The 72,089-nt window shown below is 45.1% G+C and overlaps 1 protein-coding gene across 1 annotated transcript; it reads right to left on the minus strand.

Moving 5' to 3' along the window:
- Positions 1 to 30,586: 30,586 nt before the first annotated feature.
- On the minus strand, positions 30,587 to 53,313 carry LOC142302365 (uncharacterized). The gene is made up of 6 exons (XM_075343422.1): positions 53,255 to 53,313; positions 53,162 to 53,193; positions 52,624 to 52,712; positions 51,558 to 51,615; positions 31,947 to 32,097; positions 30,587 to 31,817 (listed from the first exon to the last, which is right to left on the minus strand). The coding sequence occupies exons 1-6, from the start codon at positions 53,311 to 53,313 to the stop codon at positions 30,638 to 30,640; spliced, it is 1,569 nt and encodes a 522-aa protein (XP_075199537.1). The 3' UTR covers positions 30,587 to 30,637.
- Between the last annotated feature and the right edge of the window lie 18,776 nt (positions 53,314 to 72,089).

Raw genomic sequence — 72,089 nt, forward strand, 5'->3', positions numbered from 1 at the left:
GTCGGACCAGGATGTTTTGCGGGTTAATGTTTGAAATTTCGTGGTGCCATCCATATTAGTAAATTCTTTACTTATGATCAAATTCATGACAATAAGGACTCTTGCTGTTGATTTCAACTTTGCGCATTTTGTATTTTTTAATTTTTGCTGGATGCAGCCATTACTGTTGGTAAGGGGAGTAGTAATGGCCTTCTGTGTGGGGTGCACATGCTAACATCCTCTGTGGCTGTCATCATAGTACTCCGGTGAAAGTTCATACGAGAGTGTGACTTTTTCTTTATACAACAAAGCCGTGGCATTACTTTATATAGAAGAAGTGATAAGACTATTAAAGGGAACCTGTCACCACTTTTTTGGCGCATAAGCTGCGGCCACCACCACCAGGCTCTTATATACAGCATTCTAGCACGCTGTATATAAGAGCCCAGGCCGCTGTGAGAACATAAAAAACACTTTATAATACTTACCTAACGGTCGCTCGGTTGGCCAGATGGGCATCTCCGTTCTCCGGTGCCGGCGCCACCTCTTTCGGCTATCTTCGTCCTCCTTCTTCTCTAGCCACGGTGCATGACACGTCCACCGTCATCCACACTCGCCGGCATTCAGGTCCTGTGCACTGCTGGAGCACGGCTGGAGGCTGGTATTGTCAGGATGGAGACCGACACATCATGGGGAGCCCAGCACCCTAACAATATAACCCAGCAGCCGCCCGGAATTGCCGCATCTATTAGATGCAGCAGTCCCGGGACTCTACCCAGCTCATCCCGAATTGCCCTGGTGCAGTAGCAATCGGGGTAATAAGGAGTTAATCATGGCAGGCGTCTCCCCTAGATACCTTCCATGATTAAACTGTAAGTGAAAGTAAATAAACTCACACAGCGAAAAATCCTTTATTTGGAATAAAAGACAAAAATCACCCTCTTTCACAATTTTATTAAAATCCCCAAATACCCCTCCAGGTCTGAAGTAATCCACATGACACTGTCAGCTCTGCTACATGAAGATGACAGGGAGCACCGTAGAACACGATCGCTGTGTCCTCTCCACGTACCACCTGAAGTGAATCGCGCTGTCAGCAGAGACTTCAGTCTGCAATGCAGATGTCAAGATTACCAAATCTGCCTATGTTTCTCATTAGAGCCAGTGGCTGAATGGTTAGAGCTCTCTCTTCAGAAGCATTAGTTCACGAGTTCAAGTCCCGGCAGTCCCGGGAAAGAATTAAATTTATTTTAAATTATAATTATTATTTATTTATAATTATAATTTAATTTACTTATGCACTGAGGGGAGGATGATGGGGGTTGTAGTGCCTGCGGTGATGATGGTGGTTGTAGTGCCTGCGTGTCTGCGGTGATGAGTGCGGTACTGCCGGTGTTTGTCCGCCCATCCATCCATCTGCCCGCCCATCCATCTGCCCGCCCATCCATCCATCCGCTCATCCATCCATCCTTGCAGCTGAACAATCTGCTTCTAGATTCTCTACTGCAGTATAGAGCTAAAGATTACCAATTCTGCCTATGTTTCTTATTAGAGCCAGTGGCTCAATGGTTAGAGCTCTCACTTAAGAAGCATTAGCTCACGAGTTCAAGTCCTGGCTGCCCCGGTAAAGAATTTCATTTTTTAAATTATAATTATTTATTTATAATTATAATTTATTTAATTATGCACTGAGGGGAGGAGCCGGACATGAGCTGTGAGCCGCGGGACACAATTCTAAAATCGGAGCAGTTCACGGAATGAGGCTGCATTGCTCTCTCCTCTCTCCCTTCTCTCTCTTCTCTTTCTCTCTCTCTCTTTTTCTCTCTCTCTCTCTTTCTTTATCTCTTTCTCTTTCTCTCTTTCTCTCTCTCTTTTTCTCTCTCTTTTTCTCTCTCTCTCTTTTTTTTCTCAGTCTCTCTTTTTCTCTTTTTCCCTCTCTCTCTCCTCTCTCCTCTTTCTTCTCTCTCTCTTCTCTCTCTTCTCTCTCTCCTCTCTTCTCTCTCTTCTCTCCTCTTCTCTCCTCTTCTCTCTTCTCTCTCCTCTCTCCTCTCTCTCTTTCTCACTCTCTCTCCCTCTCTCTTCTCTCTCTTCCTCTTTCTTCTCTCTCTCCTCTCTCTCTTCTCTCTCTCTCTTCTCTCTCTCTTTTCTCTCTCTCTCTCCTCTCTCTCTTCTCTCTCTCCTCTCTCTCCTCTCTTACTCTCTCTTCTCTCTCTCCTCTATCTCTCTCTTCTCTCCTCTTCTCTCTCTCTTCTCTCCTCTTCTCTCTCTCTTCTCTCTCTCCCCCTCTCTCTTCTATTTTCTCTCTCTTTACTCGATTTTTTTTTTTACATTATTTAATGAAATTCATGAAATAATTAAAAAAAAGGGCTTCCCTATTTTTTTAGTTCCCAGCCGGGTACAAATAGGCAGCTGGGGTTTGGGGCAGCCATACCTGCCTGCTGTACCTGGCAAGCATACAAAAACATGGCTGTCTGCTCTCCTCCATACAGACAGGCAGCAGACAGCAGCTGCAGAACTACAAGGATCAGCATAGTCCATCCAGGACTGTATGCAGGAGTTTTTTGCCCACCAAAAAAATGACGTGGGCTTCGCCATATTTGTGTATGCTAGCCAGGTACAGCAAGCAGGTACGGCTGCCCCTAACCCCCAGCTGCCCAAAAAAAAATCAACATGAGCTTCGCCCCATTTTTGTGTCCAGCTAGGTACAACTAGGCATCTGGGGATTGGAATCCGCAGCACAGGTTGGGCCGAGCTTTCTGGGCCCCTCTGCTGCGAAATTCAGTCCGCAGCCACCTCAGAAAATGGCGCTTTCATAGAAGCGCCATCATCTGGCGCTGTATCCAACACTTCCAGCAGCCCTGAAGCCGGGTGGCTTGCTGGGTAATAATGAGTTAATACTAGCTTTGTTTTACTAGTAGCTTTAAGCCAGAGATTCTTAATGTCAGGCAAGTTTGACCCGGCCATTAAGAATCTCCAATAAATGGTTAAAAAAAAGACACCACACAGAGAAAAAATACTTTAATAGAAATAATTACACAGACACACTTAGAGAGTTCATGTTTATTACTCCCTCTCACCCCTCCACGATCCTGGTCTTCTGTCTTCTTTCTCCTTCAACCCATGCAGCTCTGCTACATCAGACAGCACAGAATGGGAGGAAGTCGCTGCTGCTCCCGTGCAATCTATTCACTCAGTGAGTGAGCAGAAGCTGCGTGCTGTAAGCGGTGACGTCACCGCTGCCACTGTTGAAATACTAATCTGACAGGCGGGTTACTATAGCAACTGTGATCTCCGATCACCAGATTCCCGATGCTGCTATTCACACAGCAGTTTCTGCTTTTCATATATTCCACTTAGATAGTCACTGGTGTGCATACCTTTTTTATATATAGTGTAGATTTTTTAGGTTTTTTGCACCCAGTTCAGACTCAGAATGGAGTTCCAGACGTTATTTCTTGATTGATTTATTCACTCAGTGAGTGAGCAGAAGCTGCGTGCTGTAAGCGGTGATGTCACCGCTGACAGGCGGGTTGCTATAGCAATGGTGATCTCCGTTATTCACCGGCTGTGGCATCCAGTTGTTTTCAATGGGGTTCGAGTGGTTCGTCGAACGGTTCATCGAACGTTCGTCGAACGGAGGCTCCGAACTGAACCCGAACGCTAGGGGAGTGGCTCATCTCTACTGATTAGTAAACAGTGTAATTAAAAAAAAATTAAAAACTCTAGAATTGCAGTTTTTTAACCTTCACAACAACAGAAAAAAATGTAATAACAGGTGGTCAAAACATTATATGAACCCCAAAATGAAATCATTAAAAATATTGGTTTGTGGCGCAAAGAATAAGCTCCATCACACAGCCCCATATTCCAAAAACTGCAAACGTTACGGCACTCGGAAAGTCGTGATGCAAGACAGATTTTTTTTTTCAACATTTCTGAATTTCTTTTCATTACGTAAATAAAACAAAATCTATACCTGTTCGACATCTACATAATTGTACTGACCGGGACAATCATACTGCCAGGACAGTTTTATGGTAAAATGAATACTGTACATAAAAATCCCAAAAAACAATTGCAGAAGTTCACTTTTTTTTGCCATACTTGGATTTTTTTTTCCACTTAACATTAAATCATATGATAAAATGAATGGTGTCTTTCAAAAGCACAAATCAACCAGTATAAACCAAGCCATCACACGGCAATATTAATGGAAAAATAAAACAGTTATGGCTCTTGGAAAAAGGAGAGCAAAAATCCCAAAAACAAAAAAACGCCCGGTCTTTAAGGGTTTATTGAGTGTGAGACCCCCCCCCCATGACCCTGCTATTGGTTTGTTGGTTGACATTATTTTGTAACTAACCACTACATACTGGGCACACTCCACAAGACCTGTCATTTTGGAGATGTTCTGATCCAGTTGTTTAACCATCACAATTTGATGGTTCTAATCAGTTGCTCAGATCTTTATACTTACTTATTTATCCTGCTGCCAAAGGAGAAACAGAGAAAGGTTCTTCCAAGTCTTTCCTCTGAAAGTTACATCACTGCTCTTTTTACAGAGATAGGCCTTGGTTCCACTTGCCGATAGCTTCCGATGAAAGAACATCGGAAGCGATATGCTAATGATCCTCTGCTGTGAGTGTGAGCTGAGTGTCATGCGACAGTGATCTGATCTTGTGATTGGATCACAGCTGCGGAAAGGAAGGAGGGAGCATTTTCTCCCCATCTCCTCCCCAGCCTGTCTCTGCGCACATCGCACTGCAGTTGGATGACATGCGAGTGCAGTGTGATGTTTCACATGCTCCCATAGACTTGTATGGGTGTGTGAGCCGAGACTCGCTGCCAAACACAGCATGCTGCGATTCATTTCTCATAGCGATATGGCATGAGAAACCAATCGCAGATGGACACTGCCCCATAGTTTTGCACTAGTGCGAGGACAACCTGATGTTTTATCGGATTGTACTCGTCTGTACAAAATGCAAGTGCAACCGAAGCCATAGCTGAATAATCTACTCAGTTTGGTTCACCAGCCCTATAGACTTTAAACGCAGCAGCAGTTTACAAGTTTGACCACTAATACATTGAAATGTTGACCTTTGGACCCCAGTTCTTGCAATTGGTTGGGACCCCCCAATGATCAAAAAATGCATCAAGTATCATGCGGAACTGATACCCCAATGTAGAAATTCCATTCAAGTATATATCATTATAATATTACAGCTTTATACATGTTCACAAAAAATAAAACAAAGAAACTTCAATGCGTTTTACAGCTCCCGTTATACCAGTGCACTAGTATAACTTTTATGCACCTTTTACACCTTTTAATATAAATTATTTTACAATGAATTTTAAAATAGTGGGTTTTATATGTTTAAACATTATACGAAAGCGGTCCCTTACTAAAGTATTTTTACAATGGAGCAGATGGCTGATAAACTATGTAGATGAGATAAAGAAGAACTGGAGTAATAAATGCCCGTACCTTTTGTGCTGATATTATTGTCATTACTGTTAATGCAGGTAAGCTTTTTAATTGTAATATAAAGTATGGTAAAACTGATCCTAATAAATGCAAAGTCACAGCCTGGAGAAAATGAGAGTTTAGTGCTCTCAGACTGTGATAAGATGTCACTCTTTGTATGCACTGCAACTATTCTATGTCCTATGTGACTAGCTAACATTCTGTGCTGATGATTATCTCAGAATTGCAAATTCCCCAAATAGAGTAATAAATGATAAAAATTTAGTTGCATGCAGCATAACCTGTCCACGCAATAGTTGCTGAGGATTTTCAATGGAGCAGTGGGAATGCATGTGCTGCAACTCTCAATGACCAGAGGAAAGTCAGTATTGGACAAGCACTGCCCTCCACACAGAAAGAAGTGGCAGATTGTATGTGTCAACTGATCTACTCAAACTCCTTGTCATGGGGTGTAATATGATAACTGGGAGGAGGGATGCCTAGATTGGCCCTAAGACTAGGGGACCCTAAGCTGTCCTTATTCCAGAGGTACGCCTGATCGTGATGAGGTCTGGACCGCCAGCATAGCTCTGTGTCCTGAAAAGCCCAGTCTAACACCCCCACTTAGAAGAGGGCTTGGACAGGAGAAATAAATCCCCCAAATAGCGACAAAAAGGGTAAACCAAGACTCAAATTCACAGCAAGCACACACAGAGGAAAAGACAATACGTGCTCAGGGACAAATAAAGTACAGGAAGGAAATGAACAAATTGCAAGGGTATTTCCACCACAAGCCAAATAGCATACAACAAATCACCAAAGTTGGACCAAATGCACAGGACCGGTGTCACTGGAGCAAAGCTAGAGCTATCATCGGCATAAGACCCCAGCTTCCACAATCTTTTAAAGGGCGGAGGAGGCTTTGCTAGGTCTTCCAGAACCTGTGCTTGCAGCAACAATTCACAGACCAGCAGGAAGTAGCTTCCACTAGACCGGACACCAGAGAGAAAAAAACGTTTGATGCCCTGCTCTGACTGAGCAACTTAAATGCACCAAGTGACGTGTCAGACTCTGCAGTGTGACGACGCCAAGCCACCTGGTCAGTTAAAAGCAGAACACTGCATGACACTCCTCCAGAACCGGCATAACTCTATTGGTGGGGATCCCAGCAGTGTGGCCACAGAGATAAGTATGGGGTCCAACACGTCACTCCCACTCATCAGTTGTTTTAAGCTCCGAACACTGTCTAGTTGCCACTGCCAAGAACTGCAGCTCAGTTCCAGTATCAGAGGGGGTCAGTTGTAAGACCCCGATAAATCTTATCAGACCATCAGAAGAACAGGTCATCAATATTAAAGTAGAAATCATATATGAATAGGAAAACGGGTTTAAGCCGCGCTGAAAAACCACTGGTGCAGGATTAATAAAGAAGTTTCTTTTTTATTACAGCATTTCCAACGCGTTTCAGAGACTGGAACCGTCTCCTTCCTCAGGGAAAAAAGAAATCATGATGATTTCTTTTTTCCCTGAGGAAGGAGACGGTTCCAGTCTCTGAAACGCGTTGGAAATGCTGTAATAAAAAAGAAACTTCTTTATTAATCCTGCACCAGTGGTTTTTCAGCGCGGCTTAAACCCGTTTTCCTATTCATATATGATTTTTGCTGTTCCACGGGGCCGCTGCTTTCTAACCAAGCTGACACTCACATGCGATTTCAGGAGTTGTGACTGGCACAACCTGATCAGGTGAGTGTTACCATAACTTTCTGTCGTTTCTGGTTTATCGGATAAGACCCTATTTGCGCCTTCTGTCTCCCCACCTCTAGCAATATTAAAGTAGGAAAGTTCACTGGGTGGCCGTTGCCTGGTTCCGTGACCCTGGGGGTCGCTTAAAAGGGGTTTTGTACAAGGGAAGAATGAAAATAAAAATGGTTTTCGTGACACCACTTGCGGTATGCGGCTATATGGGGAAAGCTGCCACTGCAAAGTCTCTCACTACTGGGGCTGGTTGTATTGGGCAGCTTGGATGTAATGGCTCTCTGCAAGTAGAGCTAGGCTCCAGGGTAGGATGATGGTGGTTGTAGTATATTGATGCAGACATGTAGGAAGAATTCAGACAAAACAGGGGTTGCGGTTTAACTTGTGCTTTACTCACTGATTTGGAGTTGCTGCTACCCGGTTTGAGCTGGACTTTACCAATCCGGTATTCCCTTTATTCCAGTGCCGTAGTAGTGAACTGGTGAGCTTTACTTCCATGCACCCTGTAGTAGTTGGTGAGTCCCCATGGCTTGGAGCGTTTTTGGGGTCCCCCTCCTGTTGTCTCCGTCCTGGCCCGTACAGCAGGTGACTTGCCCACCCCAGGGCTATGGGACACCCGGTGCCGGGCCGGACTAGTCTGGAGGTAGTCAGTGGTGGCGGGGCCCGACTCCGTGGCCCTGGTGGGTGTCAGTTAAATATGGTTGGTGACTTGGGGTTTGTGTTCGTGACGCCACCTGTGGTATGCGGCTATTAAGCCGCCACTGCTGTGTGAGGCCTCCGGGGTGATGATATGGCAGCAATGGTGGTACTGCTCCCCACAGGTGGAGCGGTGCCCCGGGGCACAGTTGGTGCTCGTGAGAGTCTATGGTGTAGTGGAAATCTAAGCAGATGGAATAACAGAGGCAACACCAAGGGTGCAGTTTCAACTTGTTTACTCACACATCCTGGTATGCGCACACTGGTGCCCTCAGACGACTGGAACCCACTGTCAGGGACCTCCGCCGTTTCTGGGTGATTCCTGGAGTGAAAACTGGTACCCTTCTCTCTAAGGTGTCTCTGTCTTCGGCTGTCTTCCTAAGCCTAGCTCTTTTAGGATGAACCTGCTCGGCCTCCACTACAGCCTCCAGGCTGGGGGGTCACCTGTCGGATGATTGTCCCCTTTCTAGAGGTTCTGCTGTGGGCTGTGGCCCGGGGAGTTTACAACTTTCCCTGGGCCTCGGTTTTTACTGTTTGGAGATGATTTTGCACTCCTCCGGTTTCTAGGGACCGTCCCCTGTTGCAGCTTGATCCCTCCACCGATGTTCTTGTGGAACAGGCCACCACAGCTCTACAGCTATCCGTGGCCCTGGAATCCCTTCTCTTCCTCTGCTTGGTGTCACCTGGACCCTCTGAGTCCCAGGATCTTCACCAGGAAGCGTATCTTTCTTCTTCTTAGCTCCTGACTGACTAGAGCTGTCTTTCCTTCTCTTTTTCTCGTCTGCCTCCTGCAGACCTCCTCCTCCTTCCCCACTCTCTCTCAGATTCCTCAAACTTGACCTTCCTTTCTCTGACTGCACTCTGGTGGCTCCTCCCACCCCCCAGTTGCTAAGCTGTACACTATAGGAGCAGGGATGGGTCTTACGGCCCCTCCCAGCATGCAGCATGGGAGGGTTACTGCCACTGTCCCTGGTCCCAGTGTGTACCTAACAATGGGTGTTGTGTAGATTTACCAGGGGACCGGCGTTCACTCCTTTCCTCACCCAGAATGGGGCATCACACCGCTGGATGGGGTGCAATGTCCTGTGGCGACGGAAGCCTCAGGGGCGCCACACAGGCAGCTTTAACCTCTCTTGGGTCGGACCTCTGTCCTCGTTCCCAGGTTCCCTGTCTGCTGCTGTACCCTGGACACTAATGTCGGTAAGGTCTTTGATGGTCCCCTCACCAGGCAGATTGTTATCAGGTGAGCCTGAAGCGTCTTCATGAACTAGAGCTCTGTTCTGTACCCTGTCGGTGCTCAGTCCAGTGAGTACTTGCACCATACTCTCCCTTTTACTCAGTGGTCACTTTACACTTTCCTGTCAGCATGCCAACTTCTGACTGACTTTCTGTCTGACTTTCCACTGTCACTTCTGACAAGATGTCTGTCGTCCATCCACTTTGCTTACTAGCCCCTCCTCCTCCCAGGTTTCTGACTAGTGGATTGGATGTGTCCCTCCAATAGGTGACCACCCGTCAGGTTCCTCTCTTTAGCCTGTTACCTAGTCTGTGGAAAAGGGCGTGGATTTGTGTGTGTGTTGTGTTAGTTACCAGCACTGGTCTTCCAGGAATCTGGGGTTAGATATAGTACCCTGTGGCACCTGACACTCAGGAGCGCAACATTTATAAAAAAAAATGTCACATATTTTTTTTTTTTTTGCAGATCCATATACTTTTTCTTGTGTAGCTGTAGCAATATGAGAGTTTGTTTCCTATGAGATGTTGATGAGTTCTCTGTTTTATTGTTTTGGTGAATTCTTTTTACATTTATGGGGTTGAATTTTAGCTTTTGCTAGTTAGAGAGCCTACCTTTTTGACTGCTTAGATGCCTCAGTCTCTATTAACTATGGCATCTAAGGGAGTTAAATGACCAGGATCTGAGTCAACCACTTTAGCAAAATGTCAACTAAAAATATGTAATAGATCTATTCCTAGTTCTAGTAAATCTAAAACTAAGAACATGTAATGCATAGGTGACCTTCCTCCATCCTCAAAATTTCTTTATAAAGGACGTTGGTGTATAAGGTTCATATTGCTGGTACTATGCAGTGTGGATCCAAAGAAAAATGGACAATTTGTCATAATCAACGAAACATTTAATTAATTTGTTTCATTGCAAAAATTCCAGAATGAATACATACATCAGTTACCTACAACAGATGTGGGTAATTAATTTTCCCAATGGGACGTTAGAGGCCATGACTCTTCTGGAGAAGCAATCCAATAGACTGAGATTAATTCTGCTCATTTTAACATATTAATGATATTAATATTAATGTAAAATATTAATATTAATTGTATCACTCAATATTTCAGAATTAAGTATGCTGATTGACTACTACTGCTAATACATGTTACGGTAGGGCTTATTGCAACTTCAACATAAAATGTACTGCTTTTTATAAAGTTTATAGAAAACTATAAATCATAATGTTACACAGAGACAAAAAATGCAACACGCAGTAAGGATGGCTCAGTGGTGACTTCAACTGGTTGTTATTAGGCGAAACAGGGAGCTGAAGCAGGGTTGGGTAAACAACAGACAAGGAAGAAACACAAAGCAAAAGAAATAAAATGAGAGTTGGTATGCTTCACAGTTCCACTTTCCTGGCCAAGTATGTGGAAAAACTGAAGATTATTTCAAATAAACTCACTTATTAATAACCCAGCCCCGATCTTCCCGTTAGAGTCGCAACATGCAATAAACAAGAAAACTTAAAGGAGTTTTCCTATGAACAAAGTTAATTTCAAAGTTAAATTATTATCTATATTATTAATAATAATAATAATAATAATAATAATAATTCTTATTATTATCATTATTATTGATTTAATAATAATAATAATAATAATAATAATAATAATAATAATAATAATAATTTATACAATTGGATGTGTTTAAAAAAAATGTCCCTGTGCTGAGATAATCTTATACAGTTATACAGTATATTTGGACAGAGACAACATTTTTCACATTTTTGTTCTGTATATTACCACAATGGATTTTGAATAAAACAATTCAGATGCAGTTGAAGTTTAGCTTAAAGCCTGCTTTACATGTTACAATTAATCGTGCAATCGCATTTGCGATCGCACCTGCCCCCATCGTTTGTGTGGCACAGGCAATTTCTTGCCCGTGTCGCACAATGCTGTAACCCCCCATCACACGTACTTACCTTCCAAATGACCTCGCTGTGGGCAGCGAACATCCACTTTCTAAAGGGGGAGGGACGTTCGGCGTCACAGCGACGTCACACAGCGGCCGGCCAATAGAAGCGCAAAAGCGGAGATGAGCGGGACGTAAATATCCCGCCCACCTCCTTCCTTCAGCATTGCCGGCGGCCGCAGGTAAGCTGCAGTTCATCGTTCCCAGGGTGTCACACGGAGCGATGTGTGCTGCCCCGGGTACAATGAACAACAGGATGTGCGATTTTTAGAAAATGAGCGACGTGTCAGCGATGAACGAGAAGGTGAGTATTTCTGCTCGTTCATAGCTGTCACACACTACGATATCACTAACGATGCCGGATGTGCGTCACTTACCACATGACCCCGCCGACATATCGTTAGATATATCGTAGCGTGTAAAGCCCGCTTTAGTTCAGTGGGTTGTACAAAATGATTGCATAAAAATGTGAGGAACTAAAGCATTCTTTACACTCAATCCCTTCATTTCAGGGGCTCAAAAGTAATTGGACAAATTAAATATTTGTAAATAAAATGTTAATTTCTAAAACTTGGTAGAAAACCCTTTGTTGGCAATGACTGCCAGAAGTTTGAGCTCATGGACATCACCAGACGCTTTCTTTCCTCCTTTTGAATGCTTTGTTGGCCTTTACTGCAGTGGTTTTCAGTTGGCGTTTGTTTGTGAGACGTTCTGTCTGAAGTTTAGGGTACATTCACACAACCATCCTTTTTTTGCGGTCCGCAAAAAATGGTCCTGTTTTTTTATGTATGCATCAGTGTGACAACTGCATCCGTTCTGTATTCAGTCTGTGTGCCATCCATGTGACTTGTGGACCGCAAAAAAAAATGAAAGGAGGGTTACATACAGTCCTTTTTTTTTTCCATTTTGTCCCTGCATTTCATAGGACTGGCAGATCAATCCCCACTGACTCGGGGTCGGCAGCGAATTGATCTTCTACAGTCATGGCCAAAAGTTTTGAGAATGCTACAAATATTAATTTTTACAAAGTCTACTTAAGTTTTTCTAATGGCAATTTGCATATACTCCAGAATGTCATAAAGAGTGATCAGCTTAACAGCAATTACTTGCAAAGTCAATATTGGCTAAGAAAATGAACTTTAACCCCCTAAACACATTTCAACATCATTGCATTCCTGCCTTAAAAGGAGCAGCTAACATTGTTTTAGTGATTGTTCCATTAACACAGGTGTGGGTGTTGATGAGGACAGGGCTGGCGATCAATCAGTCATGATTAAGTAAGAATGACACCACTGGACACTTTAAAAGGAGGCTGGTGCTTGGTATCATTTTTTCTCTTCAGTTAACCATGGTTATCTCTAAAGAAACACGTGCAGCAAACATTGCTCTGCACAAAAATGGCCTAACAGGGAAGAGTATCGCAGCTACAAAGATTGCACCTCAGTCAACAATCTATCGCATCATCAAGAACTTCAAGGAGAGAGCTTCCATTGTTGCCAAAAAGGCTCCAGGGCGCCCAAGAAGGACCAGGAAACGCCAGGACCGTATCTTAAAACTGTTTCAGCTGCGGGATCGGACTACCCGCAGTGCCGAGCTAGCTCAGCAATGGCAGCAGGCTGGTGTGAGTGCTTCTGCACGCACTGTGAGGCGGAGACTGCTTGAGCAAGGCCTGGTTTCAAGGAGGGCAGCAAAGAAGCCACTTCTCTCCAGAAAAAACATCAGGGACCGACTGATATTCTGCAAAAGGTACAGGGAGTGGACTGCTGAGGACTGGGGTAAAGTCATTTTCTCAGATGAATCCCCTTTTCGATTGTTTGGGACATCTGGAAAACAGCTTATTAGGAGAAGAAGAGGTGAGCGCTACCACCAGTCTTGTCTCATGCCAACTGTTAAGCATCCTGAAACGATTCATGTGTGGGGTTGCTTCTCAGCCAAGGGAATCGGCTCACTCACAGTCTTGCCTAAAAAAACAGCCATGAATAAAGAATGGTACCAGAATGTCCTCCAAGAGCAACTTCTCCCAACTGTCCAAGAGCAGTTTGGTGCCCAACAATGCCTTTTCCAGCATGATGGAGCATCTTGCCATAAAGTAAAGGTGATCACTAAATGGCTCATGGAACAAAACATAGAGATTTTGGGTCCATGGCCTGGACACTCCCCAGATCTTAATCCCATTGAGAACTTGTGGGCAATCATCAAGAGATGGGTGGACAAACAAAAACCAACAAATTCTGGCAAAATGCAAGCATTGCTTATGCAAGAATGGACAGCTATCAGTCAGGATTTGATCCAGAAGTTGATTGAGAGCATGCCAGGGAGAATTGCAGAGGTCCTGAAGAAGAAGTGTCAACACTGAAAATATTGACTTGCTGCATTAACTCATTCTAACTGTCAATATAACCTTTTGAACTCATAATATGATTGCAATTATATTTCTGTATGTGATGTAAACATCAGACAAACACAATTAAAAACCAGAGGGCAACAGATCATGTGAAAATATAATTTTGGTGTCATTCTCAAAACTTTTGGCCATGACTGTATATCTGGCCAGATGCTGGTCCCAACATGAAGTCAATGGGGAACAGAATCTGGTGCAAAAGGGTAGTAGCAAATCTTTCCTACTCACTGATTACTGGGGCGGCTGTCACATTTTCTTCTTACCAAGCAGGCAGGCTCATTAGGCTCATACATATTTACTGCATCCCTCACTCACTGGCATCTGTGATTGGTTGCAGTCAGATGTACCCCCACGCTGAGTGACAGCAGTCTGACTGCAATCAATCACAGCTACCGGTGGACGGGTTTGTATCGTACAGAAAAATAAATAAGTAATTTTAAAAAAAGCGTGCGGTCCCCACAATTTTGATACCCAGCCAGGATAAAGCATCACAGCTGAGGGCTGGTATTCTCAGACTGGGGAGACCCACATTATTGGGAGACCCCCCAGCCTAAAAATATCACCCAGCAGCCACCCGGAATTGTCGCATCCATTAGATGCGACAGTCCCGGGACTTTACCCGGCTCTTCTCAACTGCCCGGGTGTTGTGGCAATCGGGGTAATAAGGAGTTAATAACAGCCCATAACCCATTGTCCGCTGCGTTCACAAGCAAAGTATCGTGAGCTGCACGTGACATCACCGCTAGTTACAGACTTGGGCCGCTCGCGAGACTTGATGTGAGAACTCGGCGAGCATGGAAGTCCGTGATGAGAGCTGACATCAGGAGTACAGCGGACTTCATCACCGCAGGTCATGAACGTAGCTAACCTCCTGATGTTGGCACTTGTCATCCTCGCAGCTGCTTGCAGCTTCCGTGTGCCATTCGATCCTATGCAAAATACATTAAAAAGATGGTCTTTTTAATAGGTCTGCAAAAAAGAAGGAACTGACCAGGCAAACGGAACAGTTGTCTAAATGAGCCTTTAGTCTTTAACAAGTGAAATGCGGTTTTATTGGATTGAGATCAGGTGATTGACTTGGCCATTCAAGAATATTCCACTTCTTTGATTTACTAAACTCCTGGATTGCTTTAGCTTTATGTTTTGGGTCATTGTCCATCTTTATTATGAAACACCAATCAGTTTGGCTACATTTGTCTGGATTTGAGCACACAGTATGTCTCTGTAAACCCCAGAATTCATCAAGTTGCTTCTGTCCTTTGTCACATCATCAATAAACACTAGGGACCCAGTGCCACTCTGAGTCATGCATGCTCAAGCCATCACACTGTTTCCGTCGTGTTTTATAGATGATGTGGTATGCTTCGGTTCATGAGCTGTACCATGCCTTCGCCATACTTTTTTCTTTCCATCATTCTGGTAGAGGTTGATCTTGGTTTCATCCGTCCAAAGAATGTTCTTCCAGAACTGTGCTGTTTTTTTAATTTTTTTTTAGCAAAGTGCAGTCTAGCCTTCTTGTTCTTGAGGCTTATGTGTGGCTTGCTCTGTCCACTGAACCTTCTGTATTTTCTTTCATGCACTCTTCTCTTTATGGTAGATTTGGATATTGATACGCCTACATCCTGGAGAGTGTTGATCATTTAGTTGGATGTTGTGAAGGGGTTTCTCTTCATCATAGTAATCTTTCTGCGATCATCCACCACTGTTGTCTTCCGTGGGCGTCCAGGTCTTTTTGCATTGTTGAGGTCACCAGTGCTTTCTTTCTTTTTCAGGATGTACCAAACTGTAGATTTCGCCACTCCTAATATTGTATCAATTTCTCAGATCTTTTTCTTTTTTCATAGATGATGGATGGCTTGCTTCACCTGCATGGAGAGCTCATTTGACCGCATGTTTACTTCTCAGCAAAAACTTCATAATGCAAGCAACATGCCTCTAATCAACTCCAGACCTTTTACGTGCTTAATCGAGAATGAAATAACAAAGAAATTGCCCACACCTGTCCATGACACAGCCTGAGAGTCAATTGTCCAATTACTTTTGGGCCCTTTAAAACCAGGGTGGCACATGTAAAGGAGTTAAAACTTCTGAACCCTTCATTTTATTGTGGATACCCTCAAATGAAAGCTAAAGGTTAGGCCTTTATGTCCATTTCCATTTTATAACTATGACTTGAATATGTTTTAGCAAACAGGTAAAAAAACCTAAATTTGTGTCAATGTCCAAATATATATGGACCGAACTGTATATGTGTCCCTATGTACTGTGTAATGACAATGTCTGAGCATACAGGGACATGGTCTGATCTCCCTGGGCCAGGGAGAAAGCAAAAAATATTATACAGATAGCACAGCAGGAAGTGAGTCATGTTATTGCAGCATCAGGGGTGATCAGCTGACCCAATGCTACTATGGCAACACATTGGTACCCAGTGATCTCATCATGGGGCCGCCAATGACAGTTGGGAATGACGCAATCTTTGCCATCGCCATTTAAATTGTGCTGTCAGTATTTGACAGCACAATCTAAGGAATTAATGGATGTGGGTGGATCTCTGATCCACCTGCTCCTGTTAGCCTCACATGTCTGCTGATCAGATCAGCAGACATGTGCAGGGATTACCTCTGGATTGCTGCCATAGCAGACAGTAGCTGGAGGCAGGCGACCAAGAACGTACCAGTACATCCTTGGTCATAAAGGGGTTAAGCTTTTATAGACCCGCTTGTGTAAGTCCAGTCTTCGTTGTTTGATCATGTAGATAGATCCTCATCTGGTAACGACTTTATGATTCCTTTGGAAATGATGGGTCTTTGGGTTCCCCTGGTGACGATAATCAGTTTTCGGGTTCATCTTTTGATGGTATGCGGCCTTCCGATTCCTCTGGCAGTGGGCTTTGGGTTCCTCTGGGCTCATTGCGCTTTCAGATTATTCCCTTGCAGATGAAACAGGCCTGCTTTGTTGCATAAACACCCATTCCCCTGAAGTTCTTCATGCCAACTCAATCTTCCCTCTGCCGGCCCAGTCTTTTATATTTGGTAACTGTGCCCCAGTGGTCATCTGAAAAAGTGTTTCCTTCTAACTCTTAACTTGAGGAAACACACTCCTCACAGATTGGTTCCTTGTCCTTCTGCAGATGGCAATGTTGGGTAAACTAAGGGCATTTTAGCAATCAGGTAGGTTATCTGTGAGAGACCCAACTGGATGAGATGGGTTGATTTAATATGACCCCACCTTCTGTCACCTGGCATAATCTTCATTCGAAGTGTTTGGAGTAGAATAGACTCATTAGTTGACCAGACAGTCCCATTAAAATTAACAGCTTTTTTCTATTTAAATTTAACGTCTATGGGAACCATTAGGGATTTATGCTCCCTGTTAGTCATAGTGTTTGTAACATTTTTTTAGCTACCGCTTTTGCTATTAATAGTTTTTGTGCTCTGTTCATGAAATTTGAGATTTAAAAATATACTGCAAAATAAAAAAACTACATCTTAGACAATTTGAACGTTAATATTGAAGTATTATTCAGAGTCTCATAATTGTCTTTATAACATTGGTTAAGGTATATTTCTCCCATCTATTCCTGCAGCTTGATAACCCTAATTTTACATTATGTTGACCCTTTCCTTACTAGGGATGCCACAGTTATAGATTGGTAGACTAGGCTTTCCTAGACAGACACAAAACATTTTTGCTTTGAGATCTAATAGTGAGATTTTTGGTAGAGAAGAGTCAAAAATTTAAAGCCTTATTTAGAATTTGTGTTCCAAGCTTGGACCTGACTGGTGTGACTATGATCATGTCCACAAATTTACATATGGTAGGCCTCATTTTGTGACAAAATGAATATTTGTTAATCTTTAAAACAAAAATTTGGACATTTATGTTAACATTTAAGTAATAAAAGTTGGACAACTATTAGGTATATTTCGCTGCTGAGGATTCAAAGTATTCTGATCTTAATGCATCGTAAGTATCCAATTTAATAGATTTATCATGTATTATGAATTAAACATTTTACACTAATGAAGACTTTCCTTTCCTTTACTTAATATATAAAAGTTTTGTATGGTGAAAACACTACAAGGTCTAACCCTCTATTTTAAGAACTGTGGTAGCATTTTTGGGGGTTTGTTTTGTAGACTCTAAAGGTACCGTCACACATATCGAGATCGCTAGAGAGATCGCAGCTGAGTCACGGTTTCCGTGACACAGTAGCGATCCCGTTAGCGATCTTGTTATGTGTGACATCTACCAGCGATCAGGCCCCTGCTGTGAGATCTCTAGTCGTTGCAGAATGGTCCAGGCCATTTTCTTCAAAGGCGATGTCCTGCTGGGCAGGACACATCGCTGTGTTTGACACTTTGTGACAGGGTCACAGTGACTGCTGAGATCGTTATACAGGTCGCTACTGCGACCTGTATTGTTCCTGCATCGCTGGTAAGATCTGACTGTGTGACATCTCACCTGTGACCTCCCAGCGACTTACCTGCGATCCCTATCAGGGCGCATCGTTTTCGGGATCGCTGGTAAGTCGTTGTGTGTGACTGGGCATTTAGTGTTGAGGCTCATTAAAACTAAATATATATGAACAAGCCGCTAAGGTTAGATAAGGCAGTAGTTTAAAGTGGAGCGGAGATAGGTATTTGATAAACAAAGACATCTTGCAGGAATACAGGGGAGATACAAGCTGAGATATAAGATGGAGCAGCGTTAATGGCCTTGATCTTAAGGAAGATTTAGAGGAGGCTTTAATGCAATTTGCTTTTTACTAGGAATGTATTGTTTGAAGCTTCATGCATGACCTTATGAATTTCATCATTGTTTTCAGATCCATTACGGTATTATGTATGTGAATTTAATAATGAATGTCACATGTCAAAGTAAAGCCGTTAAAAGTTATAAATTGAGGTTACATTTCAGAATTGTTTTTCCTATTTTCCTATATAACATATTTTCCTATATAACATTGTCCAATAAAATATTTAAAGAGGACTTTTCACCAGTTCAGCACATACTTACTGCAGAACTGCAGAACTGAATCAAACATATTTCATTATTTTTCAAGTTTTTCTGTTACAGTTCAACTTGGCATTACAAGAGATTGGTCTCCTTAGGTTAGTACTCCTTTCTTGCATGAGGTGGAACAAACATCAGAAAGCAGCACTATGCAAGGGCGAAAAGTGCACACCCTCATCTCCTCACTGATGTCTGTAATTAATTTGAAGAGATACAACACAGCTGAGTTATGTATAATTACAAACTCTTCCAGATCTCATTTCATGGCAGTCAGTGTGGGAGTAGGATCAGAGCTGACAGCACTGTGAGATGAGATCTGGAACGTTTTAAAAAGATACATGTCTCAGTTCAGCTGTATCTCTACACATTAGTTGCAGAGTTAGGTTTCATTACAAACCCTTACAGATCTCATCTAACATTGCTGTTAGCTCTCACCCTGCCTAATGCTGACTACTGTGAGATGAGATCTGGAAGATTTTGTAATGCTTAGTGATGGGCGGACTCACAGGTACCTGGGATCAGCGGGTCTAACTGGGTTTAAAAAACAACCCGGTTCCAGCCCATAATTGATCCCGAATATCTGGACAAAAGCTGATCCCTATATAAGTCTATGATGACCAGAATCTGGTGCTTACCGGGATAGGGGGATTGATGCAAGCATGCTATACTTACCGGTCTCCGGCACGGCTGTAACTGCTTCAGGGGCCGCTTATTCTATTCTACTTGTGGGGCCACTCATTTACCTTCATACATATTCACTGCTTCCCCCGCAAACCGGCAGTCCTAGCATCTGTGATTGGTTGCAATCAAATGTGCCCCCACGCTGTGTGACAGCATGTCTGACTGCTTGCAATCACTGGTGCTGTGTGTGTATATTGGGGTCCCCAAATTATGATACCCCGCACAGATAAAGCATACGGCTACAGGCTGCAGCCCCCAGCCATGCACGTTATCTTGGCTGGGTATCAAAATATAAGCATCTATATGCGGCTTTTTTTTTTTAAATAAATAAATAATTTTAAAAACGGCATGCAGTCCCCCTCAATTTTGTTACACAGCCATAATAAAGCCTGATAGCTGGGGACTGGTATTCTTAGGCTGGGGAGCCCCAGACTTATTGGACTCCCAGCCTAAAAATAAGAGCCTGCAGCCTCCCAGAGTTATTGCATCCATTAGATGCGAAAATCCCAGAACTTTACCCAGCTACCTGGCTCTTCCTGATTGTCAATTGGGCAATTGGGGTATTAAGGGGTTAATAGAAGCTCACAGCTGCCGCTAATCCCTAGATTAGTAATTGGGAGGTGCCTATGAAACCCCCCATTACTAATTTATAAGTGAAAAGAAATAAACACAAACAATGAAAAAAACCTATATTTGATATAAAACACAAAAAAAACACCCTCTTTCACCCTTTTATTAACCCCCAAAACACTGAGGTCTGACATAATTCATATGAGGTCCCTCTACATTTCCAGCTCTACTACATCTGATCATAGAACATGACCGCCCGCTGTGAGCTTCAGGCAGAGAATTGCCACACGTTGAGCAATGACGTCACTCAGGTTACTTGCAGTCACAGGTGGAAGACTGTGGGAACCTCCATCTGTGACCGCAATTAACTTGAGTGACATCACTGCTCATCGTGCAGCTAAGTCTCTGCCTGAACCTCACAGTGGGCAGTCAGTGGTTCTGGAGCTGCATTCATGTACCAATGATGGTTCTGGCACTATATTCATGTACTGATCATAGTTCTTGCACCCCATACAAGTGCTGACGATGATCCTGATCTGGTACACATGTAGCAATCTGTTATGTGCTTCATAGCTATGTTAAAACGTAAAAATTCTCAAAGCTTAGAGATTTAGGATTATGAGAAGTAGATGGTGATTTTCTGCTGCAAAACTCAGTTTAAGTTAATGTGTGTTCAAACTGATTTTTTAGGAGCAGAAACTTTCCAAATCCTCCTCAAATACGAAAAACTTGGTTCTGGGGATGTACTAATGTACTAATGGTGGTTCCGGTGATCTATTCATGGAAGTACCCCTTTAAAAATTTTTGTGGCCCTTGAGATTGGTTCAGTATGGTAATGCGGCTCTTGAAGCAAAAAATGTTGTGCACCCCTGTAATATGGGTAAAGATTCCAAACATATTAGACTGGTAGGATTGGCTGAAAGTCTAATGGGTTTTGGGGCCTCACATGTCTCTCCTGACTGATGATATCAGGCGACAGAAAGATCCAGCCTGTTAGTTTTTCAAACTTTTGTTTTCTAGAGATAAGCTACAGAAAAGTATAGCAACACCTCTATCATTGAGAATACAGAAACGCCAGGTCAACTAATTATTCATGTGTATGGTGGATTCTGAGGAGAGAGAAAGCTGTCAGATCAAGGATTGGTTGGCCAGCAGCTATCAAATGTATATGGTGGCAAAATTGTTTGAGTGGAAGTTGACTGAACATTGATATTAGGTTTGCTTTAAAAGAAAAAAATGTGCCTGGACTTGGAGAGCTGCTCCTGAGAAGAGCCAGGAGCTTCAAAATGTAATGGATAGGAAGTACATAGCACATTAAATAAGCACACAGAATGCAAAAAGATAATAAATCTCAACTTCTACACATTTATATTGATATTTTTCCAAAAAGTAAATCAGTAAATTTGTACCTATTGGCAAATTCGTTCCATCCATCACATATCAGTGAAGCTATTCCAAGAGGCCAATTTGTAAGGGCCAGATGGATATGCACCAATCATGGTATATTTGATCATCAGGCCAGGGAATTGAAATCCAGATTTTCAAGGAGAGGATACAGGGCTTGTCTTATTGTCTTATTGAACAGGAACATTGTGATGCCAGATGTTTAGAGAGCAGATCTCTACTTAGATTAGTCATTAAATCTGAACCACAACGTGAAATTGTCAGGTATATCTCTAGATATATTAAACAATGGCCATTGACGAAACAAATATTCCAAAAGCATTGGTCTATTTTGGGAACTGACAAACAAATTTCTTCCATTTTACGAAACTAATTGGTAATGAATCCAAGATGTAGCCCAAATTTGAGGGCCATGTTAGTTAGCATCTGTTACATACCACTGTAGCGCCCCTGACTGCGTCAGGGTGCTACAGGGAACTGCATCCTGTACCCCAGGGTGCAGGGCCTACCCCCCATGGTTCCAGGTTCTCATCAACAGTGTCACTGACATACGCCTTACAAATCCCAACCACACCTCACACCAGGGCTGGACAGACACACCGGTGGGTTGGTCAAGTTGAAGCAAGTGAGAGGAAGTTGAGTGGTAGCCCTCAGAGAGTGAGAAGCAGGGGAGTTGGAGCTCCCATGGAGGCGACATGTTGGGCTGCAAACAGTGGTCCGGGACCACAGGAGTCGGGGAGCGGTATTAGGAAAACTGGAGAGGAGTGTAACAGACACAGTCTAGGAGGACTGTTGGTGTGACGCCCTGGACTAGTCAGGTCGTCCCAGGTAGTCCCATGCACACACACCTCCTCCCTGGAAAGGTGACAGCAGCCAACCAGGAAACCCTTGTCACCACCCTCCAGGTTTGATGTCCACACCAGGGGGTGGAGCAAGGCGGTTGGCTTTGCCCACCGAGGACTTCACAGGCATGGAGGCGGGAAAGACACAAGTTCTAGTTCTAGTGCACAAGTAGATGAGTCTTGACAGTGAAGGAGAGAGGTTGAGTTCAAGGGCAGACCTGTGACCAGGCCTCCCAATAGTCTACTTGGGTGGCTGGGTCGGAGCCCAGTCACCTCTGGCAAGGAGGCAGACAGTGGTGGCCGCCTGCAGGAGCTGGGATTACAGCCGGTGGAACCGTAGGGACCGGTGTCGGGCGGTGGCTCGCCGGTACCGAACCGGGGAACCGATTGGAAACCGGAGCACAAGGAGGGGTACTCAGACCCTGTACAAAGCCCCAAACCAACAGGGCAGAGTCAAATCAACTGATTGAGGACTGGACTTAAGGACCTATCCCACACAAGACCTGTTAGAAGACAACAGCCCAACCATACAGGGTAAAGCCACCGCCAAGGCATAGAGACCCAAAGGGCCAGCATTTGCGGGCAAACAGGGCTCTTCCAACAACCAGCAAGCCAGGGAGCGGACTACCGTTGCTTAGGCATAGGAGTCAAACATTCATATAGAGAGGTGCAGGAGAAAGGCTTAAACCACCATCCCGTTCAGGGAGAGGCTGCAGCCGGCTGCGAGCCCCGTTCATCATCCCGTTTGGTTTACCAGAGACTCCAGTGTATTGTGTCATAGTGAGTACACCAGTGCCTTTGGGCCGCGCACCGCACAGCACCGCACCAGCAACCGCCCACATCCGCTCCCACGCCTCCGCACCTCCCTCGGGCCCCCGGGACCATCACTCCCCTACCCACGGAGGGGTCAACACCAAGCTGCGCAACACCGTCACCGGGAGGCCTAGTTAACGGCAGCGGTGGTGTCCATCTATTCACCACAACCCGTGGGTGGCGTCACGAACTTACACCCCCACCAAGCCACCGCGGCCCCGGCCGTGGAACTTCCCCACCAAAGTCCCTGCGTGTAGCGCCAACCCCCTTGCAGAGCGTCCTGACCCCCAGGTCCGTGAGGAGCTCGAGCCACCTACCGTACGAGCACGGATCCGAGCGGCTCGGCGGTCGCACCTGAGCCCACGGGGCGGTACACATCGACTCTTCTGGCGTCTGCGAACAGGATAGAACCGTCCACTTACCTGTAGAAGTGCGCCTTGAAATTGTTGTTAGCGGTGTCCCGCTGAAAAATTGGAGAATCCACCATCTTAGGCGCGAAAAGTTCCCCCCCGAGCCGTCTTCCCCAAGCAGAAAGGGTGCGAAAAGCGAAGCCCCGCCCCCCGAGAGCAGAGCGGTGCAAAAAGCAAGTAAAGTGCCCGGAAAAGACCATGGGGGAACGGATAGAAAGATGTCAGCGTTCCCGGACGGGAGCGGAGGGGTGCCCGCTGCTGGAGCGGCGGGGCTCGGAAGAAGCAGAGGCGGGGTAGCCTTCGAGGACTGCGGCCTGGGCGAGCTTCCCTCTGGAACCGCTGCTTGGTTGGAGCGGGAGCTGGGTTGGTTCTGTATGAAGGCGAGGGCGCAGAGTCTGCAGCAGCTGCTCGATTGGAAGGCGGAGGTCCGCAGGATAGTTGCCATAGTTTGGGCCCGTGAGCAGGGGGCCGCCGCCGCAGTGCATAGCCGAGATCAAGCCACGCAGACTCCCGAGTCAACCTTTATTAGTTGGGAGCCGGGACCCGGTAGCACCGCAGCAAGTGGGCCAGAGGTGGTGCAACTCATGGAGGAAGAGGTGCCGAGAGCGCTGCCCCCGCCGCCGTTCCCAATAACGGCCTACAGCCCCGGAACCTACTGCACCTGGATGGGGAACCCGGTTGATCGTCAGACCGTCGGTCGGTCCGGTCCCCTGCGGTGGTAGCCGCACTCTAAATTAACCCCTGAAGTTTTACATTTCAGCGTTTTAAAAGTTAAAGTTTTTAAGGACCCGCTCTTGCAGTACCCGTGTTCCTTTGTTGAATGTCCATGAGTTCCCCGTGGGACGCCATGCGGTACGCTGGGTTGAAGGAGCCAGACCCTGCCCGACTTGTTGAATGCCGCCGGGGTCGGAGCCTCGGTGGGCGCCCTCAGGGGTCGGAGCCCCTGGTGGAGGACGGCAGGGAGTTAGAGGAGCAAGGACAGTTCTACAAGTAGAGCCTGGCTACCGTACCCGCACCGCAGGCAGTGAAGACGGGGTCTTTATGGACAGTGACGAGAAGGAATTGACCGCACTCCAACCGCTGTGTAGGAATTCTCATTTAATCATCAGTGCAAGTAAAAGGCTGGACGCAGCCGGTGAGCAGGCTCCTGCAAGAGGACGACGGCCATTTCGCCTATCAATCAGGCTTCCACTGGTCCACCCTGGACGTGGGGCCTCTGAAAAGACAGGCAGTTGTGAAACCTGCACCCATCCCGTTGGATAACACCTGGGCCCGTTCTTGGACTGGGGAAAAGGGGTGCTGCCCACTTCTTAGGGGCAGCATCAAGTTTCAGGTTGTTTGGGTGGGGGATTGAAGGACCCTGTCCCGTTTCCCGTATTAATAAAAATGTACCGCGGGGCGGTACATTGGCAACAGAAAGCCCAGCCACCTTACCGGTACCAAGCACGACGGGGTACAGGACCCTAGGTTGGGGAGTAGCTTCAAGCAACCTAATAATTAACCTGTAGAGGATAGTGTCTTTATGAACTTTCCCCAAGAACTCAGAGATTGGAGGCGTCAGCACAACGCGGGGGATAGGGTTCTCCAAAACACATAACCCACTGAAATCCCAAGTGCCAACCACCAAGAGCACGGCTACCACACACACGGGTAGCGGGTGAAGTGACACTGGTGGGAGCAGGACCTAGACGGGTTCCCCCGTAGAGAATGCGGTGCCTAGAGACTTTGGTTTACCATCTGTGTGAGTGTCTGATTAATCCAGCTGATCCAACACCACGACTACCGCGGTGAGTAACCTAACCCATGCACCCTGCTTACCAAGGCCAAACAAGCTACCCATTCACCAAATCCCCACTATCCAGGGCCTCCCCTACCTGCGGAGGGACTGACATCTGGCTGCCCCACACCATCTGCCCCGGTACTTCCATCGGCAGCGGCGGTACTCCCCTTTACCACAACCCGCAGGTGGCGTCACCAACATTCATCCCCTATATATCCTGTATATCCCCTTACATTTGAAGTGGCCGCAAGCCTCCGGGTCCGGAGACCCTCAAGCCACAGCAACCCCGGATACGAGCAGTTCGACTGTTGCTGGGGCGTCACACCACCATCTTCCAAAGAACATTTTCTGGGCTCTAAGGGACTCGTTTCTTAATTCTATCAGTACTAAATCATATACAATTGTTCATTTTTTTAACCGTAGGACTACGATTGAGATCTAGCACACATACTACTTCTGTGGCAAGATATATAATGGGCATGACATCCCGTGAGCTTAAAGTGAGCATGATGGAGCACATTTGTGATATTAAGGTGTTATTGAGGACTGATGAACGCAGTCTGCAGTTGCTCTAAGGTAAATATTTGGCTAGACATTTCCATGATTTCCATGGAGGCAACTTGAGATTGCTAAGGGTTAGAAGTATTGACAGAGTTTATGTTGGTAATTGAGGGGGTGATGTAAGTACTCAATTACTGAGTAAGGAAACCAAATGGATAACGACACTTGGTACAATGTCAGCTAAAAGATTTAATGAAGCTGTGAATTTTGCATCTTTGTTGTAAAATTTGGGGTGTATTTTTTACTTATTTTTTTTTTATTAATTATTTTTATTTATTTACATCTTCCTAATAAAAACTTAACATGATTTAGTTAGAATTTAGACTGATGAAGCTTTGAGTTCATTTGTGTAATCATATAATTATTTTATAACAGTTTTTTTCTCCAGAATTTAGAGAGTACTTGTACGGACAATAAAGACATTAAAGGGTAACACATAATTCAACAGATACCAAAAGGAGCTTAGAATCTATGAGGAAATAGGGGAGACACAAAAGGTAAATGGTAAAAAAAATGCTTGTCATGTATGATACAGCCAGCATGCTATTAAGTGCATGGAGGATATGTAAACAGATGCTATGGAGGACCAGATTTGAAGGAAAATGTTGTAAGGGCAAAATGGGAAAGGTTAGATGAGTGAAGGGAGACGATAGGCCATTCTAAAAACATGTGATTTTAGGGCACACTTAAAACTGGGTATTGGAAAGTAATTGAATTATCCTTGGTAGTGCAATCTATAAAGTTGGGACAGCTTACGAGAAGTCTTAAAGACGGGAGTGGGAAGTTCAGATTATTGAGAATGTTAGTCTTTGGTTATTTGCGAAACAGAGGGCATGGGTAAGGTGAATAACAGGAATGAGGGAGGAGATATATGGTAGTGCAGAACTGTGGAACACTTTATTTGTGATAGTGATAAGTTTATATTGGACTCTGTATCGATGGGTAACCAGTGCAATGACTGGCACAGGGTGGAGGCATCAGTGTAGCAGTTGGAGAGGAATATGATCCTGGCTGCTGTATCACAATGGATTGGAGAGGGAAGAGCTTAGTAAGAGGTTAGTAGAGAGTTATAATAGCGCAGATGGGAATGGATAAGAGCAACAGTAAGAGATATAGCAGAATGAAGGGTTAGAAAAGGTCACATTTTAGAGATGTTTTTGAGGTTTAGGTGATATGAGCAAATGAGTAATTGGATTTATTGAGTGAAGATCTGAGTAAAATATAACTAAAAAAAGCAGGCATGCAGCTTTGGAGTTATGGTAGAACTGTGGCGCCATGGACTAGCCAGGTCGTCACAGGTAACACACAAACACCCCCACCCCCACCAGACAGTAACATTAGCCAAACACGAAATCCTTGTTGCCTCCCTCCAGGGTCTGATGTCCACACCAGGTGGGGCGGAGCCAAGCGGTTGGTCCCACCCACCGAGGAGTTCACATGCCTGGAGGCGGGAAAAGTGACAGTTGAGTTCAGGAGTTCAGTGGAGGAGGTTGAAGTGAAGAGTGTCTGGGTTTGGGGCCCAGGCACTGACAACAAGGTTGGCAGCCGGTGGTGGCCATCTGCAGGAGTGGTGAATCGACACGAAACCGTAGGACCGGGGACAGGCATTGGCCCGCCGGTACCGACCGGGGAGCGTAGTGAAGCCAGCACACACAGGCAGGGCCATCGGACCCCGACTAGGCTTGGAGTCGCCATCAACAGTCAAATCCGAGTGTGACAGGAACCCCAGGGGTTTCCTAACAGCCAAATACCCGTTAGAAGGCAACCGCCCACACCGTGAGGGTATACAGCTACCGCCTAAGGCTAGAGACCCAAGGGCCAGCGCTTGCAGGCAAACGGGCTCCTCCGGCATCCATACACCGGGGAGCGGACTACCGTTGGGGATCCACCGTAGTCAAACAAGTACACAAAGGTGCAGGAAAAGACAGCCGCCATCACCTGTCCAGGGAGAGACACTGCAGCCGGCTGCGGGACCCGTCCATCCAGCTGTTTGGTTTACCGAGAACTTTGTGCATCTCTTACTGAGTGAGTACACCCGTGCCATCCGGCACCGCGCCGCGCTGTCCCTGCAACCCTGCACCTCACCTACCCTGCCTCCCTGTCACACCACCGGGCCCCGGGACCACCGACCCCTACCCACGGAGGGGGAAAACAACATCCCAGCTGCTCCCTACCATCGCTCCCGGGATCCCCGTCAGCAGCAGCGGTGGTGCCTATCTTCACCACAACCTGTGGGTGGCGTCCCAGACTAAATCCCCCAAACGAACCACCCCTTTCACTCACAGGCGAGGAGCGCCACTCGAGTCTCCAGATCTGGCCCACCGCTCGAGCCACCAAGCAGCAGCAGCCGCAGCAGCACCGGACCCGAGCGTTAGCGAGCGCGGCAGCGGCGTCCTCCCCGCCAGCGACAGAACCACACTCTGAAATGGCAATATTGAGTTTAGGAAGGCTATTAGAGAGAGGAAACACAAATAGTTCCGTTATTGACTGACTCAGTTTTAGGCTTCTGCCACACTCACGTGTAAAAAACGTACGTGTGCTGTAGTCCATTTTTTGTGTCCGTGTTCCGTATTTTCTGTCCGTTTTTCACCTCCGTGTAGTGTCCGTATGGATATCGTGTGTGATACGTGTGTACGTGTGTGCGTTTTCCTGTGCGTGACATACGTCAGTGTGTGTTCCGTGTGCAGTCCGTTTTTTAGTGCGTGTTTCACATGTTTCAGACATTGAGATAATGGTGATCAGTTGGAATTAAATGACACATAGGTGTATGTGATTAGGACATAAATATAAGTTACCTATAAACTGTTTCCTGCTTGTATTCTGCCTTGGAGCACCTATGTGTTTTGTCAAATTTTTAGCAATGCCATTATCCACGGAGGCCTTAGTGTTTTTATGTTGGATTATATCTCGTCGTTTTGGCGTTAGACGTCACATGTTGCGATATGATAATGTAAGAAGAAACAGATTGTGGGTGCATCCACTAATCATGATGCGGCCTATGCATGGTCATTTCCATACTTTATTTTTTGAGTTACGGAATTTCCCAGATAAGTTTTTTTCATACTGCCGTTTGTCAGTTGAGAGTTTTGATTACTTACTAAATATTTTACGACCTCATTTGCAACATCAGGACACTTGGATGCGGCTTTCCATTTCCCCTGAGGAGAGATTTATGGTGACTCTGAGGTATTTGTTGTTTTTTCATTCTTTTTCAAATGTGTTATGTTTCACATTGAAATGTCTAATTGATATTTCTTGATCTCATCTCAGTTTTTTATCAATGTTTGTGTTTTGTTTTGTTTGGTTTTCTTTAAAAAACATATTGCTAATTGAAAATCATTGTTTGTCTTGTGTTCATAGATTCTTGGCGACTGGTCAATCTTTTAGTGCTTTACATTTTGATTTTTTGTTGGGGAGATCAACCATTGCCGTTATAGTACGTCACACATGCGACATGATATGGCAACATTTAAAAGACCAAATGATGCCTCAGCCAAACAGAGAAGATTGGTTGAAAATCTCTAAGGGCTTCAAGGACTCTGTGGACTTTCCTAACTGCATAGGAGCTTTGGATGGCAAGCATTTCAGAGTTAAAAAACCACCAAACTCTGGTTCACGTTATTTCAATTTTCATAAGTTTTTTTCGCTTGTTATTTTGGCATTGGTTGACACAGAATACCGTTTTATTTATGCTGACATTGGGGCCTATGGTAGTGCCTCAGATGCCCGTATTTTCCGTTCTTCAAGATTAGCCCAACGCCTGCAAGAAAATTCATTATTGATCCCACCCCCAGTTGCCCTACCTGGTACATCTGGACCGTTGGCACCATATGTGATGGTAGCAGATGCAGGATTTGCATTATCAAAACATGTTATGCGACCATATCCAAGGAGATCAATTGATGACAGGAAACAGTACTTTAATAATCGGCTAACTAAAGCAAGACGTTATGTGGAGTGTGCATTTGGTATTTTAGCTAACAAATGGCGCATTTATCACACAACTATTCAGTTGCAGCCAAACTCTGTCAAATCTGTCATCAAGGCTACCATAGTGCTTCACAATTTCTGTCGGATACATGAAGGAGGAACTTATGTTGATGATGAATCTGAGATAAACCATGTTGTTAATCCAACAGGTGAACCTATGTCTCATAATTCCGTGACATCTGGCTTGCAAATTAGAAATTTATTTACTGATTACTTTAATTTTTTTGATGCAAATAATAATATTGATGATTGTTAACATTGTTATGTTTTTTTTTGTTTTAAACTTCTTTTTTGCACTTAGATGAAAATGTTTAATTAGTTTAAACAATCTAAGAGATAAAAGCTTACTTGTATTAAAGTGAAACGGCGTTAATCACCAACTGACATTTCTGTTAACAACATGGATTTCTGAATGTTGTATGTATGTGTTTGTACATTTCTGTGTTAGTATCCTGTTTTGTTGTTTGTTGAAACTTACAAAAATAATAATGTTAATCGTCTATGTTAAAAATGCAATATTATATATAAATATAAAAAAGAAACATAATCATTATTTTGAAAACATATTTTTTTATTACTAATATGCCTATTATTACATAAAGTAATGATGGTTTATTGTTATTTTCACAATAACAAATGAAAATCGTGCTCATCTTCTCTTAACCTTTACAAAGGTAAAAATTTAAATTATTTTCTTTACAAAATTTTAAGACACTTTACTTAAAATAATAAACTTGTCAAAATTTCAACATTGTTTGCAATGTTGGTAAATTGACAACCAATTATGTTTGTATCATGTTGGACATTGACATAGACATAATAATTTGAAACTTGTTTTTGAGAAGATATGAACTCATCTACCCATCAAATTATTTGGGTACAATTGTGTTCATATAAAAAAAAACATATCCATGGCATAAAACATATATGTCATCCGGCACCAAATATAATCACACATGCCTTTGTTTTTTTAAGACTCTTATTTTAAACATTTTTGGCAATCTTTTTTTTTTTGGTCACATTCATTGTTTGTTGAATGTAAAGATTACCAAAAATGTGTATCATAAGTCAACAAGATCTTCTAGGGAAGTAACCTGAGTGTTGCTGAGTATGTTGTTTTGGGTGGCCTCAGAAATAGTATTTTCAGGAATGGAAGCAGTTGTTTGCTGAACAACATTCCTATTACTAACTACAGTAGTGTGTGGAACAGTCTGTTGCATGCTGGTTTGTCCCAACACATTGCCTGATGTTGAGTACACCTGTGGGTCTACATGTGTAAGTGGGTATTGTGTGTGTGTATGTTGTTGACCTTGAGGATAGTTGACTGATGTTTGTAAGTGTGGTGTAGGTAACATAGTTGAGATTGGATAATGAGGCATCATGAATGATTGTGGGTATGTTGAACCAGGAAACATGTTAGGTAAACCACCAATATTTGTGGGTTGAGTAAAGTAACTAGTACTTGGAGTGGGTTGTAAATTAATATAGTTTATGGGTTGCTGTGAGGTAGCACTTTGTACAGTGCTTAAGGCGCCAGTATTGGTTGCAACATACCCTTGCCTAATTGGTGTTGGGAATACCGTACTTGAAGCAATAGAAGGTTGACCAGATTGTTGTAATACTGGATTAGTGACAACTACTGTTGCCATTGTTGTTTGTGTTGCAATGGTATTTGGATTGTCTGTTGTGTTTGTGACTGTATGTTGTTGCATAATGGTGCGCCAATTTTCTATGGCCTCATACACTCTCACTGGTTCCTGTTCTGCCTGACTAGCTGACAGTAGGGTAAGCATAGCAGCTCGTACACGTTCCTGCCTATCGGATGGAATTTTGGTTAAGCTAGTCGATAAAGACCGACAAAAACGCTCGGCATCTGTTTCTGGAATTAAAGTGTTCATTATGTGAATAATGCGTGTGTCAATTATTTCCGGTAAGGATCTCATTTCCTCAGGTCTGCGGATTCTTCTTGCACGGAGAGGTTGTGGTGCAAAACGTGGAAGTACATTTGTTTGTGTTGATTGTGTTGCTGGTGTTGTTGTTTGTTGTGTGGATGAGCCTTGGGTGTTGGTTTGTGCACTCTCTGTCCCACCCTCATGTGAATCAGTTGCTGCTGCTGCATCTTGTTGGGTCTCTTGATTTTCACTGTCTTCTCTGCCAGGTTCTTGTTCTGATGCTGAGGTGGCTGTAGCAGAGGGACCAGCTGTTGGTTGTTCATCAGATTCGTCGAGATTATCCTCCGTTCTATAATCAAATAGATAACATATTACAATCTTAACATTTATATTTTTAAAAATATCTTCTGAAAAAAAAGTGATTAATATTACAAATTATTTTTTTGAAGCAAATAAATATTTTTAAAAAAATACTTACTGTGTTACTTCTAAGATGGGTGCTAGGAAGCTTATTTGTTCATAATAAACATATCTGCGTTTGCGGCCTTGGCTGGATGAGGATGGTATAGGGTTGTACTCCCTTCGGTACTGATCACGTGCTGAACGCCAACGTCTTTTGACCAAGTCAACTGTTGAATATAACAAAATATGTCACTTGCAACATTCAGCATTATTGTGCACACATTAATGACAATAATGTTTGTTAAATGTTATATACAATTTTAAAAAAAAAAGGTGGCCAAATACATTAGAGGACAATTTAAAGTTTAATATATTGTTCACTTAAAAACATTTTGCTATATTCACACATAACAAAATAATATTTCTCAGAAATAAACTTTGAAGTAATTGTGATATAGATCTTAAAAAGCTTTTTCTTGTTTTATTTGCAATATAATTAATTTTAAAAAAAGAGAAATATTATTTTAGTATTTTATGACATGATATAGAAATGTTATTTAACAAATTTAAAGAAAAAATATAAAAAAAAAATAGAAAATGTTTTTAAAAAAATATTGAATCACAACACATGGAATTGAAAATCACATGACAGTTTTATCTGTAAAATAATTAACTTCATGAAGAATTAATAATCAGAATACAAATTAAAGTTTACTTTGAATTATTGAACTTTGGAAATGTTAGGTAAACTTTTCTAAAATTTAACATTAACTGAATAAATACATTAATACATATAACAATTCTTCATAAAGTTAATTTTAAGTAAAAACAACATTACAATAACAAAACATTCACAGCTTAAAATAATTACAACAAAACAAAACTTAAAAAAAAAAATTATTAAAATAATATAAAAACTTACCATATTTAGCACACTTTGAAGGCGAACATCTATCCCATGCATTATTGGGGTACACTTCCTCAGCAACTTGAAGCCAATGGCGGTCAACTGTCAGTCTGTCATGGTAACCATCAACACGTGTATCCCATAATGGTGGGTGAGTCTCGACAGCTGTTATCAATTTCTCCGTGTCCACCCGTGGAGCCATTATTATATTTTGAAGCAGAAATTGTGCTCAAAATAGGTCTTTCAATACACAGAAATCCAACTGCTTGCTTGCACACTCCTTCTGCAAATGCCAAGTAAGTTTTGTGCAAAACAAATATGTTAGCTACGCCACCTGAAAGTATTTGAAATAGTAACAATCTTCAAAATTAAAACACGGACACGGACCACACGGATAGCATACGGAGGCCATCCGTATCACGTACGTGTCAACACGGACCCATAGGATTTAATGGATCCGTGAGGACGTTATGCCGGTGGAAAACGGACATGTCAGCGCTTTTTCGGCACGGTCAAACGTAGGCACGGAACGGACACACGCTCCGTGCCAAAACACTGACGTGAGGCTATTTAGATTAAAATGACTGTGTCAACATAAGCACGTGTCTCCGGTACGTGTAAAAAATGCCAAACACGTACCGGAGGCACGGATGTGTGCCGCTAGCCTTAGATATAGGGAGGGCATGATGTTAGAGACAGCTGAGAGACAATCAGTGGTATTTTCTAGTAATGCAAGAGTGATGTCATGAAACAGCTATAATTGGTTGTCATCAGCAGGGCCGTATTTGCCATTAGGCACTTGAGGGCACATGCCTGGGGCGGCGCCCTCCAGGGGACGGCGCCCAGATCAAAAATTTTTTTTTTTAAAATCTTCCTCCCTCCTCCAAACTCTTTATTAAATCCGGCGTCTTTTTGGAGGAGGCAGGGGGCGCCGCAGTCATTTATAGTCGCGTCTATAACACGCAACTATAAATGAAACTGTGAGCGCGCCGGCACTTCCGGGATCAGAGGAGCTGCAATCAGCTCCCCGCCCCGACGTGCTGCCGTGCGCTCACTGTGCAGAGGTCACAGCAGCGTGAGGCAGCGCCGCGCAGAGGAGGACAGGAGATGGAGCCGCTGCCGAGGAAGATGTGAGATCCTGCCGCCGCCGCCACCACCACCACCGCGGAGAACGGGAGATGGAGCCGCCGCAGAGGAAGATGGGAGGTCCCGCCGCCGAGAACGGGAGATGGAGCCACCACAGAGGACCGGAGATGCAGCCTAGAGCAGGTAAGCGCTTTACAGCTGAAGACAGCGCCGAACAAGCAACTCGGGGGGGGGGGGGCGGGCGCGCACAACATGGAGGATGAGGGGGATGCAGCATGATGTGGGGGCGCAACATGGAGGATGGGGGGGATGAAGCATGAAGTGGGGGCGCAACATGGAGTATGGGGGGGATGAAGCATGATGTGGGGGCGCAACATGGAAGATGGGGGGGATGAAGCATGATGTGGGGGCGCAACATGGAGGATGGGGAGGATAAAGCATGATGTGGGGGTGCAACATGGAGGATGGGGGGGATGAAGCATGATGTGGGGGTGCAACATGGAGGATGGTGGGGATGAAGCATGATGTGGGGGCGGAACATGGAGGATGGGGGGATGAAGCATGATGTGGGGGCGCAACATGGAGGATGGGGGGGATGAAGCATGATGTGGGGGTGCAACATGGAGGATGGTGGGGATGAAGTATGATGTGGGGGCGGAACATGGAGGATGGGGGGATGAAGCATGATGTGGGGGCGGAACATGGAGGATGGGGGGATGAAGCATGATGTGGGGGCGCAACATGGAGGATGGGGAGGATGAAGCATGATGAGGGGGCGCAACATGGAGGATGGGTGGGATTAAGCATAATGTGGGGGCGCAACATGGAGGATGGGGGGATGAAGCATAATGTGGGGGCGCAACATGGAGGATGGGGCGGATGAAGCATGATGTAGGGGCGCAACATGGAGAATGGGGGGGATGAAGCATGATGTGGGGGCGCAACATGGAGGATGGAGCAGGATAGGGGTGCCCCTGCATTGGGGATGGAGCAGGATGTGAAAATGAGGGGGGGAGGGAAAATGAGGGTGGTGGACAGTATAGAGAATGGGAGTTTCAGTCTGGAGAATAGGAGGCATGGTATGGAGAATGGGGAAGCATGGGGGGTGCTCGGTATGGAAAGGGAACCATGGGGGGGGGCTTCATATGGAGAAGGGGCAGCATGGGGAGCGCTCAGTTAGGAGCCTGTGAGGGTTTGGTATACAGAATGCGAAGAAGAAGGTTCATTATAGAGTGCGGACATCATGAAGGGGACAGTGAAGTGGGGGCTGCAAGGAGAGGTGGGGACAGTGGAGGTTATAGTTCATAAGTGAGGCAGGTGTGGAGGGTATAATTCAGTGGGGAGGACAGTGGGGGTTTTCATTTGAGGGGGCAGGGCAGTGTAGTGGAAATGTTATAGGAGAGAATGTGGAGGCTGTATGCTATAAGTGAGATGGTGTGAGGTCATTTTTTGTGAAGTAAGCTCAGTGATGGGCAATTATTTATTCTTGGGCACAGCCTTGGGCTTACTTAGGGTGGTTACTCTTTAGTGAGGAGAATTATGAGTCTGTCACCAGGTTTTTGCCACCTAATTTGAGAGCAGCATAATGTAGGGGCAGAGATCCTGATTCCAGTGTTGTCACTTACTCGGCTGCTTAGTGTAGTTTTGATAAAATCACTGTTTAATCAACAGTAGTTATCATTAGAGGACTACTTGGCATGGGCAGGTAGTCCAGCCTATTCATGAGCTCTGTATAGCTGCGAGATCTGCAGCAGAGAAAATGACAGCAAACAGCTCAGTAAGTGACACATCGCTGGAATCAGGGGCTCTGTCTCTACATTATGCTGCTCTCAGATGGGGGAGCAAAAACCTGGTGACAGATTCCCTATACGGGCACCATTGCAGTATGTGCTGCAGCAGACCAAACAAGAGGGGAGTCTTGGGAGACGCAGGACAATGTGTTGCTAAGAACGATGACATTTTACTTTTACTCCCAAAATGGCAATTAATCTGGATACACATTTATACAGGGGACGTCGCTCTGACATATACAGTTTGAACTTAATATTTTATTATATATATGCAGACTGTTCTGTCCCCCCTGGAACGGCCGATGTCTTGGTGCAGATGAGCACCGTCCTATTTGCATATTAAAGACAGTCCCTCGTCCTTAGGTGAGTCAGTGCTGTCTAAAATCACTTAGCATTTCTGCACGTGTCCTGACACTGGAGGAGCATAGTAGCACTCAGTGTCAGTGTGGATGCGCACACAATGTGACTGCAGTGTCAGTGTGGTTGCGCACGCAATGTGACTGCAGTGTCAGTGTGGGTGCACGGAATGTGACTGCAGTATTCGCGTGGGTGCACGCAATGTGACTGCAATGTCCGCGTGGGTGCGCATGCAATGTGACTGCAGTATCCGCGTGGGTGCGCATGCAATGTGACTGCAGTGTCCGCGTGGGTGCGCATGCAATGTGACTGCAGGTACGTTCTGTCACCTGGTTGCTGCTTGTATTTGACTGCATATTCAATGAGTAAAAAGTAGAGATGAGCGAACTGGCCGTGGTTCGGCTCGAGTTCGGTTCGTCGAACGGAGGTCTCGTTCGAGTTCAGTTCGGCGAACGTTCAACGAACCGAACTCAAACCAATAGGATATAATGGGAGGCAATCACGAACACATAAAAACGCATTATAAATGTACACATACAGTTAATAAACATTGCCATAACACTTACCGGTCCCCGCGATCCCTCCTGCACTCTGTCTCCTGCCGCTATTCCATCCGATGATCGCTGAATCCTCCCGGTAACCAGCACTGCCAGCAGTGATACAGGACCTATCGTGACGTCAAAATAGCCATGTGACCAGTCACGTGGCTATTATCTCATTGGCCACAGACTGGTCACATGACTCCGACGCATCATGTAGGACCTGTCATTGCACTCTCCGGTACACGGTGCACATTTGTGCATCACCGTGTACCGGTGACATGCTCTAGCACACGGTCGACTCCCCGTTCCGTTAGGGACCAGCTGACACAGCCGGTCATTAACGGAGATCACCGTTGCCATAGCAATGCAGTTAGCGGTGACGTCACCGCTAACCGCGGCTCCGGGAATCACATGATCGGAGCCCTGTTGCTATGGTAACGCGTCTGTCACCGCCAGCAGCCAGCAGCACTGATCTCTCACGGAGTGAAGGCTGCACGCTGCTTCCCGTGCAGCCTTCACGGAGTGAAGGCTGCACGGGAAGCAGCGTCTTCCCCCATGCAGCAGTGATGGAGCAGAGCTGCATTTGTTGAACGAGAAAGACAGAAGACCATGGATCGTGGAGGGCTGACAGGGGGTAATAAAGATGGAGTCTATAATGTGTCTGTGTATTTATTTCTATTAAAGTATTTTTTCTCTGTGTGGTGTTTTTTTTAACCCTTTATTGGAGATTCTTAATGGCCGGGTCAAACGTGCCTGACATTAAGAATCTCTGGCTTAATACTGGCTAGTAAAACAAAGCCAGTATTAACTCATGATTACCCAACAAGCCACCCGGCTCCAGGGCTGTTGGAAGAGTTGGATACCGTGCCAGATGATGGCGCTTCTATGAGAGCGCCATTTTCTGGGGCGGCTGCGGACTGCAATTCGCAGCAGAGGCGCCCAGAAACCTCGGGCTAACCTGTGCTGGGGATTCCAATCCCCAGCTGCCTAGTTGTACCTGGCTGGACACAAAAATGGGGCGAAGCCCACGTCATTTGTTTTTTAATTATTTCATCAAATAAGTGAAATAATTAAAAAAAACGGGCTTCCCTATATTTTTGGTTCCCAGCCGGGTACAAATAGGCAACTGGGGGTTGGAGGCAGCCCGTGGCTGCCTGCTGTACCTGGCTAGCATACAAAAATATGGCGAAGCCCACGTCATTTTTTTGGTGGGCAAAAAACTTCTGCATACAGTCCTGGATGGAGTATGCTGAGCCTTTTAGTTCTGCAGCTGCTGTCTGCTCTTCTCCATACAGACAGACAGCAGCTGCAGAACTACAAGGCTCAGCATACTCCATCCAGGACTGTATGCAGAAGTTTTTTGCCCCCTGAAAAAATTATGTGGGCTTCGCCATATTTTTGTATGCTAGCCAGGTACAGCAGGCAGGTATGGCTGCCCCCAACCCCCAGTTGCCTATTTGTACCCGGCTGGGAACCAAAAATAAAGGGAAGCCCTTTTTTTATTATTTCATGAATTTCATGAAATAATTAGAAAACAAATGACGTAGGCTTCGCCCCATTTTTGTGTCCAGACAGGTACAACTAGGCAGCTGGGGATTGGAATCCGCAGCACAGGTTGGCCTGAGCATTCTGGGCCCCACTGCTGCGAATTGCAGTCTGCAGCCGCCTCAGAAAATGGCACTTTCATAGAAGCGCCATCTTCTGGCGCTGTATCCAACTCTTCCAGCACCTGCCTGCTATACCTGGCTAGCATACAAAAATATGGTGAAGCTCACGTCCTTTTTTTGTAGTTTTTTGGCAAAAAAATAAAAAATACTTCCCTGGATTTTCCATTGCCAGTGAAGGTAACACCAAGCAGTGGGGGTTAGCAGCCAGTAGCTGCTTGGATTACCCTTAGCTAGCAATACAAAAAATGCAGCGGGAGCCCATATATATTTTTTTAAATTATTTATTTAAATAACTAAAAACAAAATGGGCTTCCCTGTATTTTGATTGCTGGACATCACAGTGCTGTAAAAATAAATCTTTAAAAAAAATGACGTAGCGCTCCACGGTATTTTTGATTCTCAGCGCAGATAAAGCAGACAGCTTTGGGTTGCCACCCCCATTTGCCTGCCATTACCTTGGTTGGCAATCAAAATACAGGGAAGCCCATTATTTTTTCTATTTAAAAAATAGTTAAAAAAAAATGACGTTGGGTCCCCCCATTTTTGATAGCCAGCTAGGGTAAAGCAGACGGCTGTAGCCTGAAAACCACAGCTGGCAGCTTTACCATGGTTGGGGATCCAATGTGGAGGTCCCCCCAGGCTCTTTTTTTATAATTATTTTATAAATATTAATAATTACACAAAAAAAGTAGGGTCCCCCCCAGATTGGATCACCAGCCAAGGTAAATAAAGCGGACAGCTGTGGTCTGGTATTCTCAGGGTGGGAAGGCCCATAGTTATTGGGCCTTCACAGCCTAAAAATAGCAGGCCGCAGGCACCCCAGACGTGGCGCATCCACTAGATGCGCCAATCCTGGCGCTTCACCCCAGCTCATCCCGTGCCCTGGTGCAGTGGCAAACGGGGTAATAAATCGGGTTGATACTAGCTGTAAAGTCACCTGAGATCAAGCCCAGCAGTTTGTGATGTCATGGCGTCTATTAGATACCCAACATCATAAACTGTCAGTACTAACAAAAAAAAATCGACAAAAGAAATTTATTTGAAAAAACAGTCCCCAAAACATTTCCTCTTTCACTAATTTATTGTAAGAAAAAAAATAAAGGGGTCCCACGACGACTCTGGACCGTCTAGAATAGGGGGGGGAGACACTCAGGGAACGTATGCCCCATTTTCTAGGAGTGCAGACCCTTCATGTGAGGAGTGTGGGTGCAATGAATCTGCACTCACTCTCCCCGGGTCCACAGCAGCAGAGTCCATGTCGTAATGGTTGCTACCAAAGCTGCAATGCCCTGCTCATGAGGTAAGGGCATGCCTAATCAGGAGAACTATTCTACATTTCCAAATATTGGTATTTGCTGATATTATTGCTATTCCACCTACTATATATTGGGGATAGGATCTTGGAGATGGAATACCCCTTTAAGTCCAGTTATCCAGCTGAATGAATACTTAACAACAGAGCTTGCTATTTAGATGTGTTTACATGTGGCGTATAACGGACTCTCATGTTTGGTAGTTGTTCAGCAGGGAAACTATAAAAGCAAATCCCTCCATTTGGAAATGTAGTATATAGCTCTCCGGATCAATTATGTTCCTCACCTCATCAGCAGGGCATTGCAGTAATAATAATAATTTATTCATTTATATAGCATTATTAATTCCATAGCACTGTATGTGTTTGGAGTGTGGGAGGAAACCGGAGTACCCGGAGGAAAACCACGCAAACACGGGGAGAACATACAAACTCCTTGCAGATGGTGCCCTTGGTGAGAATTGAACCCAGGACCTCAGCGCTGCAAGACTGCAGTGCTAACCACTGAGCCACCGTGCCGCCCATTTAGCTTACTGATGCATAACCACCACTCACTGTGTCTGAACACAGGAAGCTGAGCTGACAGCCGCTCTGTGCATGCGGCAGCGTCTATTGTGAAGGAGAGGGCCGTGGGGGGATCAACGCTGCACAGGTACCGTGGGACACCGGGGAACACCGGTGGGGTTATAGGGGGTGATCTGGCAGGGCCTGGGGAGGAGTTTTCTGTCGCATGTGTCATGGCACATGCGACAGAAATCAGAGGAGTAGGGTGAATGCGGCCGGCGCACTGCTGTGCGCGCGGCCATCTTGGATTTCTGGGAGGGCATCAGGGGGGGCACTTTGGCGACACCGGGGGACCGGAGGGGACTGGGGAGGAGATTTATCATGTTTGTTCATGCCAGATGGGAGATAAATAATTTTTTACCGACACTGTCATTTACTGTAACGTGATCATCGGTATACGGTCTATACCTGTGATCACGTGAGCGGGGACCGGAAAACTGTCCTGAATCATGATCTCCAGGGTCTCAGCTAGCCCTGAAACCCCGGAGATTTTCTGACGCTGGGGGGCATTATTCACTTATTTCTGCCTGCTGTTTATAAACGGCAGATCAGAATAAGGCTACATTCACACGACCGATCCATTTTTGTGGTCTGCAAAAAACAGTCCGTTTTTTTTCACGGGTGCATCCGTGTGGCATCCGTTTCCGTTCCGTAGACGGTCCGTATGTCATCTGTTTGTCATCCGTGTGCCTTCCGTTTTTTTTGTGTACTGCAAAAAAACTGAAGGAGGGAAAATACATAAATTTACCCAGGATCCATAGCTTCATCCTACATGAGGCGGTCACATGTTCACTCCAGTGCCATTTTCTACTGCTTTTCACAGCGTAGAGCGCTCTGGTGATTTTACAGTGCTTGTACACTTCATATCAGTCTTTTCTGTCATTATAATGGCAGAAAGACAAATAATGTCCCACTCTCCTGCATTTTGTAATTTTGCACCCTTTGGTGCCTTTCATGTGGCACTAAGGGGTGCTAAGCTTTGTATTTAGCCAAAAAATGAAAAAAAAAAATGACGTAGGGTTCCCCCTATTTTTGTAGCCAGCTAGGGTAAAGCAGACGGCTGCAGCCTGCAGACCACAGCTGGCAGCCTCACCTTGGCTGGTAATCCAAAACTGAGGGCACCACACGCTGTTATTTTAAATTAAATAAATAATTAAAAAAAAAAAAAACACGTAGGGGTCCCCCCAAAATTGGATCACCAGCCAAGGTAAAGCAGACAGCTGGGGTCTGATATTCTCAGACTAGGGAGGTCCATGGTTATTGGACTCTCCCCAGCCTAAAAATAGCAGGCCGCAGCCGCCCCAGAAGTGGCGCATCCATTTGATGCGCCAATCCTGGTGCTTCGCCCCAGCTCATCACGTGCCCTGGTGCGGTGGCAAATGGGGTAATATATGGGGTTAATACCAGATGTGTAATGTCACCTGGCACCAAGTCCTGGGGTTGGTGAGGTTAGGCGTCTATCAGATACCCGACATCACCAACCCAGTCAGTAATAAAAAAAAATAGACGACAAACACATTTTTATTTGAAAAAACACTCCCCAATACATTCCCTTTTTAACCAATTTATTAGAAAGAAAAACAAATCCAGGTCTGATGTAATCCAAGGGGTTGCCATGACGATCCACACTGTCCCAGTCAATGAAGAGCAGGATGTTCCCCATTGGCTGGGAGAGCAGTGCACTGACCTGAGCTAACATCAATGGGTCAGCCCAGGTCACTGCAGGGCATGACAAGTGCTGCTGTCAGTGAGGTACATTACCTGCGCTGATCTCCTGCACTGCTGACAGCACCTGTCACTGAGTTCAATGACCGCCGCCTTCACAGCCAAGTATCGCGAGAGGCCCGTGACGTCACCGCTAGTCAGTCTCGGGTCGGAAGTGAGAGAAGGTGATGAGACAAGCGGCAGCCATGGAGGACAGTGACAGCGCTGAGGTCGGGACTTCATCACCGCAGGTAAGCCGAGCGGGACCATGTGTGCAGAGTGCCAGGAGGACGTCAGTGTCGTGGACTGCATGGTTGGGGACGTGTGTGTGTGTGTGTGTGTGTGAGTGTGTGTGTGAGTGTGTGTGTACATGCCACGTGCAGGAGGGGGCGGAGTGAGCTGAGCGGGGAAGTGTGGGCTTCCTGCATGTAACTAGGATAAACATCGGGTTACTAACCAAAGCGCTTTGCTTTGATACCCGATGTTTATCTTGGTTACCAGCTTCTGGCAGGCTGCCAGCGATGGCTCCTGCACACTGTAGCTGTAAAAAGCCCTGCTTTTTTCTGCTAGAACCGTTCTCGAACGTATCTAGAACTATCGAGCTTTAGCAAAAAGCTCGAGTTCTAGTTCGATCTAGAACAGCCCCCAAAATCACTCGAGCCGCGAACTGGAGAACCTCGAACCGCGAACCGCGCTCAACTCTAGTAGGAAGGTTGTTGAAGTGAGCAGACAGCACATCACAGCGCCGTCTCCCCCTCCTCACTGTACTCCTCCTGTGTTGTGTGCACACCCGCACTGACACTTGGAGTGTGCTGCTGTGCTCCTCCTGTGTTGTGTGCACACCCGCACTGACGCTTGGAGTGTGCCGCTGTGCTCCTCCTGTGTTGTGTGCACACTCACACTGACGCTTGGAGTGTACCAATGTGCTCCTCCTGTGTTGTGTGCACACCCGCACTGATGCTTGGAGTGTGCCGTTGTGCTCCTCCTCTCTTGTGTGCACACCCGCACTGACGCTTGGAGTGTGCCGCTGTGCTCCTCCGGTGTTGTGTGCACACCCGTACTGACGGTTGGAGTGTGCCGCAGTGTAGGAGTGCGGTGCAGTCAGGAGATCTGGTGTTACGGTGCTCACTCTCACCAATGGATCACTATTAATCAGGACAAAGGCCTGGCTATTATTTTCCTATATTAGGTGGTATCGGTGCACCCAGGCTTAGGCCGCGCAGAAATGTCCTCATTTTCATATCAAATAAATGTGGCTTTTTCAGTGAATATTAAAGGGAACCTGTTACACCCTTTTTCAATTTTTTCAACTGCCCCCAATGTCTTGTTAGGGACGCAATGTAAGTGATGCACATTTTATGACTAACAAGACAATGGAGCAGTTTAATATTAAAGGTCGTGACCAGTTCCTTTTAAGCTGAACTATATGGGTGGGATTATTTCTCCACAGATCATGTCCCCCATATAAATATTTCTGCAGTCTAGGTGTCATTTTGGGGTGACAGATTCCCTTTCAGTCAGCTTAAAAATCATCTCACCTGACAAATGAAAGTTTTGCTCGTGCATCGGGTGATGGACACTGTTTAGATAAATCAGTTTCCCATCTTTGGCTGCAGTGTTAATGCTGCTTTGAAGGGGTTTTCTCACATTGGAAACGTATCCCCTATCCTTGGGATGGGGAATAACTTTCCAATCGCTGGGGGTCCGACTACCGTTGCCCCGAGTGTTTCTGAGAACCATATTTCATAGTCCTGTCTCCTGAGCTGTGCACTTAAGAGGTCTTTTGAGCAATTGGTGGGGGTCTCAAGTCCCACCCCATGATGCCCCTTCTCCCTACTGATGCCCACCTCTGCCCTACTAATCTCCTCAGAATTAATGGACCTAAACATATAAGATCTCCTCCAAAAGTTAAGTCTACTGCCTGGGACTAATCAGTATTGTGTTTCTTATATGGTCCACAGTCTAATAATGGCTGGTAACAACTACCAGCATCTCCTTACCATTGTTATGGACATACTAGGAGTTGTACGTTAATGCAATACATATAGGTATATGGGTCTAACCTGACACTGCACTTGATTGCTGTACGAAATTGGCAATGTATTCATGTACTGATGGTGGTTTTGGTGATGTATTATTGTCTTTAGGGTGGGTTTGGTGATGTATTATTGTATTTAGGGTGGTTTTGGTGATGTATTACTGTATTGACACTAATTCTGTTGTTGTCTTACTGTACTAACTGTAGTTTTGGTTATGTATTCTTGTATTTAGTGTGGTTTTAGTTATGTATTACTGTACTGATGGTGGTTCTGGTGATAGTCATGTGGCTGTAGTAATCTTTACCTTATCAGTCTTGATCCTAAAACATAGGGTCAGTGTGCTGGACTAAAAATACAGCTATCTGCATGTCTGTCAGCCAAATAAGTAATAGACTAAAGCTCCCATACAGTATAGTCTGATCTTTTAGCCTATAGCTATCTTGCTCGGCTCTCCCGTATATAGAAGCACTCATTCTGCCAAGTGTTTCTGTGTTCTTTATTAGAGCTGCTGCTGGACATCTCCGGCAGCAGCTTATCATTTAGAGGATAATAGGAACTACACTCCGTAATCGGACATGCTGGATCCTTATTCCCCCCGACAATCAGAATTGAGAGCCCCTATACATATTGGACTGTCAGCAGAACCCGTCGATATTGGCGGGTTTAGACAACTTTAGCTTAATGTGTATGGAGGTCTTAACTACTATATGAAGGCTCTGGGCTCTATCATGGAATGTACACACCTCTTGTAGTTCTCTATTAAATTATTCTGACAGAATACGCTTCAGGACTTCAGGACAGTCATCATTTTATCCTGTAGCAATTTTTTTTTTTGTTTTTTGCTGTTGCTTCTTGGTTGTTTTTTCCAACATCTTTTAGCTACTGGATTTTACTTATTGTTTAAATGAACTAGTAAGCGGCATCCAAGCAGAAGCCGCCCATATAATGGACCGGTCACTGTCAGCCGCTTCATGTCTGAGGAAACCTGACGCGCTTAAAAAAACTTCAAAGACTGAACATATGGACAGCAAGTCTTTTTTACACTGTAGTGTATGAGTTCATTTCTTTAATATTTAGAGTTTGGGTTTTTTGGGCGGGTTACAGCGCGGATCTGTCTGAAAACAAAATGCTGTGTGCACATACCCTTAATCTGACTGATCAGAAGGGGGAACCACCACTGACAGTGCCTAGGGCAGCAAAAACCCCAAATACGGCCCTGGTCATCAGCATATACATGGTACTGAAAATCAAATCTACTACTGGTTTGTCTAATAAGGGCAGTATATGGAGAGAAGATGAGAGGAGCTAGGACTGATCCCTGAGAAACCACGACAGTAAGGGAAAGAGGAGAGAATGAACGGTAAATAAGAGACAAGTCTGTAGTTAGCAGTGCAGTTCTGGATGAGGTTTTTTTTAAGTAATGGGTGTATTTGAAGTGTTTGAAGGATGAGGAAAAGATACTAGATGAGAGAGTGAGGTTAAATATTAGGTTAGGTGACTGGTCAGGGAATGAATGAGATAAGAGGGAATAGGAAAAGTGATGCAGGTAGTAATATAAGAAGATGTGAGGAACCTGGTTACTTCTTTCGTGGCCGGTGCAAAGAAAGAAAATTAGCTAGATGAAGTGTGAGAGGGAAAAGACTGCATGATATTAGGGGTTTATGAGAAAATTTCCTGTTGGATATGGTCAAATTTTACTTTGAAATTACTGGCCAGATCATCTGCGCTGAGGTGTGTGGTTAGTTCCTGTACTCTTGGACTGAAGAGGGAATAAAAAATGTCAAAAGTTATTTACGATTGTTGGATATTGAGGTGATAAGGGTGGTGAAGTAAGCTTTTTTGGAGAGGTGAAGGGAAGCATTATATGTTTTTAGGCATAAACTTATAATGAATGAAATTTTTGGCCAATGTGAATTTCTCCACAGACGTTTGGCACACCTGGAGCACCACAGTAGAAGACGTGTTTGCAGCGTGTGCCGGTATTGCTGCCATCTGGGCTGAATTATTCTATGTGTAGGAGGTGCAGCATTATCCAGGGCACTTGGCAGTGTTTCTTGATAATGTTTCAGAGCACAGTTACAACTTGAAAAGGAGGAGATTAAGGTCAATGATGACTGAAAATTCTATATTAGTTTATGGATATTAATGCCATGTTTATTATTATAAGTGTGATAAATGGGAGTGTACTGAGTGAGGTGACATTTCTTGACAGAGAATGAAAGACATATCTGGTAGGAGAGAGGGAGAAAAGAGTTAATAAATCATGCACTGAGCAGAGCTGGGAGAACAGCAAGTCCAGCGTAGTCCCATGTTTATGTGTAGGAGAGTTAGAAAGTTATAAAAGGCACAAAAAGAAAGTTATAGTAAAAAATGAGTTGCAGATGGGCAGAGGAGATCATCAAGTGGTTTAAATCAGGGGTGGGATTCAGCCGGCTCTGTCCGGTTCTGGAGAACCGGTTGTTAAAATAGCAGCGGGTTCCCAGAACCGGCAAGAAACAGCTCTGGAGATCCGGTTCCCTGCTGTATTCATTTGTGTTAGTGTCTCTTTAAGACTCTAGCACAAATTAATCTGCATACCTCCGTGCCGCACTTCCTGGTTCAGTGCAGCCTCGGCTCCCTGACCCGGCGTACAGTGACGTGCTGACGCTGCAGACACAGGTCACGGCAGTGTGAGGAGGGAGCTCCTCCTCCTGCTGTCTGTCAGCGTCAGCGTCACTATGACTACAGAGAGCCGCGGAGGAGGACGGGAGACACAGGAGAGGCTGGTGCTGCTTGGATCAGATAAGCCGCTCAGTGAGCCTAAGCTGTAGGGAGAGGGGCCGCATAAGATGGGAACTGTTACTATATGTGGCTATATGGGGAGAGGAGGCCATAATAGGATGGGATCTGCAGGGAGATAAGGGCCATAATAGGATGGGATCTGCAGGGGAAAAAGGGGCCATAATAGGATGGGATCTGCAGGGGAAAAAGGGGCCATAATAGGATGGGATCTGCAGGGAGAAAGGGGCCATAATAGGATGGGATCTGTAGGGGAAAAAGGGGCCATAATAGGATGGAATCTGCAGGGGAGAAAGGGGCCATAATAGGATGGGATCTGCAGGGCGAAAGGGGCCATAATAGGATGGAATCTGCAGGGGAAAAAGGGGCCATAATAGGATGGGATCTGCAGGGGAAAGAGGCCATAATGGGATGGGAACTGCAGGGGAGAAAGGGGCCATAATAGGATGGTATCTGCAGGGAGAAAGGGGCCATAATGGGATGGGATCTGCAGGGAGAAAAGGGCCATAATGGGATGGGATCTGCAGGGAGAAAGGGGCCATAATGGGATGGGATCTGCAGAGGAAAAGGGGCCATAATGGGATGGGATCTGCAGGGGAAAAGGGGCCATAATGGGATGGGATCTGCAGGGGAAAGAGGCCATAATGGGATGGGATCTGCAGGGGAAAGAGGCCATAATGGGATGGGATCTGCAGGGGGGGAGAGACCACATGGGATGGGATCTGAAGGGGGGGAGAGACCACATGGGATGAGATCTGTATGGGGAAGGTCGTCCGTTCCAATTTAGCAATAATTTTTAGTAATAATTTTTAAAAATTGTAGAAAAACCGTTTAATACAATATGACTGACAGTGACTGGAACAACTGCTGCTGGACAGGAAAGTGACGGTAGAGGAGGGGAAGAAGGGGAAAGAGATGATACTTTAAATTACTTGTATTTTTGGTTGAGGAAAGTGTGTGAAAATGGGTGTGGCTAACAAAGTGGGTGTGGTCACAGAATGGGTGTGGTTTTCAAATGGACGGGGTTTACAGAGAACCTGTTGTTAAAAATTTGAATCCCACCCCTGGTTTAAATCCTCTTTATGAGAGTGAGAATGTCACAGGATCAAAAATGTGGAAGCTAGGTGGCACAATGATCAAGGAAATGATGGGTGTGGCCCAGCGGGCTACTTACAACTGCCACTTGTAGGAAAAAGGGCAGGAATTGTCTGACAGTGAAATAAAGAGGGGAAAAAGTGTTAGTACTAGGGGGATGACCTGAAAAGCACATTTTGTTGAAAGGAACAGACTAACACCTCCAAGTGGTCTGTGACCAGGTCTGGCAGTAAAAATGGGGAAAATGTAGGCCACAATACGAGAGAGCAGCAGTGGTGGTAGTGTCCAACTGCTGGATCCAGGTATCAGTAAGATATAGAAAGGTTAGGGGAATTTCAAAGGAAAAAGTCATGGATGTAGGAGAGTTTTTTACACCCTGACAGTGAGGTCCATAGGGAACAGTTAAAGGAGACAGAAGGCATGCAAAGAATATTAAGGAGATTCACGTGGTTTTTAAAGGCTGCTTTACACGCTGCGATCTCGCTAGCGAGATCACTAGCATGCGTACCCGCCCTTATCATTTGTGCATCACGGGTAAATCGCTGCACATGGCGCACAAAATTGCGCGGACCCATCACACTACTTACCTGCCTAGTGACGTCACTGTGACCGGCGAACCGCCTATTTCTAAGGGGGCGGTTCATTCAGCATCACAGCAACGTCACTAAGCGGCCACCCAATCGAAGCAGAGGGGTGGAGATGAGTGGGACGAACATCCTGCCCACCTCCTTCCTTCCTCATTTCCCGCGGCCGCAGATAGGGTGAGGTTCCTTGTTCCTGCGGTGTCACACATAGCGATGTGTGCTGCCGCAGGAACGACGAACAACATTGTACCTGCAGCAGCAACGATAATTGGGAATAGGGGAGCATGTCAATGATTAGCGATTTTGCACATGTTTGCGATGATTTTCCATCTCACGTAGGTGTCACACGCAACGACATCGCTAAAGCGGCCGGATGTGCGTCACGAATTGCATGACCCCAACAACATCACTTTAGCGATGTCGCAGCGTGTAAAGCAGCCTTTAGTGTAAAGTTACACTTACTATAATGAGAAGGGCCTCGGTTAGGGAAGACATCTCCTGTAACTAGGAGAAGGAGAATAGAGAGAGTGGGCAGATGGTTAAGTAACTTGTGAGAGCGTCTCTTGTGTTGTGTGATGGGAGTGAATCGATCTGTACAGTTTAAGGCCTCTTTCACACATCAGTGTCATGAACAGCCGGGGAAGTCACTCAGAAATCCGCAGCTGTTCACTGATTTTTCACAAACACGACTACTCTCTAGCGCCCCCTTTGTCTGCAGGCCACTTTTGGTACTGCAGGACAATGCATAAGATGAGGCTGCTGAGCTAATAATGCCATATATTGGAGGTCTCACAGCAAGGGTAAATGTATATATATCCGATTCCCGCTAATGGAATATATATATACCTTTGTACCCTTAATGGTAGCACTCCAATAATTCTATGCAATAATAATTACGCTGCCACCACCCAGCTTTTCGGGATAGCTGGGGACCCGTTTCAGATAGTATAAGGCCCTTCGGGTTTATTGGATTCGTATATAAAGCATGAGGAAAGAAACTATTAAATTTTTATATATTTAATCCGAAAATAGGCAGTGCTTAAAAAATATACAAGAATTTACAAAAGGGAACAATACAAATACAGTATAGACAGTTACATTAAAATTAAAAGGTATAAAACGTGAAACTTACTAAGCTTGTGCCATAGAAGTGGCGTCTACTTAGGGAGTGGGAGGTCTCCAAAGGAAGAAGATGGTAGAAGAATGGCCAGCATCACCTCTTACAGATGCCTTCCAAATACTGACTGAGACAGGAGCTGTCTCTTATGCCCTAGGTGACCCCCCTTTCTCTGTGACATCATTTTATGGTCTCTTGTGGGCTGTGCTGCGATGTTCACAAAGTTCCATAATTCTAGGGTTTTTCATATCTTTGCTCCTGGGTCACACAGGTGAAAGATATTAGCGTCATATTTTATATCTCAATTTTAGATTTACATTGATACCAAACACAACGCCTCTAGTACGATTTTACTGGCCAATACTAATTTGTCGTGATTCCGGCGATCTCTCTGTCAAGCGAAACGGTGCGCTGGGTTCTGCCCGACACAGGGATTCTGGCAATATGCTTTTCATTTTTCTAGCATTAACGTAGCGCTTAAAAACTGGTTTGGAAGTTTTTCCCTCCAATAGAACAAAGGGATGTCTTTCTCTGTATCCCTTTGCTGTGGCTGTACCATCACCCAAAGCCATAAATACCTAAACTTTAAGGCCGATCAGATTATTGTCATGACGATCTGTGGCTGATGACAAAGAGGAGGGGGGAGGATCCTTCAACAGTTTTACATGACAATCAGCATTTTGCATTAGTGTTTCATCAATGTTTCTTCAGTATTTAGATGACAAAACTTGGAATGGAACTTAAAGAGAAGAACTATAATTTTCAATAGGGTGAAAGGGGGGTGATTTGACATTTTAGGTTTTTTATTTTTTTTAATATTTGAAACTTTTTTTATTTTACTTTTTTTTTATTTTACTTGTCCCCCTAGGGGACTTTAAGGTTCAGCCGTCTGATCGCTTGTTGATTTCTCCTGATCATAGCTGCACAGCTTAGAGCAGGAGAAATGCTCATCTTCTGTAACAGCCAACGCTTTGCCGAGTGTTACAGGAAGTGAGTCATGCTAGCTACAGGAGTCATCACATGACCCTGTGCTACCATGAAAAGCATCAGCTCAAAGTGATCACATCACAGCGCCGCCGATGAAGCTGGGTGAGTGAACATTTACGGCGGCGGGCATTTAAATTATGCTGTCACATGTTGACAGCGAAATTTAAGGGGTTAGCAGGCGCAGGAGGATCATGAATGCACCCGTGCCTGCAAAGCACACGTCAGCTGTTCAAGTCAGCTGACATGAGTAGCAATCATCGCCGGCTGCCCGCAGCAGCTGCAGGTGATTACACCTATAAGACATAGGATGTACCAGTACGGTCCGCGGTCATTAAGGGGTTAATTGGTAAACAGTGAGCTGTCATTTTTTTCAAAATTGCATTTTGATCGTTGAAACTGTAAATAGTTAATAAATCTACATGTTTTTCCATTGTTATTACTGAGTGTATTCTCTGTCATGCTACATCTGTTTACCTGTTTTACAAGAGCTGTACATTTGAGAGGGTAAGCAAGAGGAGCTGATACGGATGGAGTGCTCGGAGTGTGTGAAAGGGTGGTAGATATAAGTGATTGTTATTTTGTTACAAAGGGAGTGGGGGTTAGACCTATAAAACACACACATCAGCATCATATCCACCCCCCAAAAAAATATGTTATTGCAGGTTTATGTAGAGGGTCTATGACACAGGCAGGCCTGTCCAAATGGATGTTGGATGTTCTGAGATCTGGGGAATCCAGACATGACTAATACATACAATACACTACCTACATAAATAATTACCCTGCCTCTGTGGGCATTAAAAGTAGTAGCTGTCTACTTTGCCCCAATGGAAAATGGGTTGTTTTTCAGTAGATATTTTAACAGCTAGATGTAAAAAACTAATCTACAGATAGAATAAAGGTTACCTTGACTTGGATAACAAAGCACTGGAATAGCATATCACAAAATAGGGACATTTTACACCAAATTTGCCATTAGATATTAGCTTGTACAATATCAGGTTATCTTAATCCTCTTAAGTGAGATAACCTTCTATGATAAGCTATCAAAATGATGCAATGTAAGTCATGATAACCTTTGCCATGTCTGTAGGGAAAATTGATGAATAACTGAAGTCACTAAGGTCCCCAAGTTGTTAGACGCCCTTGGGCAAGTACTATCCTTGTACTCCAAGCTGCCTCTTGCTAGAAAATTTTGCAGTTTGGATAAAGGAGTCTATAAAGTTTGATCATTAAACATAAATTAAAAAAGAAATCTTGAAATGTTTAATTGTTTTAAATTATTTTATTGAGCATTTGACCCCCTCAACATCCTAAGGCCACATGAACACGTTGAGTATTTGGTGACCTTTTACCTCAGTATTTGTGGCCAAAACCAGGGGTTGGTAATAAATACAGAAGTGGTGCCCGTGTTTCTATTATACTCTCCTCTCATTGTTCCAGTTTAGTTTGGGCTTACTAATACTGAGGTAAAAACCTCACCAAATACTCAACGTGTGCACGAGGCCTTATCCAGCCATCTTTTCTAAACAAGGTTGTAATTACAAGCTATGCCTTGTATCCCTTCCTTCAGAAGAGGCTTGGCTTGGCACATGGGGAGGTAGGAAATGCGTGATTAGGACCATCCATATTTAAGTAAACTTGGACGAATGGCTTTTGAACTTTTTGATCAAAAATTGTTGTTACATTATTAATGTTTATAGCAGTAGCGGAGTTCATGTATTCATTATTCGCAATATGCTAACACACAATATATGTCGAATTTTTACCAAAAGATTTCAAAACGAAATGCATGGTCGCTTATTGGATAAAAATGTAATCTTTTAGCTTATTACAATCAGATATCAGCTTTCATAATATTCACCAAAGTATAAAATAAGGTATTTCCCAAACAATCAGCTCTGTATGGAAAGATCCATCATAGGGGAAGTGATTATACAAACTGAACAGCCCCTCTAAGAAAACTCTTGATTGTGTAACCTAATATATAGATGTCATAGTGTATGCCTGATAAAAAAAAAATGAATTTTGGAGTGCATGAATTAAATAGTGGGGGTATTAACCAACAATAGGAGATAAATGAGAAAATCACAAGTTAGTATTGGAGAGAGGAATAAAGTTGAAAGTTTAAAAGGGAGGCCATACGGTTAGAAGTTGATCATAATTTGTACTTAGAGCATAAACCAATACCACACTTAATTTTTGTTGTTTGCTATTTCATTACCAGTGTACTGAATGCTAGGTCCACCACTGGGATGCTGGTATCACAGGTCTTATTTAGGTGGATAAGAGCTTTGCTATCCCCTGATGATCCTGAATAGAAGAAATGGATTAAGAGGCACTCAGGGTGATTGTAGAATATAGTCTGCACAGGGTTGTCAGGGCAAGAGTCTTGGGGTGACTAGGGCCTTTAAAAATTGTGTAATGCTCAATAGGGAAATCTCCAAGCTTCACTCTGAAAGGTAGACAAGTCTCTGCAGTATTGATCAATGTACAAGGCCCCCTTCCTTTGGATTTGACAGATGGGTCAGATGGTTCCACTTTCTTTAAACTATTTCCCATAACAGTCACTAATGGTGTTGCAGATGGTAATTTTTACATACTTATTAGGTGGGTCTTTGATGTATATAGATGATCTATGATTGGCTGACCACTGTCAATTTTTGTTTAGATAATCTTTCACTAATATAGGTGACAGTATTTATTGTGTGCATATCCTTCACTGTGCATTAGACATCTTTGTTTTTTTGCCAGTTGCTTACGGGTAATTTTATCTTCTGTGATTTTATTCTTCCTTTAAAAATAATTTACAGTAGATAACAGTTTTAATTAGTACTTACAATTTCCTGACTTACTTTGATGTATACTTGTACTGATGGTGGTACTGGTACTGCATTTCTATACTGATGTTCATTTTGATTATGTATTTTTTAGTGGTGCTTCTGGTTATGTATTCCTGTACTGATGGTGGTTCTGGTAATGTATTCATGTATTGATGGTGGCTCTGGTAATGTATTTCTGTACTGATGGTGGTTCTGGTGATATATTTCTATTCTTATGGTGGTTCTGCTAATGTATCTCTGTACTGATGTTGGTTCTAGTAATGTATTTCTGCAATGTTGGTGGCTTTGGTGATTGCTGGACTGATGGTGGTTCTGGTAATGTATTTCTGTAATGGTGGTTTTGGTGATGTATTTTTGTACTTATGTTGGTTTCTGGTAATGTATTTTTATACTGATGATGGTTCTAGTAATATATTTCTGCAATCTTAGTGGCTCTGGTGATGCCTGTACTGATGGTGGTTCTGGTAATGTATTTCTGCACTAATGGTGGTTCTGGTAATATATTTCTGTACTGTGGATGCTTCTTGTGATGCATTCACCTTTTTTTGGTAGTTCTGATGATTTTTTTTGTATTGATGGTAGTTTTAGTACTGTATTTCTGTACTATTGGATGCTCTGGTGATATATTGCTTTCCTAATGGTAGTTCTGGTCTTGTATTTCTGTACTGATGGTGGTTGTGGTGCTGTATTGCTGTAGCATTATTGGTTCTGGTCATGTACACATGCAACAATCCATAACTTGTTAAATAGTGTGATACATGTTAATAATAATAATTTTATTCATTTATATAGGGCTATTAATTCCACAGCACTTTACATATACATTGGCAATACTGTCCCCATTGGGGCTCAAAATCTAGAGTCCCTAACTGTATGTCTTTGCAGTGTGGGAGGAAACCAGAGGAAACCCACGCAAACACGGGGAGAACATACAAACTCCTTGCAGATGGTGTCCTTGGTGGGATTTGAACCCAAGACCCCAGCGCTGCAAGACTGCAGTGCTAACCACTAAGCCACCGCGCCGCCCTGATATAAAGTATTATGTTGTCTGACAAATTAAGGGTTACTACATCTGTATTTATATTACAAGCAAAAATGATAAAATTTAGCCTCGACACCTGATAAATTCTAACAGCAGGTAATATACTCTCTCAAGATTCGGCTCTGCTTAATCATTCCAGCGGTCATCATGTCACCCCTCATATGCAATTTTCATTCTTACGGTCATATGCCTACTAGCGTCTCTTCTTGCTTCTCTTAATGAAGCAGGAACTGTAATATTTCACTGAACATTGAGAGAATCAAGAGGAGTTGTTAGTCGGCACGTGACTGTAAGGAAGCAAATTTTATATGAATTGTCACATGATCACTTCTCAAATTGCTTAAACTATATGTAGGAGGAGGCCAAGCTGCATTTGTGTAGGAAAATGTACATTCACCTCTAACTTATATAGAGAAAGACTTAAGGGGAACCTGTTAGGTACCCTGTGCCCTCCAACTCAGCAGCATTCATATCTGTATGCCTAAATTCCCTGCCTAACCAGCCCTCTATAACGCTATTCACTAATATGAATGTTGAAGAAAAACTACTAATAAACCTTGTTTTCCCTATGCTAACTACACCTGTCCCTATTCATAGGGCTGCTAGTTCCCCTGACTAGTTGGCCCTTCTTCTAGGATATCACAAAATTTCATTTTCCAAGCAAAATCTTGAGAAAGGCTTCAGTAGCCGAAACGTCAGGTGTGTTGCTTTTCACTTTGGTGCACTTTTTGCAGAATATCAAAACAAATAAAACAATTTTTCAAAATTGCAAAATTTATTTCAATTGTCTATCATTTGAGTGCTGGGGTTTACTCTATAGTTTATTATTATTTTTTTCCCTAATAGCACCTACCTATAGTGGTTGAGCCAGGCTTATTCTCTCTGCTCAGCCTTGGATAGGCCGCGATCTCCAGGACCTTGTGTAATTTCAAATCCCTGTACAGGGGTTAAAGGGTTTTGGGGTTCTTGAGATCCTGCCGACTTGGTGGCTAGCCCTAATTTGTCCGTGACAGCCATCCTGAGGCTGTGGTCAAGGGCAGACGTTACACTATATCATTAGGGACCCCGATGGTCAAATTCCTAGTATTAATAAGTAATCATCTTTCACATAGATAGAAAATAAAGGGTTGTTCTAAAAAATACCGTTTAACTTGAGTCTCATTTTTTCCCCATTTGTTATGGTTTGTGTGTTTGTGATGTGGGGTAATAAGAATCTCTGTTAGGACACCCCATATTTTCTAGATCATTAAGGAGCCCAAAGCTCAGATCCCAAGTATTAATCAGTAATCATCTTTCACATAGATAGATAAAGGGTTGTTGTAAAAAATATTAAGTTTAACTTGAGTCTCATTTTTTCCCCATTTCTTATGGTCTGTACGTTTTTAGTGTCGGGTAATCAGGATCTTTGATGAGACACCCCCATGTTCTCTAAATCATTAGGGGCCCCGGTGGTCAAATCCCCAGTATTAATAAATAATCATCTTTCACATAGATAGAACATAAAGGGTTGTTGTAAAAAATATAAAGTTTTTAACTTGAGTCTCATTTTTTCCCCATTTGTTATGGTCTGTGTGTTTTTAATGTGGGGGTAATCAGGATCTTTGATGGGACACCCCCATATTCTCTAGATCATTAGGGACCCTGATGGTCAGATCCCCAGTATTAATAAGTAATCAATTGTAATCTATGAGATACCTACATCACAAACCTATAAATGAATGTAAATAAACCCAGACACAGAAAAAAAATTCTTTATTTAGAATAAAGTACAAAACGCGCCCTCCTTCACCTCTTTATTAACCTCCAGCACCCTGCATCTCCGGCATAATCCACACGAGGTCCTATGACGACACATCCAGCTCTGCTACATTTCACAGCTTTCAGCCATAGAGAAGACTGCCAGCTATTAGTGTAGCTGTCACGCTCCCAGTGTCCCAGCAGTGCTCCTTACCCACTCGTCCGGTCTCACCGTCGCTGCACCGCTCTGTACCCACTGATCCGGCTTCCCCGTCATTGCACCGCTCCGTAACCACTGATCCAGCCCACATGTCCACCAGTCATGGCTGCCGCTCCCGCTCGTGCTCTCCTGCGTCCTGCTCCTGGTCTCATGAGTCTGACCCTGAGTCTTAGACTCATGCCTCTGTATAGGACCGGGCCGCACCCACTCTCCTGGTCTTGTAGGCCCAGCACACCTGCAGCAGGAAATGACATGAGGATGTGCTGGATATATAAGACTGGCCTTTCCATGTGGGCGGGGCCTGATCAACGTGTCTTGAAGCCTTGTCTTGTGAGCTAGGTGCTCAGGTCCCCTTGTGCCATGTCCTGTACTACTGCCTGTCATTACTACCCGGCACCTGTACCAGTATCCTGCATTGTCTGAATTAACTCTGTGACCCCAGTGACTTTGTTCTACCCGTTCCCTGTGGGATGCTGTCCCTGCCCCGTTAGTACTCCGGCTACCGTACATCCAGGCCTCCAGTGGGGTGCACGGTCCAGTGGATCCACCTCCTGGACCTAACAGTAGCCTATGACTGAGCCGCGATGAGCGATGACTGTCACAGGCTGGGGGCCCGTCAGCCTTGAACCAATCACAGACGAGAGGACGGCCGGTGGGCGGGGAAAACACAAAAAGCTGTGTGTATATATGCACAGTACAGGAAGTGAATGCGCAACCTGGAAGCAGTGTGCCGCCATGACACGAGTCTCGGTAAGTATGAAACTCTCACTTATTTCTTTTTTGTTTATTTTTACTTTAATTGCTGAATCAGGATAGTGCACCCGAATATCGTTGAAACCGCGCGAATCTGGACTTTTACAGTCTGGATCCGCTCAGCCCTAGTAATCATCTTTCACATAGAAAATACAGGGTTGTTCTAAAAAATAAAGTTTACCTTGAGTCTCATTTTTTCTCCATTTGTTATTGCCTGTGTGTTTTTGATTTGGTGTCTGTAAGGTACGGTATTGTATGTGAATTCACAATGTCTGTACAAGCCTATATTGCGCTGTTGCCCGAAAGCATACAGGAATCTAGATGAATGTGAGAACACTATCCATAAATTCAGGTCACTGACAAATGTAGTAGCTGGAGTAGAGCACTGGGGGGTTGTTTCTAATATTGAGATATTAATAATTCTAGCATGTACACTTCCTCCTTTACACCTGCTCCTAATGTAGCTATGTAATTATAAATCATCTATAATTATGTATCAAATATATCATCCATTCCTTTGTTTACACTCCCCCCTCCTCATCCATTCTGCGATATCTCGACTATTTATTAACGCTGCTCACATGTTTAAATGTCTGCTAATATATCCTGCAGCCTAAGTTTAAGAGATATATGTCTCTGTATTTTTAATTATTACTGAAGGCCATTAAAACTAACTGGATATGCCCCTTAGGAAGTCTTAACGCACCATACTATAACTCTATTAAAGTGCACCATGAAGGAGCAGCGCTGCGAGATAACTTTGCTTTATACTTCCCGCAGCAGTTGCGCTACCCGCCCCTGATTTACAAGGTAGCCGCATAAACAAAATAAAGGCTGCTTCACTTTCATGACACCAGACAAACAAAGAAAAATGAAAGCCAAATCTAAAAACGAGCCACCAAGGAAATTAAACAGCACGCGAGGACCTCCTTACTGAATATTGCACACACATTAAAGAGCTTCTGCCATATAAACACTAAGCACTTAAACTGTTATATTTACAGTAATTACCTTTATCCTTAGCGCTCGCTCTGTTTAACGCCTGCCACGCATTCCCTGCTCTGTACCTCTATGGATGCATATGTATTATCACCAAGTCTATAGTACCCCTGAAATGCCTGAACGTCAGACGAGGACCTTGTGGGTCATTAATTAAAATGAAGAATGATATGTATGAAAATCACACAAAATCATTTTTCTTTTCTATGCAAATTACAGCCATTGCAGCGGTTACCTAGCAGCCTGGTATGCGCACTAACAGAATTGTACGACTATTTATTGTGCAGGACAATTGTACTTATTGCTAGGGCTATAACATTGTATATTCTTTACATTTTTAAATTGTGAGATGTTTTAATTCCTTCCACCTTGTGCAAAAATAGATTAACCTTAGAAATACCCATAAATATTCTTTTTATGCAAATCTATATATACCACACCATATGAAGTTTTTTAAAAACTGATCTGCTGCAAAGTTTCTGTTCTTAGCTTCTTGGGATGTGCACCTTTACATAGAGAAACATTTTATTGCTTTTTTATGTGCCAAATATAAAAAAACAACTAGTTTTTAAAAAACTAAATGTTTGAAATAATAGAATGTTATATCCTTCAGTGTATCCCCCTGTCTGTCTTTCTTTTTCCTTCTGTGTTTATTAGAGCTTTTGATAGAATTCATTCTACTCTGGCCATTCTGGTGGAAGGAGCTGCTGGAGATTTGTCCTATGCCCATCCAAACTGTACTTGGAGTCATTCTGCAGCCGTGGATTTTGGTGTTTGTATCCTTCAGTGTATCCCCCTGTCTGTCTTTCTTTTTCCTTCGGTGTTTATTAGTGCTTTTGATAGAATTCATTCTACTCTTGCCATTCTGGTGGAAGGAGCTGCTGGAGATTTGTCCTATGCCCATCCAAACTGTACTTTGGAGTTATTCTGTAGTCGTGGATTTTGGTGTTTGTATCCTTCAGTGTATCTCCATCTGTCTTTCCCTTTCCCTCTGTGTTTATTAGTGCAGCAGTGGGACTAGTCTCTCCTGCTAGCCATCTCACTAGCTAGGTGTGTTTGCAGGGCTAGCGAGGGATTAGGTATCCGGCTCGGCAAACTGGTTAAAATACCCCATATAGGGATGCTAGAGAGCTCAGGTAACAACTTGAGGTGAGTTCAGGAGGTGTCCCCTCATCCCTCTCCCTAAACATAGAGTCCACCATTGTTAAAGTGTTCTCCTTTCGTTTGTGGTGTTTTTTGTAGTGTGTCAGATGCCTGTCGGTCTGAACGCGTGTGTCACTTCTCCTACTACTCTGCCTCAAAGGACCTAACAGAATCAGGATATGGTATTACCTTGTTAAGAAGAATTCAAGCTTGACACATTTTGCCAGAAATGTAAGGCATAATTGATTATGATTAGTGATGAGCGAGTACTAAAAAGCTCGGGTGCTCGAAGCTCGGGCCGAGCCTCCCAAGATACTCGTGTACTCGGCCCGAGCAACGAGCCCAATGTTATCCTATGGGAGACCCGAGTATTTTTGTGAAATGACCCCCCGGCAGCATGGAGAAACCCTAAAAATGTCACAAAAGTCTCAGAAGAGTGCTCAAATGACATGGCAACAGCATGGGGAAGACCCCTTGAAGCATTTATCACTGAAAAGTCACAGCTGTGAACTATTTTGTCCGCGTTTTACGCCATTTTTACGGACTCACCAGAAAACCTTCCAAAATGACCCCAAAATGATTTTTCATGGCGGAAATGTTAAGGGCACATACCCAATAGTGAGATAGAGCTGGTGTATGTTACTTTTTGAGATTAATACATGAAAGATTTTACGTGAAAACATTGTGTGGCACTCCGATGTCCCTGAGAAGAGACGTACATGAAGGCCTCTTGAGTCTAATGTGCCCATTTTGAGGAAGTGAGTCTTTGTAGTATTTTCCTTTGCCAGGGCAGTCCAAAATTGTGAGGTTCACCAATGCCCCTGCATACAGACGTGCATGAGGGCCTGTAAACCTGAAGTGCCCATTGTAAGGAAGTGGGTCTATTGTAGTATAGCCCTTAGGCAGGGCAGCCAAAAATTGGGAGGCTCCACGTTGTCCCTGGATAGAGACGTGCATGAGGGCCTGTAAACCTGAAGTGTCCATTGGAAGGAAGTGGGTCTATTGTAGTATAGCCCTTAGGCAGGGCAGCCAAAAATTGGGAGGCTCCACATTGTCCCTGGATAGAGACGTGCATGATGGCCTGTAAACCTGAAGTGCCCATTGTAAGGAAGTGGGTCTATTGTAGTATAGCCCTTAGGCAGGGCAGCCAAAAATTGGGAGGCTCCACGTTGTCCCTGGATAGAGACGTGCATGAGGGCCTGTAAACCTGAAGTGCCCATTGTAAGGAAGTGGGTCTATTGTAGTATAGCCCTTAGGCAGGGCAGCCAAAAGTTGGGAGGCTCCACGTTGTCCCTGGATAGAGACGTGCATGAGGGCCTGTAAACCTGAAGTGCCCATTGGAAGGAAGTGGGTCTATTGTAGTATAGCCCTTAGGCAGGGCAGCCAAAAATTGGGAGGCTCCACGTTGTCCCTGGATAGAGACGTGCATGATGGCCTGTAAACCTGAAGTGCCCATTGTAAGGAAGTGGGTCTATTGTAGTATAGCCCTTAGGCAGGGCAGCCAAAAATTGGGAGGCTCCACGTTGTCCCTGGATAGAGACGTGCATGAGGGCCTGTAAACCTGAAGTGCCCATTGGAAGGAAGTGGGTCTATTGTAGTATAGCCCTTAGGCAGGGCAGCCAAAAATTGGGAGGCTCCACGTTGTCCCTGGATAGAGACGTGCATGATGGCCTGTAAACCTGAAGTGCCCATTGTAAGGAAGTGGGTCTATTGTAGTATAGCCCTTAGGCAGGGCAGCCAAAAATTGGGAGGCTCCACGTTGTCCCTGGATAGAGACGTGCATGAGGGCCTGTAAACCTGAAGTGCCCATTGGAAGGAAGTGGGTCTATTGTAGTATAGCCCTTAGGCAGGGCAGCCAAAAATTGGGAGGCTCCACGTTGTCCCTGGATAGAGACGTGCATGATGGCCTGTAAACCTGAAGTGCCCATTGTAAGGAAGTGGGTCTATTGTAGTATAGCCCTTAGGCAGGGCAGCCAAAAATTGGGAGGCTCCACGTTGTCCCTGGATAGAGACGTGCATGATGGCCTGTAAACCTGAAGTGCCCATTGTAAGGAAGTGGGTCTATTGTAGTATAGCCCTTAGGCAGGGCAGCCAAAAATTGGGAGGCTCCACGTTGTCCCTCGATAGAGACGTGCATGAGGGCCTGTAAACCTGAAGTGCCCATTGTAAGGAAGTGGGTCTATTGTAGTATAGCCCTTAGGCAGGGCAGCCAAAAATTGGGAGGCTCCACGTTGTCCCTGGATAGAGACCTGTTAGGTTCTTAGTGCCTCCGTGCTTGCATTTAAAAACCGCACGTGTGTGCCTGTTGGTGGCAGCTTTCCGCTGCATTTGTGTGAGTTTTGCAAAAACTTGGATATAACGCACAAGTCTAGTGAATACACATCAGCACAGCATTGCAAAATGCGCAAGGGCGTTGTCAACGAACAAGGAAGTGGACGTGATGGTGGTGCAGGCAGAGACCGAGGTTGTGTGCAAGCTCTAATTTCGCCACAACAAAGGGCCACATCTAGTCGCTCGCACGTCCTGTCCCAAATTCTTGGGGACCGCAGCAGTACACCGCTCTTGAACCAAGACCAGTGTCAACAGGTTGTTAGTTGGATAGCGGATAATGCTTCCAGTCAGATTGGCACCACCACAAACACTCTGTCTTCCACACGGTCAAGTGTCAGTAGCCGTGATACTGCACCGCACATTTCAGAACCTGATCCTCCTTCCTACCACCAGGCCGAGTACACGTCCACGGACATTACTGATCCCACACTTGGACACTCGGAAGAGCTGTTCGTTCACGTTTCCATTCACAAATTCTGGCCTCTCGCCAGCTCCTGTTGAAGTGGGCCATGACGAGATTGTATGTACAGATGCCCAAATATTTGAGCAGCCACGTTCTCACGAAGTTGGCAACGTGTCTCAACAAGGGGTGGACGATGATGAGACACAATTGTCAGGAAGTCAGGAGGAGGAGCAGGGTGCGGAAGAGGAAGACGACGTGGTGGATGATCCAGTAACTGACCCAACCTGGCAGGAGGATATGCAGAGCGAGGACAGCAGTGCACAGGGGGAGGGAGGCGTAGCATCCCAACAGGCAGTAAGAAGCAGAGTGGTGGCCCCAGGCAGACGTCAGGCAACTGTTCCCCGGAACAACACGACACAAGGTGCCTGTACAAATGTTAGGTCTTCCCGAGTCTGGCTGTAATACTATTGTATGTATTGAGGATTTCGATTGCGTTAGGGCAATGACAACCAGAGACGAGTTCTTGGTGCAAGACGTTTATAATATGCAACCAGCAAATATGTACATAAACGGAACAAAAACACAGTAGAACATAAATACAGGAAATACCTTCCAGGGACGGAGCGAAAGGGAATTCCCGGGACCGCGCACCGGACTCCCCCAGGGAGACCACCAAGAGCGAACCCCTATACAGGGACTGTCTGGCAATCACCCCAGAAGCCCTAAATGCGCAGCAGCCGGGACACAAAAGGGCAATAGGTAAGTCCAAAAATGTCCGTACGTGATGTGAGTCCAGAGTGGTATTAAACGGAAGGAACCGGGCAGAAGTGCCGACCAAAGACGGCAAACGGAGTCCGGGCACAGCTAGATGATACCAGATGAAGTCCAGAGTCGGTGTCGGTTGTTTTCCAAGAGGATCCGAATAACAATCAGGAACCAAAAGCAGCAGGGCAGGAGCACACAGGAAGCAGTATACTCAGGCACTGGACTAAGCTTTAGGGGCGGCTTTTAAACAGATGGACAGGAAGTAGGGCAACAGAACAGAAAACTCCATGTTAACAAAGGGCAAGCTCTTTCAAAAGAAAACTGGAAAACCCGGAACTCTGACACTGGCAGTTTTTTAAGTTGGCTCCAGATGATTCTAAAAAGGCCATTTGCAACACCTGCCATGCCAGCATCAGCAGGGGTACCAAAACTAGCAGCCTGACCACCACCAGCATGATCAGGCACATGTCAGCCAAGCACCCGACTTTGTGGGAAGTACAACAGAGTCGAGGAGCAGTGCTTGCTGATGTCACTGCTACGTCTTCGCTGGTTGTGCATGCGAGCCAATCCCCTGTCCATGCTGCCTGCGAACAAGCCTCCTCCGGCCATGCACCTGCAGTTACCCACGCAGAAATAACACCATCATCAAGCACGTCCTTGTCCCAGCGCAGCGTTCAGTTATCCATTCAGCAAACCTTTGAACGCAGGTGCAAATACACTGCCAACGCCCCACATGCCACACTTCTAAATGCTAACTTTTCGCGACTGCTTGCGCTGGAAATGTTGCCTTTTAGGCTGGTTGAGACAGAAGCATTCCGCGACCTGATGGTGGCAGCTGTCCCACGTTACTCGGTCCACAGCCGCCACTATTTCTCCCGGTGTGCCGTCCCCGCATTGCATAACCACGTGTCACAAAACATCACACGTGCCATGAACAACGCTGTTTCAGCCAAAGTCCACCTAACCACAGACACGTGGACAAGTGCATGTGGGCAAGGCCGCTACATCTCGTTGACGTCACACTGGGTTAATATTGTGCAAGCTGGGACCCAGTCTGAGCGAGGGACGGAACACGTCCTTCACACACCAAGTTTTGCAGGCCCTACCTCAGTCAGGGTTTCACACACACTCTACAGCTCCGGAATGTCATGCTCCTCAGCCTCCTCCTCCTCCTGCGCATCCTGATCCACTTTACCCTCCACACCAGTCCCAAGCTGGAAGTGTCGCGGGCGGAGGAGGGGACGGTGCGCTCTCCCACTGCTCGGGTCCGGCTGACGCTGCTCTACGGCTGCTGCTGCTCGTTGGCTCGAGCGATGGCCGGATCCCGGGGACTCGAGCGGCGCTACTCGCCCGTGAGTGAAAAGGGGTGGTTTGGGTTTTGGGGATATTGTCCGTGACGCCACCCACGGTTGTGGTGATTGTGTGGACACCACCGCTGCTCTGGACGGGGATCCCGGGAGCCTGTGACAGGGAGCAGCTTTGTTGTTATTTCTCCCCTCCGTGGGTAGGGGGGTTGGTTGTCCCGGGGCCTGGTGATGGGGTAGAGATGGATGACAGGCGGGTTGCGGGGCCTGATGAGGTGCAGGGTCGCAGGGGCAGCGCTGTGCCGCACGGCACGGAGGTACTCACTCAGCCCAATGATGATGACACAGTTCACGGTAAAACAAGTGGCTGGATGGACGGGTCCCTCGGACGGCTGCGGTTGTTCCTCCCTGCAGGTTAGTGATGACTGTCTCTCCCTACACCTAAGTTAAGTGTTGGTAGTGATGGTTTCCCAACGGTAACCCGCTCCCCGACCTGGATATGGGCCGGAGGAGCCCCTTTTGCCCACAGGCGCTGGCCCTGGGAGACGGTTGCCCTTGGCTGTGGCGGTGTCTCCCCTTCACGGTTGGACGGTTGCCTTCTATCTGGACTTGGCTGTTTGGAAACCCTGAGGTCCCCTTCACTAACGGATTTGGCAAATTCACGGCGACACCAAGCCTTGCCGGGATCCGAAAGTCCTCTGCCAATGGTGCTGGCTTCTCTTTGTATACCGGTCCGGTACGGCCGGGTCACCACCCGTCCACGGTCCTTACGGCAGACTCCAATCGGCCTCCACTGCAGACGTTCACCACATCCTGCCAACCTTGCTGTCCTGTCCGGGCCACACACCCGGACCAACTTCAGGCTCTTTGCTGTCACTTTTCTCCTCTCTACTACTTTCCTCCTTCCACTTCCTTAGCTTAACTCTCACTGCCTGTGTTTTCCCTCCTCCTCGGTGGGTGGAGACCAACCGCCTGGCTCCACACCCTGGTGTGGACAACAGCCCCTGGGAAGGCAACAAGGATTTTGTGTTTTGACTATGATATGCCTGCAGGGAGTGTGGGGTGTTTAAGTGTTGTGCTCTGTGGCCCCTGGCTTGTCCAGGGCGACACAGAAGCACTGCAGCACTGCCTCGGCGAAGCGGCAACAGGCAGTGCTGAAGCTAATCTGCATAGGTGACAAACCCCACAATGCAGAAGAGGTGTGGACAGCTCTGAAACAGCAGGCAGATCACTGGCTCACAACTCTGAACCTAAAGCCAGGAAAGGTCGTGTGTGACAATGGCCGGAACCTGGTGGCGGCTTTGAGGCGAGGCCAGCTGACACATGTTCCATGCGTGGCCCATGTGCTCAACCTCGTGGTTCAGCGGTTTCTAAAGTCATACTCAGAGCTGTCTGATCTGCTGGTAAAAGTTCGCCGCCTGTCTGCACATTTTCGAAAGTCACCTACTGCTTCAGCCGGCCTTGCCGGCTTAAGACGCCGTTTGCATCTTCCGGCACACAGACTGGTGTGTGATGTCCCCACGCGTTGGAATTCAACTCTGCACAAGTTGGTCAGGATATGTGAGCAGAAGAGGGCAGTTGTTGAGTACCTGCATCACCTAAGCCGTCGGGAAATGGGTCAAACTCCACACATAACACCTGAGGAGTGGAGATGGATGTCCGACCTATGCACCATCCGCCAAAACTTTGAGGACTCCACCAAGATGGTGAGCGGCGATGACGACATTATTAGCATCACCATACCGCTTCTCTGCCTTCTATAATGGTCTCTGCTCAAAAAACAACCATGATGCATTGCAGGCGGAGCGCGATGAGTTTGAGCAAGAAACAGTAGTGGGTGTGGGTGATAACACACAGCCCAGCCTCGTCTCATCACAACGTGCAGTGGAGGACTATGACGAGGAGGAGGATGAAGACATGGAGCAACTCTCTGGCCAAATTGAGGATATGACATGCAGTCATATCCTCGGTTCAGCGTGGCTGGCCAGAGGACAGGGTAGATGATGAGGAGGAGGAGGAGGAGGACAGCATGTTCAGTCATCGTGTTGGTCAGGATACTGAAGTGATGGCTGTTAAGAGTCTGGCACACATGGCTGACTTTATGGTAAGCTGCCTGTCTCGTGACCCTCGCGTTAAGAACATCTTGGCCGACAATCATTACTGGTTGGTAACACTGTTAGACCCACGCTAAAAGGAGAACTTTATGTCTCTTATTCCCGAGGCGGAGAGGTCAGGCAAAATGCAGCAGTTCCAGAAGGCCATAGTCACGGAAGTAAGCAAAGCATTCCCCTCACGAAACGCTAGCGGCATAGGTCAGGAATCAGTGGACAACCAAGGCGTACAGCCGAGAGGGGCACAAGTCCAATCCGCCAGAGGTAGGGGAACAGTCTTTAAGATGTGGGACAGTTTTCTCAGCCCCTCACATACCACAGCCCCTGAGGTGAGGGGTAGTGCCACAAGAAATCCTAAGTTTGGCCAGATGCTCAAGGAGTACCTTGCGGATCAAACAACTGTACTCCGACATTCCTCTGTGCCTTACAATTAATGTGTATCCAAGCTGGACACGTGGCATGAATTGGCTCTCTACGCCTTGGAAGTCCTGGCCTGCCCTGCCGCTAGCGTTTTGTCAGAGCGTGTTTTTAGTGCCGCAGGTGGAATCATTACAGATAAACGCACCCGCCTGTCAACTGTAAATGCTGACAGGCTGACTCTGATCAAGATGAACAAGGGTTGGATTTGGCCAGACTTCACCACACACCACCAGCAAATGACAGCGGAATTTAAAGTTTGTAACGGGAATTTGCCATGTACCTCCACTCACCCATGGTAACACACTTCTGGACTTTGGCTAATCGCTGGACTGCTCCTCCTTCTCCTCATGCACCATCATGGTGACCGTTACAATAGTTAAGCCGTTGTTTCAGGTATACCCCCAGTGGTAAATTTTTTCGCCCATTCTTTCTGAATGGGCATTACAACGACAGGAGACCCGCTCCTTTGCAATGGGAACAATGTTTTGAGGCCCTCATGCACATCTCTATCCAGGGACAATGTGGAGCCTCCAAATTTTTGGCTGCCCTGCCTAAGGGCTATACTACAATAGACCCACTTCCTTACAATGGGCACTTCATGTTTACAGGCCATCATGCACGTCTCTATCCAGGGACAATATGGAGCCTGACGCTGCCACCGACTGCCACACACGTGCTGTTTTTAAATGCAAGCACGGACGCAATAAGAACCTAACTGGTTTTTAGGAGCGACAATTACTGAGAAGTATGACACTATCAGACACTGCTGACTGACGTGTATTATACACTAGACTTGTGCGTTATATAATAGTTTGTGCAAAACGTGCACCTGTACGCTGCCACCGACAGACACACACGTGCTGTTTTTAAATGCAAGCACGGACGCAATAAGAACCTAACTGGTTTTTAGGAGCGACAATTACTGAGAAGTCTGACACTATCAGACACTGCTGACTGACGTGTATTATACACTAGACTTGTGCGTTATATAATAGTTTGTGCAAAACGTGCACCTGTACGCTGCCACCGACAGACACACACGTGCTGTTTTTAAATGCAAGCACGGACGCAATAAGAACCTAACTGGTTTTTAGGAGCGACAATTACTGAGACGTCTGACACTATCAGACACTGCTGACTGACGTGTATTATTCACTAGACTTGTGCGTTATATAATAGTTTCTGCAAAACGTGCACCTGTACGCTGCCACCGACAGACACACACGTGCGGTTTTTAAATGCAAGCACGGACGCAATAAGAACCTAACTGGTTTTTAGGAGCGACAATTACTGAGAAGTCTGACACTATCTGGACTGTTTTACACTGTGTACACCAGCCCCAGATATGATGAAGTCTGGTATACGGTCACCACTAGGAATGGCTATATACCCTGCCTGCCTGCCTGTATACTGCTACAATAGTCCTGACAAGGACTCTTCTGGTCACTAGCCTGTATTCCGACCTGGCTATACCCTGCCTGTATATAGCAACAATAGTCCTGAGAAGGACTCTGCTACTGTACTCCGACCTGGCTATACCCTGCCTGCCTGTATACAACTAGAATAGTCCTGAGAAGGACTTCTGGTCACACTGTTTGCAGCCCTGCTCCGGAACTAACTATAAAGGGCCGCAAAGCTTTCCCTGAATCAGCGACACTCTCCCTGCACTGACTGTCTGGATAGCTGTGAGCAGAGCACAGCGCGCCAGCCGGTATAAAGGCTTGGTCACGCTGTGCAGGCCGGCCAATCACTGCAATTCCACAACTAACAGGGCTGTGGCATTGCAGTGGTCTGCCAGCCAATCCCTGCATGAGGGCTGGCTCTCAAAAGAGCGCCAACATGCAGAAATGAAGACCACGAGTACAGCACGAGTATCGCGAGATTACTCGGTCCCCGCCGAGCAGCCCGAGTACAGTGATACTCGTGCGAGTACCGAGTAGTTACAAGCATGCTCGCTCATCACTAATTATGATGCATATATGATGGGAATATTCTTTTGTATGAAATGAATTCATGACAGCATACAATGATATGGGGATGTGAGTCAATCTAACTATGAGGTTAAAGTTTTGGGAAAGCCATTTTCTGTTTAAAGGGAATCTGTCACCAGCATTTTGCTATGTATGTAAGAGCTTGACTCCAGAGATGTGCCACCTACTTATCAATCAGTGTTTTATCAGCAGTAGATTATCACTACATGACTAGGACTCTCATGCTTCCTAGTCCTGCTGCTCTGTGTAACCCCACCCCATCACTGATTAGTAGATTTCTGTCAATGTACAACACACAACAACCGTAATGACTACAAATTATGAATATCAGCCATGAATATTTATAAAGTCATAGCAATTGACAATTCATATAAAAATTGATAGAAAGCAGTAATTTTAATCCAAAGTGTATGAAAAGGTATCAGAGGGTTGGTCAGAACTATTAGAAGACCAACAACAAAGTTTATATATAAATTGCTCCCAACAGACAGTTTATAAAATCTTCTGGGCTTTCATATTAACATATGTATCACTTGCTGGGCTGCTTTCTGTAGTTTGATAAAATCACTGTTTTATCTGCAGGAAATTATCACTAGGTTTGTAAACGGTCTGCCACATAGTCATATATATTCATGAGTTCTGCATAAGCCCCACAAACCACTGATTGGCAGCTTATTGCCTATGCACAGTGGACATAAAAATCAGTCAAACAGTGATGTGGGAGGAGTTATACAGAGCTCCGCATACAGAGAATCTGTAGAAGATAAAATAGTGATTTCATCAAAACTGCAGCAAGCAGCCCAGTAAGTGATGCATCACTGGAATTGGGGAACTAACTCCTACATCATTCTCCTCTTAGATAGGATAGCAAAAACCTGATCAGGAGACACAGTTGCCATCTTTTTTATACTTTATCCCCAGCCACACAAGAAATGCAACGCTTTGGCATCTGCACATATGAAACGTGACCTCAACCAGTCTATGTATCCACTACTCAAAATAAAAAAAATCAAAAGCACAATTTGCAACATCCATCTTGACATGCATTGCTTACAATGAAAACTTTTACAGTACTGATTAAAGGGAATCTGTCACCAGGTTTTGCTACCTGATCTAAGAGCAGATTAATGTAGAGACAGAGGCCCTGACTATGTCATTTACTGGGCTGCTTGCTGTCATCATTTTAATAAAATCACTATTTTCTCTGCTGCAGATTTAGCAGTTATTTCAATGTGAAGCTCTATAACCCCGCCCACACCACTCAGTGGTAGCTTTCTGCCTATATTCAGTGTAAAAAGAAAGCTGGTGAAGGTGGGGTTATACAGAGCTAATACATTTTCTTGACCACCTGGAAGCAGGCCAAGTAGTCCTCTAATGATAATCTCCTGTTGATTAATGGGTGATTTTATCAAAACTACAGCAAGCAGCCCAGTAAGTGACACACTGCTGGAATCAGGATCTCTGTCTCTACATGATTCTGCTCTTAGATTTGGTGGCAAAAAATGGTGACAGATTCCCTTGAATACAAGCTGGTATGCCTTACTCACTATATTCACCATTCACACGTTGCCTGAGTGCATAAGGCCCGTTTCACATGTCAGTGAAAAATACAGACGTTCTTCACTGACGTGTAAAACATGCACATGTCCCTCCGTGTTCCGTGATTTACGGCACACGTGGGTCGTCTATGTGCAATCCGGGCTCCGTTCTCCGTGGCCCGTGATTGCACTTAGAGATTAACTCACCTTTGCCCGCTCCCGTTCTCCATGGTGCTGATCGCTCCCGCGGTGCAGCATCTGGCCGGCGATGACCCCCGCAGGAGCTGCTTCCGGGTCGGCTGTGTCGTGCATTCATGAATATGCACGACAGTAATGAGCCGGCTCAGAAGCAGCAGGCAGAACAGGCTGCAGAGGACATCGCTGGAGCCGGGTGAGTAAAAATGATTTTTATTTTATATGCACGTTTTTTTCTGGCACGTGTTTCACGGATCACACCACTGCGTGATCCGTGGGACATCAGTGATGCCAGAAAAAAATGGACATGTCTCCGTGCGGCAATCACGGAAACGCGGGTACGCCGCACTGACACACGTTCAGTGAAAAATCACTGATGTGTGAGCAGACCCATTCATTATAATGGGTCTGCGTATGTCAGTGATTCTGGTACGTAGAATAAAAAGCACAAACGTACCAGAATCACTGACGTGTGAAACGGGCCTAAAGGCCAGAATCTGTCACTGACCCTAAACTGCTCAACAAGACGTTTTTTGTAACAATGTCAGGCAGAAGTCATATTCAGGCAATTTTAAACATTTTTCACATTTTCAAGTCTGCGATATTCATAAGGGAGGCAAAACTCCACCTTTTCTGCCTGCTCTCTACCATTCCAGAAGTGCATGGGGGACATCAATCACTACTAACAGGGGCAGGAGGAGGCGAGAAGTGGAGGGAACACTCTTCTCCTTACTATAGTGTGCTCATGACTTTGATTCTATTGTACTCTATGGTTGCTGATATTAGCCAAAAAAATGCAATATATTAATTGGCACCAGGCCTGACTAGCAGAATATTGTGATAGATGATGCATACATAACGATAGATGTTATAATCAAAGCTACAACATTAATTAGAATAATGTGCTTACATATATAATGTATTTCCTAATAGCATATTTGTTTGATAGTAAAAAAAAGAAAACTAATATAAAACACCACATTTTATTTCCCGTGATTGTAGTCATAAATCTTCTAGTTATTCAAACGTTTCATTACATTTATTAGACCTGGAAAATTAAATATCATTGTAGCGGAAAAACAAAGACAAGTAGACCCCTCCTAGATTTTACCACACTGTCAGGTGCAACCATGACAAAATGCTGGTATTCTTAGGCCTATCACCCATATGTCTACCTCTTTTATATAACACAAGACTTAAGGGTACTTTACACGCTGGGATATCGGTAACGATATAACGTCGGGGTCACGTCGGTTGTGGCGCACATCCGGCGCCGTTACCGATATCGCAGCGAGTAACACCAATAAGCGACGATCAACTAGCACAAAAACGTGAAAAACCGTTGCTCGTTGACACGTCGCTCATTTCCTTAATGTCGTTGCTGCTGCAGGTACGATGTTGTTCGTCATTCCTGCTGCACCACACATTGCTGTGTGTGTGACACCGCAGGAGCGACGAACATCTCCTTATCTGCCTCCACCAGCTATACGAAAGGAAGGAGGTGGGCAGGTTGTTATGGCCCGCTCATCTCCGCCCCTACGCTTCTATTGGCCGGCTGCTGTGTGACATCGTTATGACGCCGCACGAACCACCCTCTTAGAAAGGTGGCAATTCGCTGGCCAGAGCGACGTCGCAGGGCAGGTAAGTGCGTGTGATGGGGATAAGCGAGGTTGAGCAGCACAGGCAGCGATTTGCCCGTGTCGCACAACCGACGGGGGTGGGTACAATCTCTTGCGATCTTGCTAGCGAGATCGCAGCATCTAAAGTACCCTTAAGGCACTTGAGTGGATTAAATTGGCCGCAATCATCTTTTTAATAAACAAGATACACAAACAAACATGTAAAACCAGTGGACAATCCCATATCTATAATCTCATTAAGAGTACAGTCATATC

Source organism: Anomaloglossus baeobatrachus, chromosome 4, assembly GCF_048569485.1.
Source record: "Anomaloglossus baeobatrachus isolate aAnoBae1 chromosome 4, aAnoBae1.hap1, whole genome shotgun sequence".
Taxonomy (NCBI): Eukaryota; Metazoa; Chordata; class Amphibia; order Anura; family Aromobatidae; genus Anomaloglossus; species Anomaloglossus baeobatrachus.

What these genes read in the sequence shown, in the direction of transcription:
- LOC142302365 (XM_075343422.1), bottom strand. Translation starts at nt 53,313, where the DNA reads ATGAACATCAGTATAGAAATGCAGTACCAGTACCACCATCAGTACAAG. An exon ending in CAGTACAAGTATACATCAAA is followed by an intron (nt 53,194 to 53,254) that starts GTAAGTCAGGAA and finishes TTATTTTTAAAG; the next exon opens with GAAGAATAAAATCACAGAAG. An exon ending in CAGCTTGGAGTACAAGGATA is followed by an intron (nt 32,098 to 51,557) that starts GTACTTGCCCAA and finishes TATATTCAACAG; the next exon opens with TTGACTTGGTCAAAAGACGT.